The sequence below is a fragment of the Heteronotia binoei genome, chromosome 4 (genome assembly GCF_032191835.1).
Source record: "Heteronotia binoei isolate CCM8104 ecotype False Entrance Well chromosome 4, APGP_CSIRO_Hbin_v1, whole genome shotgun sequence".
NCBI classification, from domain to species: Eukaryota; Metazoa; Chordata; class Lepidosauria; order Squamata; family Gekkonidae; genus Heteronotia; species Heteronotia binoei.
The window spans coordinates 185,686,616-185,743,936 of NC_083226.1; the positions used below are offsets into that span (position 1 = coordinate 185,686,616).

At 48.9% G+C, this 57,321-nt stretch overlaps 1 protein-coding gene across 1 annotated transcript; it reads right to left on the bottom strand.

The window, feature by feature from the left end:
• Nucleotides 1-5,223: 5,223 nt before the first annotated feature.
• Nucleotides 5,224-54,377, bottom strand: VCP (valosin containing protein). Its single transcript, XM_060236270.1, has 17 exons — nucleotides 54,233-54,377; nucleotides 46,822-46,933; nucleotides 42,001-42,173; nucleotides 40,075-40,217; nucleotides 33,934-34,064; nucleotides 31,564-31,695; nucleotides 31,201-31,303; nucleotides 23,660-23,793; nucleotides 21,140-21,275; nucleotides 17,822-17,934; nucleotides 17,057-17,221; nucleotides 16,829-16,951; nucleotides 14,923-15,135; nucleotides 8,577-8,885; nucleotides 7,010-7,165; nucleotides 6,778-6,932; nucleotides 5,224-5,652 (listed from the first exon to the last, which is right to left on the bottom strand). Exons 1-17 carry the CDS (start codon nucleotides 54,247-54,249, stop codon nucleotides 5,547-5,549), a joined length of 2,421 nt encoding a protein of 806 aa, XP_060092253.1. The 5' UTR covers nucleotides 54,250-54,377; the 3' UTR covers nucleotides 5,224-5,546.
• Between the last annotated feature and the right edge of the window lie 2,944 nt (nucleotides 54,378-57,321).

Below are 57,321 nucleotides of genomic sequence, written 5' to 3' on the forward strand. Positions count from 1 at the left end.
CCCTGCCCCCGACACACCCACCCAGTGACCCCTCCTGCGTGCCCAGAAGATGGCAACAAGGGAAGGCTGAAGAGTCAGGGACTAGATGGCCATCTGACAGCAATGAAGACCCTGTGAATTTAGGGGGAGGTGTTTGTGAGTTTCCTGCATTGTGCAGGGGTTGGACTAGATGGCCCTGGAGGTCCCTTCCAACTCTAGGATTCTCAGTTTTGCTAAGGGGGGACTTGGAGGTTTATTTGTATTTCTTTATTCAACGAGTCTTTGAAGCGTGACGTTCACGCAGATGGCTTTTAAAAGGGGCTATTCAGATTCATGGAGGATGGGTCTTCTCGGGGGCTGCTAGCCAACAGTGAGGGAAAAGAGTCGCAATATCCAAGGGATGGGCAGCTCTCTTCCCTGGGTCAATCTCTCTGCCCGGCTTGTGGCCCTCCAAGGCAACTGGGTGGCTGGCTGTTGGAAATAGGATGGAGAGTGGCTTGTCTGCCCCAGCACATTCTGATGTTCTCAACTCAGAGAAAACAAAACAAAGACCTTCTTTTTTCCCTTCCTTTTGAGGAGGAAGCGTGACCCCTTTTGTGAACTTTCAGGGCTTTTCCTAACATTACCAGTTTGAGATGGAGACAGTATTGAATACATAGCTGTGCCACAGAAAAGGAACACAGCCGATGCTTTCTGGAACATACAGGACCACTCTAAATCTACAATGCCCTTAAGGTTCAATGCGTGTTGAAACCCTCGCTGTCCCATTTAGCTATGGCTATATTGGTGAGATGGGATAGGGGAATCCTGATTATTATAAATGTATACCTCCCACCTCTAACAAAACAGACATCTATAGAAGAAAATTGGGCATCACTAGACCAATTTATAATAAATCTTTCCCTGGAGCACCCGGAAGCTCAAATCTTACTGGCAGGGGATTTCAATGCCCGTATGGGAATGAATGATGCCTTCTTAGCAAATAAATTTAATTCCCTACTAAATGAGCAGGAACAAGGCCAGAATGGACTTCCCTTCACAAGTGATTTTCAAGACTGTAAGGCAAACTTTGCCGGCCTATGTTTAGCTAAATTAGCAGGCAGAAGAGAGCTCCATATTCTAAATGGGGCATTCTATGGCGATCATCCAGGCGAATACACCTTTATGTCTGGGAATAGAATGAGCACTATTGATTATATGTTGGTATGCAATTCTCTGTTACCTCTGATTAAAAATTTCCAAGTGTTCCCATACTTGGAGGGTGACCATCTACCTCTATGTCTGCAGAATCTACAGGCTGTGCTTTCTGTTCAGGCAAGGTAGGACAGATATTTGGGAAGTGGTAGGCTGGCACACAGAGACAGCCCCGCCAGCTGAGAGGGCAGGATCAGTGCGGCTGCTGTCTCCTCATCTGAGGCTTGGCTCCCCAAATAGAAATTGCACTGCAATTGTATGAGTGACATGAATTTCTATGCTACGTGAAATGTGTATGAGCCAGTTTGGTGTAGTGGTTAAGTGTGCAGACTCCTATCTGGGAGAACCAGGTTTGATTCCCCACTCCTCCACTTGCAGCTGCTGGAATGGCCTTGCGTCAGCCATAGCCCTCACATTGTCCTTGAAAGGGCAGCTGCTGTGAGAGCTCTTTCAGCCCCACCCACCTCACAGGGTGTCTATTGTGGGGGGGAGAAAACAAAGGTGATTGTGAGCCGTTCTGAGTCTCTGATTCAGAGAGAAGGGCGTGGTATAAATCTGCCGTTGTCTTAGCAGTAGAAAAGGATATTCCTAGTGGATCATATGCTGAACATGAGTCGTCAATGTGATGCAGTGGCTAAAAAGGCAAATGCAATTTTGGGCTGTATCAACAGTAGTGTCCAGATCATATGATGTGATGGTATCGCTTTATTCTGCTCTGGTAAGACCTCACCTGGAGTCTTGTGTTCAGTTTTGGGCACCACATTTTAAGAAGGATCTAGACAAGCTGGAAGGGGTCCAGAGGAGGGCGACAAAGATGGTGAGGGGTCTAGAGACCAAGTCCTATGAGGAAAAGTTGAAGGAGCTGGGGATGTTTAGCCTGGAGAGGAGGCGGCTGAGAGGTGAGAGGATCACCATCTTCAAGGACTTGAAGGGCTGACATATAGAGGATGGTGTGGAATTGTTTTCTGTGGCCCCGGAAAGTTGGACCAGAACCAAGGGGTTGAAATTAAATCAAGAGAGTTTCCGGCTCAACATTAGGAAGAACTTCCTGACCATTAGAGCGATCCCTGAGTGGAAGAGGCTTCCTCAGGAGGTGGTGGGCTCTCCTTCCTTGGAGGTTTTTCTACAGAGGCTAGATGGCCATCTGACAGCAATGAAGATCCTGTGAACTTAGGGGGAGGCGTTTGTGAGTTTCCTGCATTGTTCAGGGGATTGGCCTAGATGGTCGTGGAGGTCCCTTCCAACTTTATGATTCTTCTATGAAGTGCAGGTGAACCCTCAAACAGTCTGAAGCCAGTGCATCGAAACCAACCCCCCCCCCCCCAGTGTTTCATGTTTCGGCTCCATGCCCGTTGCCGGTTACCATGGCAGAGCAGCCACGTCCTCGCCTGCAAGGGAGTCACCAGAGGCTCCGGGGTCTTGCTTTGCTCTTTGCTTGCTGGCCATCAGCCCACCCAGATGTCAGGCTAATGAAGGCTTCCGGTGCAGCAGCAGCAGCAGCATTCAGTGAGCCTGTCCACCGTAATTCAAGGCTGCGGCGTGATCTATGAAGTGCACGCAACAAGGAAGGAGGCACTAGCTGTTCAACTCTGGGAGTTCTTCGGGGAAAGGACCATTGTGAAGGCACAAACAAAAACACAAACACCAAGCCCTGTTCCTAGAAGATTACAGCACAGCCCATGAAATTATAATAATTGGTCTGGAGGTGGAATTCAGCTTCTGAGTGGCAAAAAACGGCGAACACAGAAAGTGGAGCCCAAGCCAGAAGCTAATGAGAGTGCAACGTGTAGCTTATTAATTGCAAGCAGATCCTGCCTCAGAATTGCATTCTGCAAAAAATCAAGGCCTTTTCTAAGTATTCCAAGTGACCTTAAAAACAGGGCTTTGTGTGCAGATGGCAAGGACTCATTGGTTCATTTGCTGTAATGGCTCTGAGCTCTGCAGTTTCTCCTTTATGGGCAGCACACTCCCCTGCGAACTTCTCCTATTCAAGCTCTCTCAGAATACATTTAAATTCTATACCAAAGTTCCTGGCGAACCATTCTCTAGTGAACTTCAATAGCTCCAGCTGGTGCCTGACTAAAGTTTACTGTTTGTTCAGCAAGAGCAGCAGTTAGTAAATCCAGAAAGCGAGGAATAGGCCAAGGCGTTCTCCATCTTTTACTAACTTCAGCCAATCCCTGAGACACCCCCCATCTCTACACACACACCTGGCAACAGGGTGCAGTTAGCCCTAAGCATGGAATTCAGCTGTTGCTGCTGCTTCTTTGACCGAGACTGTGGCCACTTTGGATTATACGTTATGCCTAAATTTTACAGTCTGCACATATGTGAATGGAGCTTGTTTGCATAATTTTCCCCCTATACATCCTTCAGTATTTTTTTTCACTATTTAGGCTAGTCAGAGAAGGGAGCCATCCACCTCTAACTTGTGACTGCCCACTGCTGTAAGTATCTTTGCACAGATGTGAGGCTCACAACTCTCTTGATGAAATCTGAGATTCTCAACCAGCTGAATTCTGTGCTTTTCAGCAACCCCAGGAACTCTGGCGCCTCAAAAGCCAAGTCTCACCCTCTTTAGTGCCTCGAGAACGACCGTAGAAGTCAAGGCAACCTGGGCTCACCTGAAGCTCCCCTATAGTGGATCAGACCCTTCATCTGTCATGGTCAGTCTTGTCTACTCAGACTGGCAGGGGCTCCAGTTTGGTGTAGTGGTTAAGCGTGCAGACGCTTATCTGGGAGAGCCGGGTTTGATTCCCCACTCCTCCACTTGCAGCTGCTGGAATGGCCTTGGCTCAGCCATAGCTCTAATAGAGAGTGAGTTTGGTGTAGTGGTTAAGTGCATGGATTCTTATCTGGGAGAACTGGGTTTGATTCCCCACTCCTCCACTTGCACCTGTTGGAATGGCCTTGGGTCAGCCATAACTCTGGCAGAGGTGGTCCTTGAAATGGCAGCTGCTAGGAGAACCCTCTCAGCCCTACCTACCTCACAGGGTGTCTGTTGTGGGGGGAGAAGACAAGGGAGATTGTAAGCTGCTCTGAGACTCTGATTCAAAGAGAAGGGCGGGGTATAAATCTGCAGTTCTTCTTAGGTTCAAAGACTCTTATCTGGGAGAACGGGGTTTGATTCCCCACTCCTCCACTTGCAGCTGCTGGAATGGCCTTGGGTTAGCTATAGCTCTGGCAGAGGTTGTCCTTGAAAGGGCAGCTGCTGTGAGAGCCTTCTCAGCCCCACCCACCACACAGGGTGTCTGTTGTGGGGGGAGGAAGATAAAAGAGATTGTAAGCTGCTCTGAGTCTCTGATTCAGAGAGAAGGGTGGGGTATAAATGTGCAATTCTTCTCCTTCTTCCCCAGGGTATCAGGCAAAGGTCTTTCAGGCTCTTGTCTGAGCCTTTTTAAACTGGTTATTCCAGGGACCTTCTGCACACCAAGCAGACGCTCTGCCACTGAGCCACAGTCCCTCTGGCCCCCTCTCTGTTGGGGGTTCACTGGACATCCTCTGGCAAGCCCCTTCTTCACCGTCTCCCCCCAATCTGTAACAGGGGGATCCCTCACCTACTTCTACCAGGGGACTGAGATTGACTGCTGATTAATGCAGAATTGCTCTGAATGCTTCAAAGAACAGAAGGGGCCGGTATTATTGACCCAAATGGTCAAGGAGAAGCAGTGCAACGACAGACAAGAACGGAACTCCCGGCCATTCATTTCGAAGGGCTGCGCACAACAACAGACGCTGGTGTTTACCCTTTGGGAGGGCTGGAGGGCCAACCACAATGTGACTCAAAGGGAAACCTGGAGCTGACCTGTCTTTCCTTTCTCTAGCCAGAGGTGAGAGCGCTTCCCTGTCACCAGCAGGGGGGACTGGTTTCTCCCCACAGTATGTATAGCTGAGGGCTGTAGGAAGAAGGGACTCAGGAACTCTCTGAAGGGGGGGGGGGAATGCAAGCACTGCCTCTGGAGCACATGCAGAGGGCCATTCTGCACAAAGGCCGGGATGAACAACTGGCTCTGCTAGAAAAGGACTGCAAGGAAGGAAGGTGAGACCATCTTGAAGTTATGGGATTTTTTTTTATTTTTATGGGTTTTTAAATTATTTTTTTTTACAGGCTACTGTTGTACCCGTTGCTAAAGCTGCTGATTCTGCCACAAACTATAACAGAAATTTCCCAGAAGTTGAGTCAGTTCCCCTCCTCATTAACTGCCTCTCTGCCTTCCAAACCAACCAACGGCCTTGCATTTGCAGCAGACGGAGCCTGACACGCAGCTACATGGGTCTGACCAAGGAATGAAGAAGCCGGGAGTCCACCGACCACTGGAATTGCCCTGTACAACGTGGCCTCTTCTGGAGCTTGCTCCACCGCGGGCAGCACTTTAACCATAGAGGTCGTCATCGTTGTCTTCGCTGTAAACATTCCCGCCGCCGCCGCCTCCTGTCCCTTGGCTTGGTCCGGCACCACCTTGGCTACCTGATGGGAATCTGCAAGGAGCAGCCCAGAGAGAAGAGAAGAGAAGAGGCGCAGTGAGAGATCACTAGGGAACGTCACGGCAACACCATCACAAAGAGTACGGGATGAAGAAGGTGCCTCCCTGAGAGGCCTCCTAGCCCCAGCATCCCCCTCCCAGAAAGCCAGTTTGGTGCAGTGGTGAAGTGTGCGGACTCTTATCTGGGAGAACCGGGTTTGATTCCCCCCTCCTCCACTTGCAGCTGCTGGAATGGCCTTGGGTCAGCCAGAGCTCTCTCAGCCCCACCCACCTCACAGGGTGTCTGTCGTGGGGGGAGAAGATATAGGAGATTGTAAGCCGCTCTGAGTCTCTGATTCAGAGAGAAGTGCGGGGTATACATCTGCGGTCTTCTTAGGTTCAAAGACTCTTATCTGGGAGAACGGGATTTGATTCCCCCTCCTCCACTTGCAGCTGCTGGAATGGCCTTGGGTCAGCCAGAACTCTGGCAGAGGTTGTCCTTGAAAGGGCAGCTGCTGTCAGAGCTCTCTCAGCCCCACCCACCTCACAGGGTGTCTGTCGTGGGGGGAGAAGATATAGGAGATTGTAAGCCGCTCTGTGTCTCTGATTCAGAGAGAAGGGAGGGTATAAATCTGCAATTCTTCTTCTCCCCACCATTTCTCACCCTTACACCCCTCATTTCAAAGGGTCAGGAACAAACCTGGGGAGGTTAAACTTGCCCCCCCCCACCTCCACACAAACCTCCCAACCTCTTACGAAGACAAAGAGCCAGAAAAGAAAAAAAGAGACCTCCCCGGAGAGGTAGGCTGAAGGAGGCCAGGGCGAGAGCACATCCCAGCAATGCTCAACACAGGCAGGGAGACAAAGAGATACCAAAAGCAGAGGGAGGACGGCCACCAAATGTGGCATCTTGGCAGCTCATCTTTATCACTCAGTATCCACCCTGCTTTGTCCATTTTGTTGTCCACTATGAGACGGCCAACGCCCAGTGCTGCACAGGACAGCAACAGTTGCACGAGGCAGAACAGCATGGTTTGTTCCATTTCTCTGACATTTCCCCACAAGTGCACAATTACCGAGCAGCTGCCCCCAGGACAGAAAGAGCCCCTTGGGGAGAGCTCATCCAAGCCCCCGTGGTTACCTGAAGCTACCGAAGCCCCGACTCTGCTGTAGGGTCTGTGCAAACATCTCGTATTTGCGGATATCGTTGTCGCTGACGGAACGCCGGGCAAAGCGCATGGCCTCCTCAAAGTGATCGCGCCGGATCTCGGGCACTGGGTCCTCCTCCTCCACTTCCTAGAGCGGAAGAGTCACAGCTTCACCCTGAGCTCCGCTGCAGCCCCAAGCCCCACCGGCCCAGGCCCCCTGCTCACCATGGCTGAAGGGTTGGTCTGCCTCTCGCGCTCCCGCTTGATCTCGCTCTCAATCGCCTCCCGGATGGCCAGCTTGCAGGCTCGCTGGCAAATCTCTGTGAGGTCGGCTCCCGAGAAGCCGTTGGTCATTTTAGCCAGGAACTCCAAATCCACATCCTGCGTAAAAGAGGGAGGCGCCACATCACACATCCTTCCCCAGCCAACAGGACAAGCGACTCCTTTAAGCTCTCCCGCGACAGCAGCAAGAGGCCTTCCTACCGCTCACCGATGATCTGAGAGATCGGCCAGCCAGACCTGAACTTATGTGCCTCTTAGTATGAACAGCATTCCACTCTGCTCCAGCTGAGGAAGGGGTCCCTAGGCTTGAGCTTCGGAGGGAAGCAAACTAAAGCACTCTTGGCGTTCTGTACGGCAGCATTAGTCTATTCTGCTCCCTTCCAGCAGCCAGAACCACATTTCACTATAGAGCAGGGGTGGCCAAGGGTAGCTCCCCAGATGTTTTTTGCCTACAACTCCCATCAGCCCCAGCCAGCATGGCTGATGGCTGGGGCTGATGGGAGTTGTAGGCAAAAAACATCTGGAGAGCTACCCTTGGCCACCCCTGCTCTAGAAGCTAGACCTCTCTGGTAGGATTAGGATGCAGAATGGAGTTGGCAGCCTGTGACTGGGGTGGAGAGATGGGAAATTCAGGGGGGAAGGACCGTCTTCTCTTCCTCTATTCTAGACAGTTTGTCAAAACACAAACCCCACAAATTTTGGGCCCTCTGGAAAAACTCCTATGAAACATTTTGTTTGTAGAAAACCGAGGCCTTTATACTTTCAAACTCAAAAAACATACCAAATAGTACAATTTTATGTGCTAATTTATAAACGATGCAGATTTTTTAGATAAAGCAGTAATATAAATTCAGAGCCGATGTGTACTGCATATATTTAAGCTCCCCATTCCAGAATTTCTTTTTTCATTTTTAAACAGAAAAAAAACCCATTTTCCCCCTCAAGGCTTCAAATTTGCAGCCAAGTGAGCATCAGCTGAGCGGCCCCGTGGCGCAGAGTGGTAAAGCAGCAGTACTGCAGTACGGTGGTCTGAACTCTCTGCTCACGACCTGAGTTCGATTCTGGTGGAAGCTGGATTCAGGTAGCTGGCCCAAGGTTGACTCAGCCTTCCATCCTTCCGAGGTTGGTCAAATGAGCACCCAGCTTGCTGGGGGGAAAGTGTAGATCACTGGGAAAGGCAATGGCAAACCACCCTGTAAAAAAGTCTGCCGTGAAAACGTGAAAGCAACGTCACCCCAGAGTCGGAAACGACTGGTGCTTGCACAGGGGACCTTTCCTTTTCCTCGAGCATCAACTGGCAGTAAACAGATTCACAGTTGACAAATTTTGTGCAAACACAGCAAAGCCCTACAGAGAAAGACAAATGCCGCATTCTAGTGGAAGAAACCGCCCCCCTCTCACTCCCCCCAGTCACATCTTCTAAACAGATGGGCCTACAGCAAGCTTTTGTCTAAACACTCGCTGGCTTTCCCCAGAAGCAACACGCACATCTGCGTCGGCACAAACTTGCCTTTGCTACAGGCGACTTGCGCAGGTTGGCCTTGAGGATGGCCACGCGGGACTTCTCATCTGGCAGGGGGATGTAGATGAGCTGGTCCAGGCGCCCAGGTCGCAGGATGGCCGGGTCGATGATGTCCGGCCGGTTGGTGGCTCCGATGATGAAGACATTCTTCTTGGTCGACATGCCGTCCATCTCTGTCAGGATCTGGTTGATGACTCTGTCTGCAGCACCACCGCCATCGCCAATGTTCCCACCACGGGCCTTGGCAATGGAGTCCAGCTCATCGAAGAACAGCACACAGGGAGCCGCTTGGCGGGCCTGCAGGAGGAGGGCAGCTCAGTCTGCAGCACTCTCAATCAGGCAGCCTTTCCCAGGGACCCTAAGCGCCTGCAGGCATTTATTTCCTTTGGGGGAGCCCCAGCCACAGGAGGACTGCTTCATTCATTACACCTGGTCCTCTAAACAGCTCCCCATCTGGGAATTTCTGCCGGCCGTTCTCTACCAGTCCACTGGCTGGCTTTCAATACCCACCAGGCCTAAGGTGATGGATCTACAGTGTATTGTTGGAACTCTCTGTCTGGGGCAAGTGATGCTCTGTATTCTGGGTGCTTGGGGGGGGGGGCAACACTGGGAGGACTTCTAGTGTCCTGGCCCCACTGGTGGACCTCCTGATGGTGCCTGGGTTTTTGGCCACTGTGTGACACAGTGTTGGACTGGAAGGGCCACTGGACTGATTCAATAGGGCTTCTCTTATGTCCTTATGTGACACAGAGTGTTGGACTGGATGGGCCACTGGCCTGATCCAACAGGGCTTCTCTTAGGTTCTTATGTGACACAGAGTGTTGGACTGGAGGGGCCACTGGACTGACCCAACATGGCTTCTCTTATGTTCTTATGTCTGGGGCAGTGATGCTCTGTATTTTTGGTGCTTGGGGGGCAACGGAGGGCTTGTAGTGTCCTGGCCCCACTGATGGACCTCCTGATGGCACCTGGGTTTTTTGGCCACTGTGTGACGCAGAGGGTTGGACTTGATGGGCCATTAGCCTCATCCAACATGGCTTCTCTTATGTTTTTTATGTCTGGGGCAGCGATGCCCTGTATTCTTGGGGGGGCAGAGTGGGAGGGTTTCTAGTGTCCTGGCCCCACTGGTGGACCTTCTGATGGCACCTGGGTTTTGGCCTCTGTGTGACACAGAGTGTTGGACTGGATGGGCCATTGGCCTGTTCCAACATGGCTTCTTTTATGTTCTTAGGTCTGGGGCAGTGATGCTCTGTATTCTTAGTGCTTTGGGAGGGGCAACAATGGGAGGGCTTCTAGTGTCCTGGCCCCAGTGATGGACCTCCTCATGGCACCTGGGTTTTTTGGCCACTGTGTGACGCAGAGGGTTGGAATGGTTTGGAATGGAATGGGTGAGCCATTGGCCTGATCCAACATGGCTTCTTTTATGTTCTTATGTCTGGGGCAGCGATGCCCTGTATTCTTGGGGGGGGCAGAGTGGGAGGGTTTCTAGTGACCTGGCCCCACTGGTGGACCTTCTGATGGCACCTGGGTTTTTTGGCCATTGGTCTGATCCAACAGGGCTTCTCTGATGTTCTTATGCTCTTACTTGCCTTCAGGACCGCAGACTGAGAAGCCTCTATAAGATGGACAAGTTTACAGGACTTCCAACAAAAGCATGAGGAAACTATGAACTGTTTTCAGGTACAAAGTCAGGCCATGCCCAGAGCCTCTGCCAGCAGGGCAGGCAGACTGAGAGAAGCACTGCTGCCAGTTGTTAACATCTGAAATCCTGCTTTAGTTTGCCTTCAGGTATCAACACTGCTCCATTCCTGGGGCCTCAGGAAATCTGCACGTGAGATCCAGGACTGGCCCAAGATACAGCCAAGTGGTTTGTTTCAGTTGCAATGCATTTTTCTATTGTATGTGATTATACTTTTTTCCCCATAGTAATCCATTTTGTGTCTCTTTGGATAGGAAAGCAGGGAACGTTTTAAGTAACAACTAGAACTTTGAATGCTTCACTGTCTGACAGGGCTGTAGCCAGATGAGCCTACAGAATCCACAGCACCCCCGCTGGCTACGGCCCGGCTGTCTAGTAAAGGAAACCATTTCTCAGCTTCCAGAGCATCACAGAAAGCAATCATGAAGATAACAGAACTCAATAGAACTTTCCTGATTCCTTTCTCCACCCTGAGCCTCAACCAGAAAAGCCAATGATAAGTAAATGTAAATAAATAAGCATCAGTGTTAAAGCTGCTCCCTAGAGGATGACAGAAGTTCTGCTGTTTGAATCAGGCCTCTTATCCAGCTCCCTGGCAGATAACCTGCCTGCATCGATGTTTCAGACGCAATTCAAAGTCTATTTGTGGACTTCCCCGCCACAAGGGGGAAGCAGTCATCTCTACAAATCTAAAGGAGACTGTAAAAATCGGAAGATCGGTTTGGCAACAGCACAACCCAAGACAAAACACAGGGCACAGTAGTGACACACAGGCAGCTTTATAATCGAAAACTGACCAATAGAGAGATCTTGGGGGGGGGGGGGTAGAGAACTCACTGAAAATGTCAAGACAGTGTGTGGTTGCAATAAAAAAGGCCAACGCCATGCTGGGAATTATTAGGAAGGGAATTGAAAACAAATCAGCCAGTACCATAATGCCCCTGTATAAATCGATGGTGCGGTCTCATTTGGAGTACTGTGTGCAATTCTGGTCACTGCACCTCAAAAAGGATATTATAGCATTGGAGAAAGTCCAGAAAAGGGCAACTGGAATGATTAAAGGACTGGAACACTTTCCCTTTGAAGAAAAGTTGAAACGCTTGGGACTCTTTAGCTTGGAGAAACATCGACTGTGGGGTGACATAATAGAGGTTTACAAGATTATGCATGGGATGGAGAAAGTAGAGAAAGAAGTCGTTTTCTCCCTTTCTCACAATACAAGAACTCGTGGGCATTTAATGAAATTGCTGAGCAGTCGGGTTAGAACGGATAAGAGGAGGAACTTCTTCACCCAAAGGGTGATTAACATGTGGAATTCACGGCCACAGGAGGTGGTGGCGGCTGCAAGCATAGCCAGCTTCAAGAGGGGGTTAGATAAAAATACGGAGCAGAGGTCCATCAGTGGCTATTAGCCACAGTGTGTATGTATATGTGTATATATATATAAATTTTTGGCCCCTGTGTGACACAGAGTGTTGGACTGGATGGGCCACTGGCCTGATCCAACATGGCTACTCTTACGTTCTTATGAAAAGAAAAAGATATTCAAGGGAGTCAAATTTTCATGCAACTAAAAATGGTAACAGAACTGTGAAACTGGTAGAAAAACAGCAGAAACACAAACATCTGAAGTCCAGCTTTGGTTTGCTCCTCCTGCCTCCAGGTATCAACAGTGCTCCAACCCTGTGGCCTGAGGCAATCTGCACATGAGATCCAATTACTACTATATTATAAAACCCTGATATGCCGACAGAGCTTAAAATAGCACAGACTGACCAGGAATGGGGCTGCAGCAGACAGTTCTATGGAAGTGTGTGGCCGTGGTGAAAGACGATTCCAAGCTGAAGGTTACTGGGAAAAGGCCTGAAGTTAAGACCACCTCATTGATCATGCAACAGAAGGAACCCTCGCCTTTGTAAGAACATAAGAAGCCAATATGGATCAGGCCAATGGCCCATCCAGTCCAACACTCTGTGTCACACAATGGCCATAACCAAAGTGCCATCAGGAGATTCACCAGCAGGGCCAGAACTCCAGAAGTCCTCCAACGAGCACCAAGAAGACAGAGCATCACTGCCCCCAGACAGAATGTTCCATTTATACCTTGTGGCTAATAGCCACTCATAGACCTCTGCTCCGTATTTATCCAGTTCTCTCTTGAAGCTGCCACTTCTTGTGGCAGTGAATTCCATGGGTTAATTACTCTTTGAGTAAAGAAGCACTTCCTTTAATCTGCTCTAAACTGGCTGCTCGTTAATTTCATGAAGTGCCCAGGAGTTCTTGTATTGTGGGAAAGGGAGAAGAGTACTCTTTCCTCTGCCTTCTCTATCCCATGCATAATTTTGTAAACCTCTATCATGTCACCTCTCAACTGTTTTTTCTCCAAGCTAAAGAGCCTTAACTTCTTTAGCCTTTCTTCGTCTAGAAGGTGTTCCATCCCGTTAATCATTTTAGTTGCCCCCTTTTGCACTTTTTCTAATGCTATGTTTTCTGGGGTGTGGTGACCGTAGCAGCACACAATATTCCGAATGAGGCCGCAACACAGATTTATACAGGGGCATTATGGTACCGACTGATTTGTTTTCAATCCCCTTCCTAATAATACCCAGCACAGCATTTGCCTTTTGAATTACAGTCGCACACTGAGTCAGCATTTTCAGTGAGTTATCTACCATGACTCCAAAATCTCTCTCCTGGTCAGTCTCTGCCTAGTTTGCACCCCAGCAACATATATTTATAGTTTGGATTTTTGCCTCCAATGTGCATTACGCTGCACCTGCCCACACTGAACCTCATCTGCTGCACCGATGATGCCCTGTAGAGCCGTGAGCCAAAAATACACCCGGAAAATACTTTATTGATATTTTCCAGGTATTATTTTAGCTTTCCAAATATATCCAATGTTTCTCAGAAACCCGCATCCCACCCAGGAAAAAATCCTGAGAAAGCCTCAGATATATTCAGTAATTTTGCATAGATGTGAACAATGTGGAGAGGCAGGAGCAGATTGCTGGCACCACTCAGCTGTTTGTCAGACTTATGCAGCCCCTTTAACTTTTGCCAGACTTATGTGGTCCCTTTAACTTTACGGGAACTGCAGAAACTAGCCCAAGGATTGGCCAGGGAGGTGGGGAGCCGAATGCTGTGGCTGGTGTCTTTTGCAGGATGGTTTAAACTGGGCTGCAAGAGAAACCAGCCCAAGATCAGCTCAGTTGGTGGGGAGCGGAGAGCTCTCTGATGGCTCGTTTCTCTGCTGCCTTCTCCTGCCACCCACAGGAGAGGGCAGCCCAGCCTGCAGGGAGGGGAGGGGGCAGCCCCCTGCAGGCACAGCTCTGTGCTACCTTCTCCTACAGTTCAGTTTAAACTGGGCTGAAGGATAAGCCAAGCCAACCCCAGGATAAGGCTGGCATTTTTTAACTGGATCTGGGATTTTTTTGGAAATCCCAATTTTTTAGACCTGAACTGAAAAATACCAGTTTTTTCTTTCTTTTTAAATTGCACACCCCGAAAACCCAGTTGCCCAGCCTCAATCGATCCCTCTTGAGCGCTTCACAAACCCCCTTGGTTCTCACCAACCTGAACAAGTTAGCGTCATCCACAAACTTAGCCACTTCATGGCTTACTCCCAACTCCAAATCATTAATGATTAAGTTTAATCCACAAGAGGACTTGTCCCCCTCTTGTCCCCTAATTGCTGAGTTTATTTGGAAGCCTTCACAGGCTGCCATCTTCAACTGATCAAAAGCATTGTGGCGACAAGCCAAAAGCCCACCCACCCTGCTCCTCCTACTTGTCAGAGAAGCTGCTCACTATGTCTGGACCCTTTCAGCGCTAAAGCTGTTGAAGGACCTTAACGCCTGGTTGAGAGGTATTATCCTGAGTATTCCTCATCGTGACGGGCTCTCAAGTCACCAGAAAGGCATACTTATCACTCAGCCCCAAACATAAGAGTTTGTCTTGTTTCCAAAGTCTGTGGCATTGAGGGAGGGAACACACGAAGATGGCTATTGGCCAGCTTCACATCTGTCAAGAACATAGACAGCCTGAATCAACTGAAAAGTCAGGCCAATTCACAGACTGCTCTATAGCAGGGGTGGCCAACGGTAGCTCTCCAGATGTTTTTTGCCTACAACTCCCATCAGCCCCAGCCATAGGCCATGCTGGCTGGGGCTGATGGGCGTTGTAGGCAAAAAAAATCTGGAGAGCTACCGTTGACCACCCCGGCTCTATAGCAACTGCAATTAGTGACAATCGAACAAGCTCTCCATGATTATCGCTGATTAAAACAGCTACCATGTCATGCTGCTAAGATTCTAAGAAGGATCTCACATGAACATATGAAGCTGCCTTATACTGAATCAGACCCTCAGTCCATCAAAGTCAGTATTGTCTACTCAGACTGGCAGCGGCTCTCCAGGGTCTCAAGCAGAGGTTTTTCACACCTATTTGCCTGGACCCTTTTCAGTTGGAGATGCCGGGGATTAAACCTGGGACCTTCTGAGTACCAAGCAGATGCTCAAACCACTAAGCCACCGTCCCTCCATCTCATATGCCACCAGTGGAAATGGACAGCTGTCCACGGATTTAGCACTAGAATTCCTCTGTAAATTCAAGAGGCAGTTCGCAGAAACTTACCTTGTCAAAAATCTCGCGCACGTTGGCCTCAGACTCTCCAAACCACATAGTAAGCAGCTCTGGGCCCTTGATAGAGATGAAGTTGGCCTGGCATTCGTTGGCAATGGCTTTGGCCAGCAGTGTCTTCCCACAGCCAGGAGGCCCATAGAACAGCACCCCCTTGGAGGGAGTCATGCCAAACTTGAGGAATTTGTCAGGATGCTCTACTGGGTACTAGGGAAAGAAAGAGTACATTTGTGCCATATTTCTGTGCCACCTTGCTGCTCTGAGAGAAAGAGATCCTCATCAAGTGGGACTGTGCCCAACAGAGACAGGCACAGCTGCAGAGGACTTGGAGACTGCCTGGCAGCAAATAAAGCTTGAGGCACAACAGCTGGCTAAAGCAAGATCTCTTCCCCTCCCACCAGTACTTTACTTCCGTGCCTCCTCCACAGCAGAAGCCCCAAGGACTCCATGGCAAGGGGTCCTGCAGGTGGGGGAAAGCTAGCAACTAAGCCATTCCATGCCAAACACAAAGGCATACCATGGACATGAAAGCCATAGAAATAACCCTGTGATTGAGGGGGGGGGGGGGTGAGATGTCCATGTGCACAGAAAAACCGACATCTTGATGCACACTGTTTGAAGCCGAACATTAAGGCACTGCTCCCAGGACTTTTGAAAAGCCATCCCACAGCTTTTAGAAATCATACAAAGCAGACAGCTATTGTTCCTGGGAAAGGAGTCAATTCAAGCCTAGAGGGTACATGACAGGTCATCTGAGTTTGCTGGCAGGGATAAGAACAGAGGTACTGAAAGAAGAAACACTCAGCTGCCAAGAGTGTACAGCAAGCCCTTTGCTGCCCTGGTAACCAGAGGGGTGTGCAACAACCCACCCCACCCCAACCCTGTGCCATTTTTAATCCAGCCTGGTGTCGAGATTCAGAGTGGCAGAGTCCGATCTGGAGAGCTGAGTTTGATCCCCACGCCCCCTTCTCCCCATGAAGCCTTAGGGGTGACCTTGGGACAGACCCTGTTCTCTCAGCACTCTCTCAGCCTCACCTAACTTCACAAGGTGACCGCTGTGGGGAGGGGTAAGGAAGGCAACTGGAAGTTGCTTTGAGCTTCCTTATTTAAGTGGGGTATAAAGAACTTTCCTTCCTCTTCTTAATCTAGCCTCCTCCTTATAGCCTCCTCACACCTCCAAGATGACGCTTAGAGAGATCTGGTTATCGAGTTCCAGGGAGCTTATGCCACACAAGGGTCAATCTGTATTTATGACCTCCTGGGAGTTTCCGCCTTATTGGGCCTGGGGCTATTTCAGGCACTCGTCAAAAGGGAGCCAGGTGCCTTTTAAATGCACAACACCTGATCAGAAAGTGGCTTTGTTGAATTTATTTACAAGAGGAAAACCTGAACTTGCAAAAGGGGAAGGAAAAGAAAGCAAAAAGTGAGAAACACGACAGACAGGAGGGAACATGAAAGGGCTGAAAGAGGACACTCGAGAAGGGAGAGGGAGGAATCAGGAAGTGGGGAAGCAAAGAAACTTATTGGTGGGCTCCACTTCAGAAATCACCGTTTTACAGCAGGGGTGGCCAACGGCAGCTCTCCAGATGGTTTTTTCCCCCTACAACTCCCATCAGCCCCAGCCATTGGCCATGCTGGCTGGGGCTGATGGGAGTTGCAGGCAAAAGAAAACCATCTGGAGAGCTACCGTTGGCCACCCATTTTACAGGAATGGGAGGTCCTGTGCTACAGAGTTAAAGAAAATTTTGCACTCTGAGTTTTTTTGTGACTTGAAGTCATCCACACCGATTTCCACATAGCTGATGTAAGCAACACTCACAAGGGCTCCCTGCAAAATCAAAAACCTCCTCCTGGCCTTTATGCCAGTTACTGTGCTGTCCCTGGCGCCAGCAGCCCTCACCTGTACAAGCTCTTGAAGTTCCCTCTTGACGTCTTCCAAGCCTCCGATGTCCTGCCAGGTCACCTGTGGCACCTCCACCACCGTCTCACGCAAAGCTGAGGGGTTGCTCTGGCTGAGGGCCCACTAGTGTTGGCAAGCAGAAAGGGAGAGCCCGCGTGAGTTTCAGTGCACACGTCTTCTCAGCGCGACCCTCCACGCCCAGGCAGCGGATCCATGCATCTGGCTTACCCTGAAGTCATCCATAGTCACAGCCAGCGAGTTCATCACTTCGGCATCGATGGTCTCGTCTTCCAGGTCAATGAGGTCCATCTTCTTCCGGATGGCCTGCAGAGCGGCCTCTGAGCACAGCGCGGCCAAATCTGCGCCGACGTGGCCGTGGGTCTCGCTGGCCACCTGAAACAACACAGCCGTGACATGACCAAGCCAGTGTGCCACGCCCTTGTTCCTTGCGGAAAGAGGCGACTGATGGCTGTGCCTGAAATAAGCCTCCTCTTATTGCGCTTAGAAGTACTTAGGATACATTTGGTATTAACGAGTTCCCTTCCCCCTCGCTGAGGACCGCGGCTGTACCACACAGCTCTAGTTCTCACCTATCAGCAACAGCAGTAGGATCTGACCTCCTCCTTTAAACCACTGAATGCCTTGTGGCAGGACAGAGTGATGGAAAGGAGGTGGTTCTTTCAGAGATGCTGTAATCACCAAGAGCTATTCATTTTTTTGGGCACTGGATGCATCCTTTCATGAACATGCCCCCCCCCCACCTCGGAAAATTAAACAGGACATTTTGTATACAGGTATGCCCTTAATTCCAATGCATTCCGTACTAGGCAGCGCGTGTTGGTATAACTGCCACATTGTTTGACCCAGGCAGACAGTTCTGGAGTCCCACCCCCTGCCACCTTCAAGCTAATCTGTCCCAAGTCTCACTCCCGGTTTGAAGTAATTTTTCTTGTATTGACATAAGGGGCATCTTCTCCGAATGCCATCACCCACCTGCTCTAGATCGACATCATCAGCCAGTTTCATGTTCTTGGTGTGGATCTGCAAGATCTCCAGGCGACCAGTAGCATCGGGAATGCCAATATCCACCTCCCTGTCAAAACGACCTGCGGGACACCAAAGCACAGGCAGCCATTCAGTTCTCTGGGTGCACGGTACAACAAACCCTGTTCTAAGCATGCGCACGCACACACTCATCTGGACTATCAAATGTGCTCTACAGTCAGGGGAAACTGAGGCCCAATTAGACAGGTTACAGGACAAGGATGTACATCACGTATGTCGAATCCACACATCTAATACAACTGAATAAAAGGAGAAAGTACTGAATAATGAAAGAACAACTCAAGTGCTGTTTTATTATGCTACCTGTCCTGTGGATTTGGAATGTTTATGTATTAGCACAAAAATGGCAATCAGGGAAGAATTTGCATGTATCTGGATTCTCCATCCAGCACAAATAGTGGACAGGAAAATATGCCAGATACTCATCTCAAAGTCAACCTTTAGAAAACCCTGGAACATTATAACGCATGATCCAAGAGGTTTACTCCTGTAGTTCAGAGTAACAGCACCAAAAGTGATGTGTGTGGATTATGTGTACCTTGGGCTAAGGCTAGGAAGAAGAGGGACGGAGGATGTGACATCCCTCAACTCCAACAACTGAAACCTTCGCTGTTCTCTTTCCAAACTGAGTCTAATTCATCCTGACTGTCTGTGTCTCCACAGCTTTGGAGCTACAGGTGGCTCTCTGATGAGACACTGTGATTAGGATGCTTACCTGCATGATTATACACAGCGACCATTCAGAGAAGTGTTGTTAAAGGATTGCCAAGATCACTTCAGGTGTACAAAACCTGTTGTGGTGGCCACTTACAGCTCACAGTTGGAATCAATCCAACCACTGGGGGTGACATTTAGAAGACTGCAGATTTATACCCTGCCCTTCTCTCTGAATCAGAGACTCAGAGCAGCTTACAATCTCCTCCTTTGATTCCCCACTCCTCCACTTGCAACTGCTGGAATGGCCTTGGGTCAGCCATAGCTATCGCAGGAGTTGTCCTTGAAAGGGCTGCTGCTGTGAGAGTCCTCTGAGTCTCTGATTCAGAGAGAAGGGTGGGGTATAAATCTGCCATTCTTCTTCTTTCTTCTTCTTCTCTATTTATTTGCTTAAATTAGTTATGGTGGTGGAAACAGTTGTCAAGTAACAGCCAAACCATGTTGCTTTCACATTTTCATGGCAGACTTTTTTATGGGTGGTTTGCCATTGCCTTCCCCAGTCATTTACACTTTACCCCCAGAAAGCTGGGTTCTCATTTTACCAGCCTCAGAAGGATGGAAGGCTGAGACAACCATGAGCCGGCTACCTGAACCCAGCTTCCACTGGGATCAAACTCTGGTCGGGAGCAGACAGCCCAACCATGTTGACCTCATAGTTTTCAACGAAGAGACATACAGAGGCAGTTTCACATTGCCCACCTCCGTGTAGCAACCCTGGACTTCCTTGGTCACCTCCCATCCAAGTACTAACCAGAGCCAATGCATCTTAGCCTGGGCCCTCCAGGGTAGGGTAGAAGACAAACCCAGTTAACTTGCCATTGCTAGACTCTGTGCAGCAGCCCTGATGTTCCTCCGAGGTCTCCCTTCCACGTACTGACCTAAGACAACTCTGCTGAGTTTCTGAGATCTGATGAACACTTTCCCTATGAAGAAAGGTTAAAACGCTTGGGGCTCTTTAGCTTGGAGAAACGTCGACTGCGGGGTGACATGAGAGAGGATTACAAGATTGTGTCTGGGATAGAGAAGGCAGAGAAAGACTTACTTTTCTCCTTTTCTCACAATATGAGAACTTGTGGGCACTCAATGGAATTGCTGAGTAGTCAGGTTAGAACTGAGAAAAGGAAGTCCTTCTTCCCCAAAAGGGTGATTAACACGTGGAATTCACTGCCACAGGAGGTTGTGGCGGCTACAAGCTTAGCCAGCTTCAAAAGGGGTTTGGATAAAAATATGGAGCAGAGGTCCATCAGTGGCTATTAGCCACAGCATATTATTGGAACTGTCTGGGGCAGTGATGCTCTGTATTTTTGGTGCGTGGGGTGTGTGTGACGCAGAGTGTTGGACTGGATGGGCCACTGGCCTGATCCAACATGGCTTCTCTTATGTTCTTATGTGACACAGTGTTGGATGGGAGGGGCCATTGGCCTGATCCAACATGGCTTCTCTTATGTCCTTATGTGACACAGAATGTTGGACTGGAGGGGCCATTGGCCTGATCCAACAGGGCTTCTCTTATGTTCTTATGTGACACAGAGTGTTGGACTGGATGGGCCACTGGCCTGATCCAACATGGTTTCTCTTGTGTTCTTAAGGAGTTGCATGACTGAGGCCACGGACCGGTTAACAGGCCACAGACCAGTACTGGTCCACGGGCCAGGGGTTGGGGACCCTTGCTCTAGATGACAGCCCTTCAAGGACTTGAAGATGGTGATCGCATCACTTCTCAGTCACCTCATCTCCAAGCTAAACATGCCTAGCTCTTTCAACCTTTCTTCATAGGACTTGGTCTCCAGACTCCTCACCATCTTCATCGCCCTCCTTTGGAGCCCTTCCAGCTTGTCTAGATCCTTCTTAAAATGTGGTGCCCAAAACTGAACACAAGACTCCAGGTGAAGTCTTACTTCATTTGATTTGGACACTATACTCTGTTGATACAGCCCAAAATTGCATTTTCCTTTTTAGGCACCGCATCACACTGTTGACTCATGTTCAGCGTATGATCCACTAAAGCCTCTAAATCCTTTTCACACATACTACTGCTAAGACAAGACTCCCCCATCCTATAACCATGCATTGGATTTTTCCTACCTAAATGCGGAACTTTACATTTATCCCTGTTAAAATTCATTTTATTGGTTTTAGCCCAGTTTTCCAGCCTGTCAAGGTCATCCTGGATCCTGTTTCTGTCTTCTTCTGGGTTTGCAACCCCTCCCAATTTAGTATCATCTGCAAATCTCATAAGCATTCCCTCTATTCCTTCATCCAAATCACTGATAAAGATGTTGAACAAAACAGGCTCCAGGACAGATCCTTGAGGCCCTCCGTGCCTGTCCCTCTTTCCTGCCATGCTGGACACCACAAACACTTGGGACAGGAGACTGCAGTCTACCGGCAGGCTTTCTGTCCTAGAGGAGAGCTGCGTGATCGTGTTACTCAAAGAATGCTGCAAGCAGCAAGAAGAGCTAGCTGAAGAGGAGCCCAGCACACGGCTATAACCAACGTCTGCCCTGTTAGAGGGAATAATTGCAAGATTACCAAATCGCCGTAGTGCTGGATCAATGCTGTTCGGTCTGTTGGTGGCAGCCATGACAATCACATGTGCTCGCTGCTTCAAGCCATCCATCAGCGTCAGTAGCTGAGACACAATGCGCCGCTCCACCTCACCGTGTGTCTGTGAAGAGAACAGCCAATGGTTCAAAGGTCTTTTAGGGAAGGGCAAAAGACACATGGCAAGAGCTGGGCTGGATCCCCATGAGAACACAAGAGATGATCTTAACATCCAGATCCAACCGCAAACAACTTCTCACCCACAACAATACAGCATCTCATCTGAGCACAGCTTGCAATAAACCCAAGTGCCAACTTTGCTGCCACATACACCCAAACAACACAATCACTGGGCCTAACAACATTAACTACACAATTTCAGGCTCATTCACTTGTTCATCTTCCAACATTATATATGCCATTAGATGCCAACAATGCCCTTCCGTTCTCTACATAGGGCAAACAGAACAAACCCTATGCCAAAGGATAAATGGACACAAATCTGACATTAGGAATCACAGAACTGAGAAATCTGTGGGAGAGCACTTTAACCTTCCAAAGCATTCAATGGGTGACCTCAAGGTAGCTGTTTTACTGCAAAGGAACTTCAAGTACAGAATGGAGAGAGAAACTGCTGAATTACAAATTATTTATGAAACTTGGGACAAACACCTCCCCAGGACTGAACAGGGATATTGTTTTTTTATCTCATTACAGATGCTAAACCCACTCTCAGTGAGTATAGCTATACATCCACAGTATTCCAATGTGTTTCTCTTTTAAAATTGTGTATCAGTATAATTATTTGTATTAACATACTCAAAATAGGGATATCGGCTGTATATCTCATTACATACGCTTTACCCATTTTCACTATATTTTATCGTATTCCTTTTTCCTATGGCAAACTAGAATGATGTTTACATGTTAAAAAGTCAATTAGGTGGACAAGAACATCACTATCCAATGTGTTTCTCTTTTAGCTGTGTTGACACTCTCAAACAGGGACTTTGGTTGCTTATCCCATTACATATATTGAACCCATCTCCCATTGCCATTGACAGACAATCTCACCTTTTGACATACTGCTGTTTTGTTGCTTTCGCAGGCTCATGCTACTCAGATCAAAAGTTTGCTTAATTTGTTAATTTTACTATTCTGTCATTGTACCATTTTACATTCTAAACCCCTGCCTACCAGATAATTTTACTTCACTGTCATTGGTTCTTAAATCTGTACCATGTTGCATTCTGGGCCACTGCCTACCAGCTCTGTATAGCTCTGCTAAGATACGTGTGGCGTTGCTCACTGTGCTGGATTCCTCGTCTGATGAAGTGGGCTTAAGAGCACATGAAAGCTTACGTTCTAAATAAGAATGGGTTGGTCTTAAAGGTGTGACTTGACTCCTGATTTGTTTAACACCCAGAAGTGAAAGAAGATGAAGAAGAAGATATTAGATTTATATCCCGCCCTCCACTCCGAAGAGTCTCAGAACGGCTCACAATCTCCTTTACCTTCCTCCCCCACAACAGACACCCTGTGAGGTGGGTGGGGCTGTAGAGGGCTCTCACAGCAGCTGCCCTTCCAAGGACAACCTCTGCCAGAGCTCTGGCTGACCCAAGGCCATTCCAGCAGCTGCAAGTGGAGGAGTGGGGAATCAAAACCCCGTTCTCCCAGATAAGAGTCTTTGAACCTAAGAAGAAGATCGCAGATGTATACCCCACCCTTCTCTCTGAATCAGAGACTCAGAGAGGCTCACAATCTCCTATATCTTCTCCCCCCACAACAGACCCACTATGAGGTGGGTGGGGCCGAGAGGGCTCTCACAGCAGCTGCCCTTTCAAGGACAACCTCTGCCAGAGCTCTGGCTGACCCAAGGCCATTCCAGCAGCTGCAAGTGGAGGAGTGGGGAATCAAACCTGGTTCTCCCAGATAAGAGTCCGCACACTTAACCACTACACCAAACTGGCTCTCCAAGAAAGTGCAGACGAAACAAAAGAAAGTGCAGATGAAGAAGTCATCAGGTTACATCTGTGGGCTGAACTTGAGTTCAGAACAGATGACAAGTCAGGCTGGGACAAGATGCTGATTTACCGTTAGTCTAGGACATGCGTACGTTGGTAGCTAATCTTACTCCAAAGCTTCATCTCACAGTAATGTCATCCAGCAACAGGCCTAGGCTGAAGGCCTTGACTCTGGCCAATACAATCCGCCAGCAGGGCAGTGGCAGACCAGGCCGGAATCGCTACTCGGTAATAAGGTTCACTGGGTGGTCTTGGGTCAGACACTCTCTCTGCCAAGCCCTTTCCCGCAGGGCTCAGTGTATGCAGGATGTCCTGGGCTCAATCGATTTCTACTTACTTTAAAAAAAAACCCCACCCAGATTTAGCGAATGACTCTGACATGGTAATTCCCCACTAGCCCAGTCATCTTGTTTCTGCCTGCTGCCTGCTCTCTCAACAGCTGCAGCCCATCAGCCCCCCCACCGTGGGCTGGGAGAATCCTCACCTTCTCTCTCTTTGGAGCGATGGCATCCAACTCATCGATGAAGATGATGGCAGGCGCGTTCTTCTCAGCTTCTTCAAAGGCCTTCCGAAGATTGCTCTCAGATTCTCCTGCCAGCTTGCTCATGATCTCAGGACCTGAGGGAAACCAGGCCACATTCAGGGGGGGGGGGGAAGAGGCAAGGAACCAATAACCACAAAAAGGTGGCTTCGCTTTTTCTAGGAAAGGTAAGCAGCACCACCAAGGAAAAATTCGTGACACTTTGGCAGCATAGCAGTGCCAGCCTGATAACTCCTCTCCATGCCACATCTCCTCAGCCCCAACCGAACATTATTTAGTTCCTGCAGACTGGCTGTATCAGTTGCAACTGAAAGACAGAAGGACCTGACTTGACTTGACAGACGGGAAAGACGGATCATTCTCTAGCCACCTGCGTCTGACTGCAATGCACACTTTTGAATACGCTCTTTAACCTTATGGTACTCGAGGTTCCCAAGGAGACGGTCTCTCTACAGACACTGGAGCACAGCAAAGCATTTCATGAGCAAACAGATGCCCAAGAGAAGGGCAAGAAGACTTCTCTGAGGCAGGGCAGGGATGAAGGAGCCTAACAGAACACCAGCAGGACGGCTGCAAGGTTGAAAAGCTAATGCGATTTTTTTGACAGTCCCAGGCACATAGTTTCACTGTACGGCGATCATCCAGGATTTACAGACCAGCCTTCAGAAACAACACCAAAATGAGGTGAAACGAGACCAGTTCCCCAGAGGGGAAGCAATGCAGCAAGGGTGCTCTTCCTCTGCTCATGAACTATCTCATACAAGCAGGGAGGAAAGGAAGCTTCCCACCAAAAATTCCTAGAAAAAACAGGTTACTCACCTGTAATTGATGATCTTCGAGTGGTCATCTGTGCAGTCACACACATGGGTTTTCCCGTCAGGACGAACCCTACCTCGGAGATTTTAAAAGCTAGCCTAGGCGTTATTTTTGGCGCGCACTCCCTTTCGCTCTGGGGAGCAGGCATCCACTGCGCATGCCTGGAGCGAGAGGGAGGCGCCCCACCCACTCAGTTTCTTTCCCCGCCGCTGACATAGTAGGTGAGCGGTTGTATAGGACCAGTAGCCAGCAGCGGGGACGGCTGGGCGGGCGTGTGTGACTGCACAGATGACCACTCGAAGATCATCAATTACAGGTGAGTAACCTGTTTATCTTCTTCGTGGTCTCTGTGCAGTCCCACACATGGGTGACTGATAAGCTGACCTGCAAGGTGGTGGGTGCTGGCACTAGAGTTGGAGAAAAGAATAATGCAAAGGTTAGTGCAACACAGTCAGCACATAACAGGCTACAAGGCAAGCAATTACTCACCAAGCCGAGACCGCCTCCTTAGTCAAAGATGGAGCGGAGCACTGCCTGTCCGAAGGATGCATCCCGCCTAGCACGAACGTCCAAAGCGTAGTGCGTGGCGAAGGTCGAAGGGGAAGACCAAGCGGCAGCGGCGCAAATGTCCTCCATGGATACACCCCTGGCAAGGGCAGATGACGTTGACAAAGCTCTTGTGGAATGAGCTCGTATGGCAGATGGGACTGGTTGCTTTGCGAGTCTGTAGCACAGCTCTATAGCAGCAACCAACCATTTTGACAGTCTCTGTGTAGATATTTTTCCCTTATTAAGGCGGCCGTAGGCCACAAAAAGTCTGGAGTCCGTACGGAACGATGCTGTTCTATCTATATAGTAAGCGAGTGCTCTTCTGACATCTAGACAGTGTAGAGCTTCTTGCCCCTTGTCCGTAGGACGTTGGAAAAAGGCAGGTAAGGTTGTGATTCTGTGTAAATGAAATGCGGAAACTACCTTGGGTAAGAAGGCAGGGTCTGGCCGCAACACCACCCTATCGTGGTGAAAAATGGTGTAAGGCGAGTCTGCTCTGAACGCACAAATATCACTTGCTCTCTTAGCAGAGGTGAGTGCGACTAATAGAGCCGTTTTCCATGAGAGAAGGTGAAGCGGTATCGTAGCCATGGGTTCGAAAGGCGGCTTTACTAGTTGGCTTAACACTAGCGATAAACTCCAGCTAGGATACATTTGCCGCAATGGTGGGTGCAAATGTAGGATTCCTTTTAAGAAGGATTTCGCTGTAGGGTGTGAAAAGACATTCCGACCCTGTACATGCGGGTGAAAAGCTGAGATTGCTGCAAGGTGCACCTTTAAAGATGAGTACGTGAGGCCTTTTTCTGACAAATGCAGTGTATATGCCAAGATTTGAGGTATGGAAGCCGAGAAAGGTCTGAAATTATGCTTGGTAGCGTAGATGGAAAATCTTTTCCATTTCATGGAGTATGACTTTCTCGTTGACGGTTTCCTCGCATTTAAGAGAACATGTCTTACTCCTTCAGGAAAGTCTGAGAACATATCCTCCAAGCCGTTAAACGAAGCCTGTTCGGGTCGTGATGGAGAACCCTGCCGTTCTGCTGAGACAGGAGGTTCTGTGCCGGAGGAAAGTGATGGTAAGTATTTTTCGACAGAAAGAGGAGGGTTGTGAACCATGGCTGGCGTGGCCACCATGGCGTCACTAGAATGCAATCTGTGTTGTCTAGTTGAATTTTCTGTATGCATCGTGTTATCAGTGGGAAGGGTGGGAAGAGGAAGTGTAGTGGACCGGTCCATGTCTGTATGAAGGCATCCCCTGCAGACTGTTGTGAGGGCGGACCTCTCATAAAAAAGATAGCACACTGTGCATTGTCTGGTGCAGCAAACGCATCTATTGAAGGGGTTCCGAATTTCCGGAATACTGGCAGAAGATATGACCTGTGGAGTGACCACTCGTGGTCGTTGATGAGATATCTGCTCAGCCTGTCCGCTTGAGCATTCTGGACGCCAGGAAGATGTACCGCAGTGAGATGGATCTGGTGAGCAATACTCCAGTGCCAAAGGTGCATTGCTCGTTTGCAAAGACGGGTGGAAGCAGTCCCTCCTTGCCTGTTTATATAAAAAACCGTCGCCACATTGTCTGAAGCAATTTGTACATGTCGGCCTTGAAGAGATGGGAGAAACGATTTTAAGGCTCTGTGAACAGCTAGAAGCTCTAAACAATTGATGTGGAGCGACTGTTCGTACGGTGTCCATTGCCCCTGGACAGTGAGTATGTCGAGATGGGCTCCCCAGCCCCACCTCGAGGCATCTGTTGTAACTACTGCTGATGGGCTTGGCCGTAAAAATGGCATTCCTGCAAGCAGGTGAGCTCGTACTGTCCACCATTCGAGTGAGGGGAGGATGTGGTTTGGAACAGTGAGGATGGTTCTTTGAGACTGGCGTTGGGGCCGAAACGCACGGACGAACCAGATTTGCAGGGTTCGCATGCGTAGTCTCGCGTGTGTTAAAACTGCCGTCGTAGCTGCCATAAGTCCTAACATGCGCTGAATGTTGAAGGCCGTTTGTTTGGGTTGTTGTATTATTTGAGTGGCCAGTGTCTGAATGGAAGATATCCTGTCTACAGGAAGGTATGCCTTGTGGTCCGTGGTGCACAAGCGAGCCCCTATAAAATGGATGTCTTGAGTTGGGGTCAGGTGTGACTTTTGTTGATTGACCTGGAGGCCCAGTTCTGCTAAGAGCGCAAGTGTCATTGAAATGTCCTTCATCAACTGTGTCTTTGAAGCTCCCACGAGGAGCCAATCGTCTATGTATGGGTAGGTTGCAATTCCGCGTTGTCTGAGGTATGCCGCAATTACCGCCATACATTTCGTGAATGTCCGTGGTGCTGTGGAGAGTCCGAAGGGTAGGGCTCGGAACTGGTAGTGGTTGCTGCCCACGGCGAAACGCAGGAACTTTCTGTGGCATTGGTGTATTGTCAGGTGGGAGTATGCGTCCTGTAAATCTACCAGTGCCATCCAAGAGTTTCGGGGGATTAAGGGCAGAATCGATTGTAAGGTGATCATTCTGAATTTTCTGTGACGGATGAATTTGTTTAGGGCTCTTAGATCCAGAATCGGGCGCTGTCCCCCATCCCTTTTGGGAACTAGAAAGTACCGGGAATAAAATCCGGTCCGATGGTACTGGTCTGGGACAGGCTCTATAGCCGCTTTGGCAGTTAAGGTGTCTATTTCTTCCTGAAGGGAAGGGGATGGTGGAGTTGAAACAAAATGATGTTTTGTTGGTGGTGTTTGGAACTCTATCGAGTAGCCTCTCAAAATGATGTTTAGAACCCATTTGTCCGTGGTTATTTGTTGCCAGTTCTCGTGAAATGGAAGAAGCCTGGAAATGTGTTGACTTGGTAAAGGTAGAAAGTCAAAGAGACTGCTTTGATGAAGACGCAGCCTTTTTAGGTGGTTGTGGTCTCTGTTGTCTCTGGTTAAAAGATTGCTTCGGAGGAGGAGCCTTACGTTTCCAGTATTCAGATTGTCGAGGAGATCTGGAACGTTTAAACGGCGTTGGTTTCCATGGTCTGGGCTTATAGCTCTGCTGTTGTTGTTGTTGCGCTACCCCGAGCCTTTTTGCTCGTTTGCGGCTGTCGTCCACGGTGGTCAGTATATCGTCCGTTGTGGCATTAAAGAGACCTTGGCCGTCGAAGGGAAGGTCTTCGATTTTAAACTTAAGATCAGGCTGCAACGAAGAGGACCGAAGCCAAGCGTGTCGTCTTAGGGCAATTGAGGCAGCCATCGCCTTTGAAGTGCATCCCACAGAGTGGCGGATAGTATTTATCTGTTGCTTTGAAACCCTGTTGAGCTCCTGTAGCAGCTTGTAGGCTTGTTTCTGGGAAGGTTCAGGTAGGGCAGAGACGAGCGTATTTAGTTGGGAGGAGATATTGTGGGTATACGCGGCGAAGTATGCTAAATAATTGTTGATTTTGGCATTCGCCGTAGAAATTGAATACATTTTCCTTCCCAGGGTGTCTAATTTCCTGCCTTCCTTCTCAGGAGGTACAGGGTGACGAGTCTGTTTCGATTTGGAAGAAGAATGAACTATCAGAGAGTTCGGGGCTGGATGGCTAAAGAGAAATTTCGACTCCATTGCTTGAATCCTGTAAAGAGATTCAATTCGTTTTGAAGTCGGGGGAATAGATGCTGGGTTGTCCCAAGCTTCTTTGATGGCCTCTAGGTGTACCGGTAACATCGGCAGAAAGGAACCAGCAGGTAAATCTGAGTGCACCAAGTCGTGTACTACGTCTGTTACCTTGGGTGCATCTGAGGTGAGGGTAACGTTAAGTGCAGAGGCCATGTTGGCAATCAAGTCCAAGTATGTCTTTGCCCCTTCGGAAGGTGACAAATCCGCGGGTTTGGCGATATCCAAGGCAGGGGATCCAGGGGACATCGACTGTATCGAGTCCGATGATTGTGCGTCGGATTCGGCATCAGAGTCAGGTTCGGGTGCCGGTGGGTCCGGTCTGGTTGGAGTCGTGCTTTTAGGTCTGGTTGGACTCGTGCCTTTAAGCTTAGAAGTCGAAGTGGAAGGAGTCGGAGATGGCTGTTTTGTTAGTTGCTTACTCCGTTGGACAGGAGTCGCTTCCTTGGATTGGTTCCTGTGGTAATCGGTACGGTACCGAGAATGGTGGTAGCCGCAACATGCATGGGAATCCATTGATGGAGACCTCGAAGCGTAGTGGCGTCGTCTCGGGGACATAGATGGAGACCGAGACCTTGGGTTGTAGCGATAGCGGTCCCTCCCCCTACTAGGGGATCTCTCCGGGAAACGCGTACGATGGTACCGATGTCTCTCGATGCTGGGAGACCTGGCTGGGAACCGATGGGTATCAAAGTACCTATAAGCGTCATGTCTGTATTGGATGGGATTCGACATATCGCGGAAGGATCTAGGGTTGATGTGCTGTTGAGTCCACTGCAACGGGTCTCGGATCTTCTCCAGCGAAGGGTCTGGTATGGATCCTTGTAGAGAAGGGGATCGGGACGGAATCGGAATAACCTCTTCCGTCTGGTGATGCGGTGATTCCGTAATCGGGGTGGTCACTTCCTGGGTATCGGTTCCGGGTGTGGAGGGCTCACATTGTCTGTCAGGCTCGTGGGCTTTCTGTTGTTCCGAAGATTTGTTCGGGTCGGTAGGTCTTCTCGAGTCCTTCGGGTCGGTAGATTTTTTCGGGTCCTTCGGATCGGTAGATTTCCTCGAATCCTTCTGGCCCTTCGGATCGGAGTGCTTGTGTTTCTTAGTGTGCTTCCCACTTTTCGTTTTAGTAGACGCGGCCGTTAGTTCTGACGTTCTCGCGCCGTCGCCGGCTTTCGCGGCATCGCCGGGCTTATGCTTGCTGGGAACAATGGCCACTGAAGCTGCCGACCGTGCGCCGTCTCCTTGGGGAGTCAGGAGGGGAGGCGACTTACTCACAGAAGAAGATTGAGACATTTCAGGGTGAAGCACAGACTCCATAAGATGGCTTCTTAGTCTAGCGGCTCTGTTTTTGCGCGCCTGTTTGCCGAATTGAAGGCAATGCGCACAGGCGTCCACTTTATGGGTTTCTCCCAAGCAGAATAGGCAAAGCGAATGTCCGTCTGATGTAGGGATTTTCGCCCTACAACGCGAACACCTTTTAAAGGTTATTTTACTGTCTCTTCCTTCCATACGCCCGGGGGGGGGGTAGGGGAAGGGAGGTCTGAGGTAAAAGCGGGGAAGATATTTATGCTTTTTTTTTTTTTTAGAGAGTATAAGAATGTAAGAAAAAATAGCGAGGGAAATAGAATAAAGAGGAAACGTGAAGAAACGGAGGCTAGATGTTTGAGGTAAACGAGGAGCGCAGCGAGGTAAGACTATCCCGGGCGGCGGTTGGAAAGAAACTGAGTGGGTGGGGCGCCTCCCTCTCGCTCCAGGCATGCGCAGTGGATGCCTGCTCCCCAGAGCGAAAGGGAGTGCGCGCCAAAAATAACGCCTAGGCTAGCTTTTAAAATCTCCGAGGTAGGGTTCGTCCTGACGGGAAAACCCATGTGTGGGACTGCACAGAGACCACGAAGAAGATCTGCAAGCTCATCAGCTATGCCAAACACTAGTCAGAACAACATAGCAGAAACCTACAATCAGGGCTAACTCTACCTAATTAAAAACAAGCAAGTAAACTCTTTCATGTCACTTTAGAAAAGACGGTCTTCCTCACGGAAAGCTGGATACTTGGAGTGTGTCTGAAGGAGCACCTTTTTATAAACAAATGATAAATGGATCCGTTGGTCAAACACAGACTCACAAAGTTGGAGGGGATGTAGGATCAGCCTAGACTAGAGCATTCCCGACAAGTGTCTGTCTAGTGCAAGGGTAGGGAACGCTGGCTCTCTAGATTTTCTTTTGCCTACAACTCCCATCAGCCCCAGCCATTGGCCATGCTGACTGGGGCTGATGGGAGCTGTAGACCAAAAAAAAAGCATCTGGAGAGCCGACATTCCCACCGCTACTCTAGGGAGCTGATTCCACTGCTGAACAACTCTTACTGTAAAACGTTTTTCCTAATATCCAGCTAGCATCGTTCCGTAATTTAAACCTCGTCTACGGCGCTGCTTTCATGAACCTGAGCCACACAGGCAGGTCAAGTCCCCCACAGGAAACCACCATCCGACACTCACCGTTGATGAGGAAGAAGAAAGCTCCGGTCTCATTGGCCACGGCTCGAGCAATCAGGGTCTTCCCTGTACCTGGCGGGCCATACAGCAGGATCCCACGGGGAGGCTGGGGAGGCACAAAGCATCTGTTCGGTATCCAGACGAGCGTGGATGTCCAGGCAAGGTTCCTGGAACCCGCCTCTCGCCAGCACCACAGGGAAGCCCACACTGCTGGCACCTGTGCAGCAGGTCCTACAGAGCACACAGCGGAGTGCTCGCGTGAGATCCGCTTCCTGCACGTGAGGCATGTCTTCTGCTCACATGGGAAATGACCCCAGCTCTGACAGGAGTAGGAAATGGGTTCCTGGTCAAGGTCACGCTGCCTACCTTCACGCCGATGGCCTTGAAGAGAGCCGGGTGCCGGAGAGGGAGCTCCACCATCTCTTTGATCTGAGCCAGTTGCTTGCGGCAGCCGCCTATGTCATCGTAGCCCACTTCGTTAAGAGATTCCTCTTCATCCTGCCAGGGAACAGACAACAAGGGCACAAACGATCTAGAAACCAAAGGCATCTACCAGTAAGGTCTACTCATTTCAGAAGTGAGGAGTCAGGGACGCATGAAGCCGCCTTACAGCAAACTAGACCATCGGTCTATCCGAGTCAGTACTGTCTACTCAGCCCGGCGGCAGCTCTCCAGGGTCTCAGGCTGAGAAAGGTCTTTCACATCACCTATAACCTGATCCTTTCAACAGGGGTCGTATCTGCTTGCGAAGTGGAGGCCCCACCACTGAGCCACAGCCCCTCCCCAAGTCTGCAAGGGATAGATGAGGACAGGACTGAAGCAGCAAGAAACCCTGGATGACCACCCTCCTGTTCCTCAGAATCCTCCTCCCTGAGCACTTCCTTCCCATTCACAACAGGAGGGGGTGGCGGCTACAGGCACAGCCAGCTTCAAGAGGGGGTTAGATAAAAACATGGAGCAGAGGTCCATCAGTGGCTATTAGCCACAGTGTGTGTGTATATATTGGCCACTGTGTGACACAGAGTGTTGGACTGGATGGGCCATTGGCCTGATCCAACATGGCTTCTCTTATGTTCTTATGTGACACAGAGTGTTGGACTGGATGGGCCACTGGCCTGATCCAACATGGCTTCTCTTATGTTCTTATGTGACACAGAGTGTTGGACTGGATGGGCCACTGGCCTGATCCAACATGGCTTCTCTTATGTTCTTTTGTGACACAGAGTGTTGGACTGGATGGGCCATTGGCCTGATCCAACATGGCTTCTCTTATGTTCTTATGTGACACAGAGTGTTGGACTGGATGGGCCACTGGCCTGATCCAACATGGCTTCTCTTATGTTCTTATGTGACACAGAGTGTTGGACTGGAGGGGCCATTGGCCTGATCCAACAGGGCTTCTCTTATGTGACACAGAGTGTTGGACTGGAGGGGCCATTGGCCAGATCCAACATGGCTTCTCTTATGTGACACAGAGTGTTGGACTGGATGGGCCATTGGCCTGATCCAACAGGGCTTCTCTTATGTTCTTATGTGACACAGAGTGTTGGACTGGATGGGCCCTTGGCGTGATCCAATAGGGCTTCTCTTATGTGACACAGAGTGTTGGACTGGAGGGGCCACTGGCCTGATCCAACATGGCTTCTCTTATGTTCTTATGTGACACAGAGTGTTGGACTGGATGGGCCACTGGCCTGATCCAACAGGGCTTCTCTTATGTTCTTATGTGACACAGAGTGTTGGACTGGATGGGCCATTGGCCTGATCCAACAGGGCTTCTCTTATGTTCTTATGTGACACAGAGTGTTGGACTGGATGGGCCACTGGCCTGATCCAACATGGCTTCTCTTATGTTCTTATGTGACACAGAGTGTTGGACTGGAGGGGCCACTGGCCTGATCCAGCAGGGCTTCTCTTATGTTCTTATGTGACACAGAGTGTTGGACTGGAGGGGCCGTTGGCCTGATCCAACATGGCTTCTCTTATGTTCTTATGTGACACAGAGTGTTGGACTGGAGGGGCCATTGGCCTGATCCAACAGGGCTTCTCTTATGTGACACAGAGTGTTGGACTGGAGGGGCCATTGTCCTGATCCAACATGGCTTCTCTTATGTTCTTCTGTGACACAGGGTGTTGGACTGGATGGGCCATTGGCTTGATCCAACAGGGCTTCTCTTATGTGACACAGAGTGTTGGACTGGAGGGGCCATTGGCCTGATCCAACATGGCTTCTCTTATGTTCTTATGTGACACAGAGTGTTGGACTGGATGGGCCACTGGCCTGATCCAACATGGCTTCTCTTATGTTCTTACGTCCTGATGACACCTGGGTTTTTTGGCCACTGTGTGATACAGAGTGTTGGACTGGATGGGCCGTTGGCCTGATCCAACATGGCTTCTCTTATGTTCTTAAAACTGACAAGGGCCTTCTCTTGAAAGGAAGGCAAAGCCACTGGCTATCAGCAGCATTCAGAGTCATCTGCCACAGCATCTACATTAATCCAAGGATCTGATCTTCTCACTCTACAGCCTTGTCTACTCCCATGCCAAACCTGGTGTGGCAGGGCAGAAATCCCCATGGCAGAGAACATGGTATGTGGCATGTTGCTGATGGCCAGTGGCTCTGCTTTCCTTCTCAGAGAACCTCCAAGCTCCCGCCACCCTGAAGAACAGCTGACCCCATTTCCTTATGGCTGCCCCCAAAAGAGGCAGGGAAATCCAGCCCCCTCCACTCACCTCTCGTTTGATCGGCTCTCCCTCACAATGAATGACAGTGTCTGGAGCTACTATGCAGTAAGGGCTGGGGTCTGTCTCCACCACTTTGAACTCCACAGCACGCATCCCTCCACGCACCAGGAAGATGTCCCCTAAAAGCATCAGCATGTCAGCACAGGAGAAGACAAACCACCCACACCTTAAAGAGGAGCTCTCTCCATGGCTACACACACAGTAATCTCCCAAACACGGCAAAATTCAGGACTAGGGAATCGGTGAAAGCTTCCAGATGTACTCTACACTATACAAATCATGGAGCAGCAGCACACAGCCAGTGATGCGGACAGCCCCTCCCCAAAGGACACAGGAATTGCAGACGTTGCTGCCGTAAGCAAAAGGAAGCTGATAACGCTGCAAAGGGGAGCAAATGAAAAACGAGATTCACGGCTTTAGCTAGAGTGAATACAGGGAGGCACTGCCAATGATCTGCCACAAGGGCAAAAGTTCCAGATTTTATTTGGATTTCATTTTTAAAAAATATTTTATCCTGCCTTCCACCTTGAAGTTAGTCTCTGATATCAGTCAACTTAAGAAAAAGCTGTAACAAAGCAATTAAAAGGGCAGCAAAAATCAGATATTATACAACATGAAGGGCTTAATGCAGCATCCACATGTTTACTTAACAATTTAAATAAGCACCAAGTCAATACACAAGGAGAGAGAATCCCAGCAGCACGACTGTCCCCAAACGGTCACCCTCTTATTTTTCTAGGTGGGGAAGCCATCCAATAAAGAGTTTAACCAAGCAGAAATGACATTCTGGGAAAGCTCAAGAGCTGGTCTCTTTCAGAAGAAGCAACCCCCCTTCCCTTCCACTCCAGGAGAAGTATTTCAATAAGCCCTTCAAGGCCACTGAGCGGCAGAGCACTATGTGCAGAATATTTCTTTCTGTAAATCTGTCTACCTGCCCCAAGCCTGCAGTGATAAAGTGGCTCAGGTTTCTTGCCATTATTCCTGGCTCTGAAAACCAGGGGGCAGAGAGCCAGTGAAGCTGTAGCTCATTTGCATAATTCCCCAGCAGCCTCTGTTGAAGACGGCTGTCAACTCAAATTAAACACAGAGGTAGGACAAACTCCTCCGTACAATCAGTACAGGGGAAAGATTCCAGACCCAAAAAGTAACAGTGATTGGAGAGCACTGCCACCTTTTACCAAAGCTCTGAAGGTCACTTAAAGGTGCAAGGATGAAAGACTGCCAAATGAGGTAATAATGTAATAGCTGGGGACAGAATCATAGAAGAGTTGGAGGGGACCTCCACGGTCATCTAGTCCAACCCCCGGCACTATGCAGGAAACTCACAAACACCTCCCCCTAAATTCACAGGATCTTCATTGCTGTCAGATGACCATCTAGCCTCTGTTGAAAAACCTCCAAGGAAGGAGAGCCCACCACCTCCTGAGGAAGCCTCTTCCACTCAGGAATCGCTCTAACGGTCAGGAAGTTCTTCCTAATGTTGAGCTAGAAACTCTTTCGATTTCATTTCAACCCAATGGTTCTGGTCCTACCTTCTGGGGCCACAGAAAACAATTCCACACCATTAGAAAACAATTTCACACCACAGTGATATTACTGTGGGGGTCTGCTGCAGCTGACCAAGCCAAGCAGACGACTTTGATGAGATTCTCTTACAACAAACTGCAAAGTTCTCAGAGAGAAGGGACACAGTGGTCATGGGAGATTTCAATTTCTCGGATAGCTGTTGGAAGCCCAACTCTGCTAAAAACGAAAGGTCAAATGAATTCCTGACCTGTCTTGCTGACGACTTCATTTTCCAGAAAGTGGAGAGGGAAACCAGGGGATCTGCTCTCTTGGACCTGATTCTCACCAACAGGGAAGAATGGCCTGATGAGGTGGAAGGAGTGGGCACCCTGGGTTGTAGTGACTATATGATTTTGAAATTTACAATCTTTGGGAAGGGAAAAGCTGTACATAATCAGATGTTGGACTTCAGGAAAGCAACTTTTGAGTGAGGCTGGGTAAAATCCCGTGGTCAGAATGAAATATTGAAGGCTCAATCACAAATTATTCCTATGAGAAGGAAAAATGGGAGGAGCCTGAAGAAGCCAAGTGGCTCCATAATCAGCTCTCTAAAGACTTGAGAAATAAAAAAGACTCCTTTAGGAAATAGGAGGGCCTTATAACCAAGGAAGACTATAAACAAATCACCAGTGCTTGTAGAGAAAGAGATAGGAAAGCTAAAGCTCAGTATGAGCTTAGGTTAGCAAGAGATGCTAAAAACAAAAAAAGGGTTATCAAAGATTTCAGGTTTTCATGGCTGGTAACATCATTAGGGTTTGTAGAATCTTTTGGGCTCAAGTGCCGTGTTCTACTGGAGAAAGTTTTCCTTCCAGACGTTTCGTTCTCAGCTGCGGAGAACATCCTCAGTGGCGTTGCAGCCGGAGCAGGCGCTCAGACCTTCTTGGCTGCTGTGCATTGAGTGGGGCCAGGGCTGCTGGAGAGCTGCTATTTCTAGGCTGGAAGGGGTGTGATGAAAGGGCACTCTGAGTCTCTGATTCAGAGAGAAGGGCAAGGTCTCAGAACAACCAGCAAATTCCACAGAACAATCAGCACAGTCAACAACCATCTTCCTTATCTTCAACCCCCTTCCAACCCTCCCAGCAATTAACACGGAACAATGGTCACATTCAACAGCCAGTTTCCTTATCACTACCCTTCCAGGAAGCCCCACCAAACAATGGGCACATCCACAAACCAATTGCCCTTTCATCACACCCCCTCCAGCCTAGAAATAGCAGCTCTCCAGCAGCCCTGGCCCCACTCAACGCACAGCAGCCAAGAAGGTCTGAGCGCCTGCTCCGGCTGCAACGCCACTGAGGATGTTCTCCGCAGCTGACAACGAAACGTCTGGAAGGAAAACTTTCTCTAGTAGAACACGGCACTTGAGCCCAAAAGATTCTACAAACCCTAATAAAAAAAGGGTTCTTTTCTCATTTAAAGTACAAAAACGAGCAAGGACATGGTAGGCCCCTTGAGAGGGCAGGAAAATGAAATTGTAACAGGTGCTTAAAAGAGGGCAGAACTGCTCAATTCCCACTTTCCCCCCGTCTTCTCTTGTGAAGGAAACAGGGCTCAACATGGCAAGCACAGAAAGTAAGAAGAGGGAAGGGAGTTGCAACCTAGGGGTAGTCCATAAACACCAAGTTTCTTTAAACGAACCCAAGTCCTCAGGGCCAGATGAGCTGCATCCAAGGGTACTAAAAGAACTTGCAGATATAATTTCTGAGCCTCTAGCCATTATTTTTGAGAATTCATGGAGAATAGATGAGGTGCCTGGAGGTGGGCAAATGTTGTCCCCACCTTGAAGAAGGGGGAATAGGAGGATCCTGGTAACTACCGACCCGCCAACCTGACATCTATTAATGGAAAAGTTTTAGAACAAAACATGAGTCAGAATTTAGAAAAGGTGGACGTGATTACTCAGAACCAGCATGGGTTTCTCAAGAACAAGTCATGTCAGACTAACTTATCTTTCCTTTTGAAAAAGTGACTACCTTTCTGGATCGGGGAATGCTATAGACATAGTTTGTTTTGATTTAAAGTAAGGCCATTAATACGGTTCCACGTACTATCCTTCTTGACAAGTTGGTAATATGTAATTTGGATCCTGTTACTGTTAGGTGGATCTGTAACTGGCTGATAGATCGCACCCAAAGAGTACTTGTGAACGGGTCCTCATCCTCTTGGACAGGAGTGACAAGTGGAGTGCCTCTAGGATCTGTCCTGGGACCTGTTTGGTTCATAGAATCATAGAGTTGGAAGGGAGCTCCAGGGTCATCTAGTCCAACCCCCTGCACAATGCAGGACCTGTAACACAACCTATAATGCAAATACCTACCCCAAATTCACAGGATCTTCATCGCTGTCAGATGGCCATCTAGCCTCTGTTGAAAAACCTCCAAGGAAGCAGAGCCCACCACCTCCCGAGGAAGCCTGTTCCACTGAGGAATCGCTCTAACGGTCAGGTAGTTCTTCCTTATGTTGAGCCAGAAACTCTTTTGATTTAATTTCAACCCACTGAAATCAACATTTTTATCAATTATTTGGATGAAGGAATAGAGGGAATGCTTATGAAATCTACCGATGATACTAAATTGGGAGGGGTTGAAAACACAGAAGACGACAGAAACAGGATACAGGATGACCTTGACAGGCTGGAAAACTGGGCTAAAACCAGTAACATGAATTTTAACAGGGATAAATATAAAGTTCTGCATTTAGGCAGGAAAAATCCAATGCATGGTTATAGGATGGGGGAGACATGTATCGGCAGTAGTCTGTGCAAAAAGGATCTCGGGGTCTTAGCGGACCATATGCTGAACATGAGTCAACAGTGTGATGTGGTGGCTAAAAAGGCAAATGCAGTTTGGGGCTGTATCAACAGAAGTCTAGTGTCCAGATCACGTGATGTGATGGTATCGCTTTACTCTGCTCTGGTAAGACCTCACCTGGAGTATTGTGTTCAGTTTGGGGCACCACATTTTAAGAAGGATCTAGACAAGCTGGAACAGGTCCAGAGGAGGGCGACGAAGTTGGTGAGGGGTCTGGAGACCGAATCCTATGAGGAAAGGTTGAAGGAGCTGGGGATGTTTAGCCTGGAGAGGAGGCGGCTGAGAGGTGATAGGATCACCATCTTCAAGGACTTGAAGGGCTGTCCTATAGAGGATGGTGCGGAATTGTTTTCTGTGGCCCTGGAAGGTAGGACCAGAACCAGTGGGTTGAAATTAAATCAAAAGAGTTTCCAGTTTAACATGAGGAAGAACTTCCTGACCATTAGAGCGATTCCTCAGTGGAACAGGCTTCCTCCTTGGGATGTGGTTGGCTCTCCTTTTTGGTTTTTGAACAGAGGCTAGATGGCCATCTGACAGCGATGCTGATTCTGTGAATTAGGCAGATCATGAGAGGGCGAGCAGGAAGGGTTGCATCAGTGCTTCGTTCTTGTGGCCCCTTCTTATATACCCAGGGAAATGCCGATTGCCACTTTGGGGTCAGTCAGCAGTTCTTCTCCAGGCCAGTCTGGCCAGGGATCCTGGAGGGTTTCTGCCATCTTCTGGGCATGCAGCAGGGGTGTCACTGGGTGTGGGGAGGTACTTGTGAATTTCCTACACTGTGCAGGTGGGTGGAACGGATGACCCTGGAGGTTCTTTCCAACTCTATGATTCTATAAGTAATTTGGGTAGCAATCAACACACCATAATGTCTCTCAATAATAAATTATTAAAAAGTTAAGCGTTTTCAGTATTACAATGTTTAGCTTAATATCTAAACATGCTGGCAGTCCATGAGAGTCTCTGTCCAAATAATATAGATCATTTACTACACAATTTGTTTTGGGGGGGCGGGTTACCTTCAACATATATTTTTGCCTACCTCTGTAGCGCATACACACACACACATTAAGGTAGCATAGGGTACAAGCAGTTTGTCATTCATTCTCAAGTACTGGGTATATCTGCATTTTTTCTTATAGAAAAGGGAGCTGTTTTTCTCTACTCCCCCCCCCCTGTAGTTTCAAAACATGCAGAGATTTGACATCTCTATATAAGGCAGACCAAAAGAAGAACTACTGCACACAGCGTGCAGCTGGCAAGGTGAGGCAACAGCTGATGGAGGTGAACTGAAAAGGGTGCTGGGCAGATCTATGGAGAACAGGTCTCCTGTTGGCATCAACTATCACAGCCAAACTGGGTCTCTGGATTTGCAGGCAGGCTGCCTCTGATGACCAGGTACTAGAAGGGCATCAGTAGGGGAGGGCTGTTGTGTGCAGGTGGTGCTTGTGGGCTGCCTACATTGCTGGAAACAGGATGCTGAACATGATGGGACTATTCATGGGATCTAGCAGGCACAGCTAAAGCCTAAACAAGCAATGAATAGAAACTCCTGTTACCCATTCCAAATAGAAAACGCTAGTCTGGTGACCACATCAGCAGACCAGAGCTCATTACATATAGCAGGAAGCCAATGGAACGTTTTCCCCTTAGGGATGAAGCAGTCTGATAAGTGCAATTAGCCAAAGACCGCGGCCCAGCAGCAAAGTTCTGCAGCTTCGACTCACAGCTTCGCAGCGTGTTTTGGTGCCATTACCTTTTCTGATTGGTCTGTAGGCTTCCAAGAAGTATGGCTTCAGATAGACCTCAAACAGGTTCCCTGTGATCCCTTCCACTGTATCATCAATGGGCAGCACATGGATGCGTTTGCCATACTTGACATCTGGACACGGCTGGATGCTGAAAAGCCAAGAATGTTTCCTGTGACTCAGGCACTGTTTGGAATGTTTCTGCCCAGTGTTTAGCAGCTAAAGCCATGCCTAACTTCCTGGTATTGATGAAGAAAACAGGCCAATAGTACCTCCCATCCCTTATTGCAGAACTTCCTATGCTGAACCACAGCCACCCAGACTGACTAGTCTTTCTTAGCCACAAAGACTGGCCTACTGCAGAAAAACGTCTCATAATACTACCCAAAAAAGCAATTTATGCCAAAATATCTGTAGTCCACAGATTTTCACAGCCTGAGCACTGGGGAAACATAGCAGCCTCATCTTCCCCATGAGCTCTTATCTTCTTGCATCAAAGTTCTCCACTGGCCCTCACCAAAAAATAGATAAATGCAAAGTCTGTAAATGCTGCAGCCCTCCAAAACACTACAGTTAGAGAAAAAGCAAATCCATGCTCTCTGCAATCCCTTCAAATGAGTATTCTAGAATTTCAGGTAAGCTGAAGATGCTCCACCTTTGTGAAGAGACATCAAAAGCAAGGAAGCAGAAGCACTGGGTTTGCTTGGGCGCCCCTTCTGTTAAAAAGAGCCAGGAAGATATATCTCTCTTTGGATCTCAGCTTCCTAACAGACTACAGCCAGAGTGTCCCTGGCTTCAGAAGCTTCCACCTGGCTGTTCTAGTCTCTGCTTCCTCTCTTTCCCAGTAAGACGCAGATGACTTGGGAGACCATCTCCTCTGATCTGCCTTAAGATTTTACTCTACCCATTGACTGGGGCAAACTGATATCCTCTTCTTAATAATAAGGAAAAGGAAAGGTCCCCTGTGCAAGCACCAGTCGTTTCCGACTCTGGGGTGACACAGTTTTCAAAACGTTTTCACGGCAGACTTTTTACGGGGTGGTTTGCCATTGCCTTCCCCAGTCTTTTACACTTTACCCCCAGCAAGCTGGGTACTCATTTGAACGACCTTGGAAGGATGGAAGGCTGAGTCAACCTCCAGTCGGCTACCTGAAAACCCAGCTACCACCAGAATCGACCTCAGGTGGTGAGCAGAGAGTTCAGACCACAGTACTGCAGTACTGCTGCTTTACCACTCTGCTCCACAGGGCTGCATCTGAGTTCTGAGGAAAGGAAAGGAAAGGAAAGGAAAGGAAAGGAAAGGAAAGGAAAGGAAAGGAAAGGAAAGGAAAGGAAAGGAAAGGAAAGGAAAGGAAAGGAAAGGAAAGGAAAGGAAAGGAAAGGAAAGGAAAGGAAAGGAAAGGAAAGGAAAGGAAAGGAAAGGAAAGGAAAGGAAAGGAAAGGAAAAAGGTCCCCTGTGCAAGCACCAGTCGTTTCCGACTCTGGGGTGACGTTGCTCTCACAACGTTTTCACGGCAGACTTTTTACGGGGTGGTTTGCCATTGCCTTCCCCAGTCTTCTACACTTTCCCCCTAGCAAGCTGGGTACTCATTTGACCGACCTCGGAAGGATGGAAGGCTGAGTCAACCTTGGGCCAGCTACCTGAGTACAGCTTTCGCCAGAATCGAACTCAGGTTGTGAGCAGAGAGTTCAGACCACAGTACTGCAGTACTGCTGCTTGACCACTCTGCGCCACTCGTTAAATTCATCAACATTTTTGCACCTGAGCCCAAAGCAAAGGCTGCATCTCTCTTTTACAGCAAGAAAATCCTTATAGTAATACAGACTAAAATCTGCCAAAAAATGCAACAAAAGACACACACTCCTCCCCAAAATCTGCTACTGTGTTCACTGGTCAAATCCATGAGACATTCTGCTGGACACGCAGCTCTCACCTGATCACGTCTCCAAGGCGCACCCTCAGGTTGTTGCGCACGACTCTGTTCATGCGGATCTTCTCATCGGAACAGGTGTCATCGGACAGGACGATACACACGGCCTCTCTCCTCTTCTTCCCTTTCAGCAGGACTGTGTCTCCCCGGAACAGCTGCAGTTCATCCATTTTGGCCTGTGAAGAACAACCATGTTAAAGAAGCTATCCAATACACCCCAAAATCTACAGGCAAGTCAATGCATCAAATCCTGTCCAGAATAATAGCACATCAGACTAAAAACATGGCCAAATAAGGAGATGGATAAGACAGTGTATATTAAGAGCTAGGTCTTGAATCGTACAATCATACAGTTGAAAGGGGGACCTCCAGGGTCATCTAGTCCAACCCTCTGCACAATGCAGGAAATTCACAAATAACCCCGCCCCCCCCACTACATCCTCAGTGGGCCCCTGCTCCATGCCCAGAAGATGGCAAAAACCTCCAGGATCCCTTGTCAAACTGGCCTGGAGAAAAAAATTCTGAATGACCCCGAAGTGTCAAGCAGCATTTCCCTGGATGTGTAAGAGTGAGTCAGGAGAACTAAGCACTGATGCAACCCCTCCTCCTCCTCATGATCTGCCTGATCCTCAGAACACTGCTGCCAGATGGCCATCTAGCCTCTGTTCAAAAACCTCCAAGGAAGGAGAGCCCTCCACCTCCCAAGGAAGCCGGTTACAGAGGAACCGCTCTAACGGTCAGGAAGTTCTTCCTAATGTTGAGCCGGAAACTCTTTTGATTTAATTTTAACCCACTGGTTCTGGTCCTACCTTCTGGGGCCACAGAAAACAGTTCCACACCATCCTCTCTAGGACAGCCCTTCAAGTACATGAAGATGGTGATCCTATCACCTCTCAGCCGCCTCCTCTGCAGGCTAAACATCCCACAGTGGATCTTGCCACAGTGATCCGTGCCATGGTCACCTCCAGGCTAGACTACTGCTCCTTCAACCTTTCCGCATAGGATTTGGTCTCCAGACTCCTCACCATCTTCAATGCCCTTCTACGGACACGTTCCGGCTTGTCTAGATCCTTCTTAAATTGTAGTGCCCAAACCTGAACACAATAATCTAGGTGAGGTCTAACCAGACCAGAGTAAAGCGATACCATCACTTGCGTGATCTGGACGCTATACTTCTGTTGATAAAAGCCCAAAATTGAATTTGCATTTTTAGCTACTGCATCACACTGCTGACTCAAGTTCAGAGTACAGTCCATTAAGACCCCAGAAGAGAGACTAGATCATACGTCTTAGTTTGAAAACACACCTTTTCATTATTATTTTTAATTACCTGATGGGGGGGGGGGAAGGATCATGTTAATGTTACCCCCAAATTTGGTCCAATGAGGAGGTGCTGTTCTACCAAACGTTAGGCAGCCACACACTGCAACCCAAAGATGTAAGAATTCCGTAGGACAGAAGTGCCAGGCAAAGAGGCACTCCTCTGGGAACCAGACTTTATTTTACAAAATGTATATCTTTTACCTTTCTGCCCTCGTAAGGGCCACAAAGGTGGCTAACAAATTAAAGCAGACATAGCAGAGGTTCAGCTGGTGAGCACCTGGGAAGAGGCGTTTCTTTGACCATTGCAAATGCAGTGGTACACTGATTCTAAACTGCAGCACCCTGTGGTCTAACTACAACCCCAGGCGCACTTTCTTGGGACAGGCTCTTGTTTTTGAGTCAATGCGTGTAGGATCAGGGTGCATAAGCTCATGTACAGAATCTTAACAGCCTTCCGGACTCTTACAGCCCAATCTAAGGAGTACTACAGCTTAATATGGGCCACCGTGAATGAGTCACAAAAGCAAAGAACCTTGCTGCAGCCCAAAACCCTCCACTGCAGCATCCTATGTCATCCTGAAACCTAAGCATGCTACCGGTATAGCAACTAGCACCTCACAAAAACATACGAACAGCCCCACTGGATCCAATCAGTGGTCCATTTAATCCAGCAGCCTGGCAAACACAGTGGCGAGCCAGCTGCTCTGGAGGGCTAACCGACAGGGTGCAGAGCCTGAGGCCTTCCCTTGGATGTTGTCGCCACGTATTCAGAGGTTTGCTGCCTGCCTTGTACATGGAGGGTAGCCACTGGCAGACTAGGAGAATATGGATCTACACTGCACAGATTGAAGAAGACAAGATTCAGGTGGGTAGCTGCGTGTTGGTCTGAAGCAGCAGAACCAAGTTTGAGTTCAGTGGCACCTTTAAGTTTTATTCGCAGGGCGCGTTTTGTGGCAGGAGCTCCTTTGCATATTAGGCCACACCTCCTGATGTAGCCAGAGTTCACAGCAGGCCCTGTACTAAGGTGCTCTGGGAGATCTGGACCTGGCATTGCAAGCCGTAGTGAAACGGCTCAGGCAGAGCAGACTGAAGTTGAATCCAGCGAATCCTGTGCCTAAGTGGTGGTGGCCTTTGATGAGGCGCCATTGGTGCCAGCTTCTAGGGTCAAGAGTTTAGGGGTGCTCCCGGAGCCATCGCTGGTAATGGAGGCCCAGGTAACAGCCACTGCCAAAGCCACATTTTATCATCTTATGATGGATAAGGCAGCTGGCTCCATACCTACAGCGCAACACTTTCCCTATGAAGAAAGGTTAAAACGCTTGGGGCTCTTTAGCTTGGAGAAACGTCGACTGCGGGGTGACATGATAGAGGTTTACAAGATTATGCATGGGATGGAGAAAGTAGAGACAGAAGTCCTTTTCTCCCTTTCCCACAATACAAGAACTCGTGGGCATTCGATGAAATTGCTGAGCAGTCGGGTTAAAACGGATAAAAGGAGGTACTTCTTCACCCAAAGGGTGATTAACATGTGGAATTCACTGCCACAGGAGGTGGTGGCGGCCACAAGCATAGCCAGCTTCAAGAGGGGGTTAGATAAAAATATGGAGCACAGGCCCATCAGTGGCTGTTAGCCACAGTGTGTATATATATATATATGTATGTATATATATAAAAAAATTTTGGCCACTGTGTGACACAGAGTGTTGGACTGGATGGGCCATTGGCCTGATCCAACATGGCTTCTCTTATGTTCTTAACGGTGATCCATGCAACGATCACCTCAAGAATTGACTACTGTAACACCCTCTATGTGGGGCTGCCCTTGACTCAAATTCGGAGGCTGCAACTGGTGCAAAATGCAACAGCCAGGTTGTTAATGGAGCTGCCTGTACAGGTGCACATTCAACCTGTGCTGGAAACATTGTACTGGCTGCCTGTGGCCTTCCGGATTCGCTTCAAGGTGCTGGTCGTAATCTTTCAAGCCCTATATGGCCTGGGACCTGCCTACTTTCGGGACCGCCACATACGGCTTTATTTGTGCCCCAGAGAGCACTCCATTCAGGGTCTCAAAATCCCCTTAAGATCCCCAGACCAAAAGAGGCTCGACTGTCCAGCACTAGAGCCGGACTGTTCTCAGTAATTGCACCTGCTTTGTAGAATGCCCTCTCCGAAGACATCAGGGCTCTGCGGGGCCTGCCACACTTCCGCAGGGCCTGTAAGACCGGATTATTTAAACTCGCTTGTAACGGTTGAAGGGGGGTAGCTATTACGACAACCCCACTGAATTTTATAACTGAAACAAGAACATCAGAGTAATTAGAAATGCACATCTTGGTTTTAGGATTGCAAATTGTATGAATGATTTTATTATGTATTTTGTTTTTAATGTTTATGTGGTTTAATTTGTTACTGTTAGCCACCTGAGCCTGTCAGGGGAGGGCGGGATATAAATTTCATAAAATAAATAAAATAAAATAGAAAATAAGAGCCTTGCAAGCTCTTGGAGGATTGGCTGCATCAGGGGTGTGTGGCCTAATATGCAAAGGAGCTCCTGCTACAAAGTGAGCTCTAATTCAAGGCATAAGCTTTCCTACTTCACACTTCTGAAGCATGTATGTTCACGAATGCTTATACATTGAATAAAACTTCACTGGTCTTAAAGATGCCACTGGATTCAAACTTTGTTCTGCATGAATCTAACTCCCTTTTAAAGCTATTTACACTGATGACATCACTATATCCACAGGTACAGAATTCCACATTTACTTACGCAACAAAGTAAAGAAGTATATCCTTTTGTCTGCCCTGTACTTGCTGGTCATCAACTTCACTGGGTTCCCTCAAGTTCTAATATTATGAGAGAAGGTGAAAACGTTCCCCTCTCTCCACTCTGAAGATATTGGATTTATATCCCGCCCTTCACTCTGAATCTCAGAGCTGTCACAATCGCCTTTATCTTCCCCAGGCCCACAACAAACACTCTGTGAGGTGGGTGAGGCTGAGAGAGCTCTCACAGAAACTGCCCCAAGGCCATTCCAGCAGCTGTAAGTGGAGGAGTGGGGAATCAAACCAGGTTCTGCCAGATAAGAGAGCTATGGCTGCCCCAAGGCCATTCCAGCAGCTGTAAGTGGAGGAGGGGGGAATCAAACCGGGCTCTGCCAGATAAGAGAGCTATGGCTGCCCCAAGGCCATTCCAGTAGCTGAAGTGGAGGAGTAGGGAATCAAACCCGGTTCTGCCAGATAAGAGAGCTATGGCTGCCCTAAGGCCGTTCCAGCAGCTGTAAGTGGAGGAGGGGGGAATCAAACCTGATTCTCCCAGATAAGACTCTGCACACTTCACCACTACACCAAACTCGCTCTTTGCATACTAGTCTTCCCTCCCCATCATTGTCTTGCCTTCTATCCTGTTCACAACTCCTTGTAGAGGGGCACAATGGCAACCTTTTATGTAAAAGCGATCAACAAATAACATCAGCTATGCAGTTTTCTACTATTACATACCTGGGACAGTGACACAACACTGTTGTCCTCGTTAATTGCTTCATCAACAATTAACCGATTGGGCCTGTTCTTCTGCTTCAAAATCGCAGTTGATAAGTCATCAGCTTTGGAACTGTGATGAGAGAAATAAATAGTTGAGAATCTAGGAGACACAGAGCCACACCCATTTTCCAACCAAGTATGTCTGCTTTTGTTTCCCTCTTAACCTTATCTGTTTGAAAGGCGACTGCAGCATCTTGTACAAAGCAAGAGGCATTCAACAGCAAAGGTCAAAAGTTCTGTACTCTGCATAGCTATGACGTTTTATAGGCCAGAAATGCTCACAGACCCCCAACTGCTGCACAAAGGGATTCTGAAGAACAGCAAAAGATACGTCTGCCACAAGAGAACAGTCTCTGATATGATGAAATGGCAAGGATAACAAGTGCTGGCAAAATACTCCCAAAGCCACTGCCCCCTTTTGGATAATCCTGCGAGAGCACATCTGCTTTTACCCTCCTGCAAGGAATGAAATTTAAAACCTACTTGATTTTCAAAGACTCAGGAGACGACACCCCTAGAAAAAAACATTTTGTTCACTGCTCCAAACTAGTATTTTATAATTTCCCACAATGCCCCACCTGTGTCAGATGTCTGAGAAGGAGAAAAGATGCAGAGCAGAAAAGCCTTTCTGTATGTCCTCTTCCACTGCATAGCCCTCACAGAAGACAAACAGCCTACTCCATACTTCTTATAAAGAGACCACAACACTAATATAGGAAAGAAATGATCTCTGAAGTACACAAAGCCAAAGACAGTTTTGGGGGTATTTTTCTTTTTTGTATTTTGTGTGCGCGCGCGCGTGCATGACTGGAAATCATGGCGATTTCTGGCGACCCCTACTGGAGCATGGAGGCTGTTTTTGATACAGCCTGCCTCTGCCTCCCACTACAGGTATGCCAAGGAGGTTAAAAGCAGCACCTGGAATTACGCCCTCCATACACATATAATACAACCATGTTGTCTGTATGGTTCCCTAACAACCAAATGCCATTGATTGGTGAGTGATGGCAGTAACGGCAGGAATTCAACAGTCTTCACACACATATCCTTGCTAGCGTCACTGGGTGAAAAATCCTAGAAGCCCTCCCACTGTGTCCCCCCCCCATTTTTGCTCCTGCAAGTGCCAATCAAAGTAATGATTCCAGGAGAAGTGCTGACATGTTTAGTAGTTAAGGCTGTATTTCATGGCCAACAGTGCCCAAGACAGATGCAAAAACTTCCCCAGTATTATCACTCTGATGAAGCGTCAGCTTCAGTTTCCCTCGAGTGGAAAAACAAAATCGCTGTCAGACCACTACACAAAATCACTCAATGCACTAATGATGTATTACAACAAATCAGTTTATGTTTATCTCTTCTATAAACTCATATTTATATCTGGAAACGCATCCTTCTTTGGCTTTTGGAATCTCTTTAATTATATGATCACCAGTTCACTCCTTAAGGAACTTTGGAAAATACATCCTGACTGAGGAGGAAATTACTGCAGCAGGAGAAAGACGTACGTATATTTCGGGACTTGTATTATATTCTAATATATGATTGATTTAACACTCCTTTCTGCTTTTAGCATATATGACAACTGTATATTGCATATTGGTTTTGGACCACAAACCATATAATACCAGTTTACAGATGGGACAGACATAAACTGTTTTGTTTTAATACATCTTTAATGCATTGAGTGATTTTGTGTAGTGGTCTGAACATCATTTTTTATTTTCCACTTGACTTTTATGCTGTTCTCCGCCTCTTTTTTCCTTATTTATCGCTCAGTTTCTCTCAAAGCAAAACTCAGACACTTAAGTTTCACATTCTTCCAAAGAGAAACTGATCAGCCCGTTCAGCTTGACCCTTGTAAACAATTTCCAGCTGGCACAAAAGGCTTGGAGGGATATCACAGAAATATTTTTCTCCTAACAGGAATGACGCTTAAAATAAAGCCTACAAATAAAAACACTCAAGTAACCCACACGATGCTTCCATGACCTAAGTGAGAAAAGATGGGAACATGTACGGCCGGGGCTACGCGAGCTGCACTGGTTGCCGATTGTATACCGGGTCCAGTACAAAGTGCTGGTTATTACCTTTAAAGCCCTATATGGCCGAGGACCGGCCTACCTGAAGGACCGCCTCTCCCCGTACGAGCCCCAGAGAGCACTGAGGTCAGTAGGAAAAAACAGACTGACTACCCCTGGGCCAAGAGAAGTTAAACTACAGAACACCCGCTCACGGGCCTTCTCGGCTGCGGCCCCATACCTCTGGAACCAACTTCCAGAGGAGGTGCGGGCCCTGCGGAACCTTGATCAGTTCCGCAGGGCCTGCAAGACCACTCTTTTTAAATTAGCTTTTATGAACAGCTGAAGTACAATTCTACAACGAAGAAAATCCGCCATTAGCACTAACTAGAATAGCGTCAGTGATAATGTTATAGTTTGTTTTAATTAATGTTCTACTGGTTTTTAAGGTTAAGTTAATGCTTAATTTAATGTTCTTAATGTAATGGTTTTAATTAATGCACCATTGGTTACTATGTTGTTTATTAATGTTTTATTTATTAATGTACCATTGGTCACTGTGTTGTTAGCCGCCCTGAGCCTGCTTCGGCGGGGGAGGGCGGGGTACAAATAAAATTTATTATTATTATTATAAAAGCAGAAGTGACTGAGAGGCACCATTTTTGAATGCCGGATGAGAGTCTGTACAGAGCAGCTTGCTCTGGTCTCCCTCACTGCTATGAGGTCACGAAGAAAATGCAGGTGTGCTTTAAACATCAAAGCTGGCAGTGGCGACGAAAAACCCTTCTGACACCCACTAAGCAGAAACTTGGGAGAAGGAGATGGCACCACCCAGCTAGCCCTCCCTTTCCATTCTAGAAGCTCCTGGAAATTCAAAAACCAGAAAGCTAAAGAAACCTGAGGACTAGCTGCTGCAAGATCCAGAGCTAGTTGCACCAAGTTGTTACTTGGGAATCAGATGACATCACTATGACACTCCGGGAGCATCCAGCTTGACAGCAAAATGAGAGACAAAGAATTGCCAAGAAGAAATCTTCAGCCCATGGCACCAAGGTCAGTGTGGCTGCCTCTTCTGCCTGCTCAGAATTAAGATGCCATTTAAGCATCTTGGGCAGGCGACAGAATAGCTGCTCCAAAGAGACTAAACAGAAAATGTTGTCAGAAGGAGAACGACTGGTTAACCAAAATGAAGGTTAGCATGCTGGGCCACACACCTGCAGCAGTGCTTTGGAAGACGCTTCAATGTAGTGCTACCTGTGAGCAGGTAAGAGAAAACAGGCTATTCAGGCGGCAGCATTAAAAATAGAAGCCTGTAGCCCAAGAAATGACACCTGTGCTCTTCCAAGTAAGGAGGCCAGCGTCTCCCATTTCACCAGAGAACAAAAAGACCAGGAGGAGGAAGAATCAGGTGACAGGAGAAAGAAGCATGAATGTGGAGGATCATAACGAGAATAAAAGAGTGCATTTCTTTTCTGATTGCCACTAGCAAAGATCAGCACAAAAGAAAATGAGAGTTTCTCAGGACTTGCATTACTGAATGAAATCAGGGCACTCCCAGAGACACACAATTCAAGGAAACAATAGGCTGCACTCAAGAATAAAGATAGGCCACTCCTCCCGGCAAAATACCTAGCACTTCCTTTCTTGCTTGAGCCGCATGCCTATCTTTGAACCCAACCACCCACTTTGTCCTGACATGAATGACTCAGGTGAGCCCAATCTCATCAGATCTAGGAAGCTAAGGAGAGCCAGCCCTGGTTTGAACGTGGAAGGGGGACCTCCAAAGAAGCGAAGGGTTGCTGTGTAGAGGCAGGCAATGGCAAGCCACCCCTGAATGACTCTGGCCTTGAAAACAGCACAGTTGGTGACACTGGAACAACCTTCACATTCAGCAGGCTTTGTTATCCCAGAAAATAAAACTGGGTTAAGAGAGCAGAATTCAAGGAAATGCAAACAGAAGCCATTATGATGAAGCACAAAAAGCAGGATGGCTGGGCTTGCAATGAGTTGAGGTGAGATTCAAAACTCTTTCAATACTCACCCCCACTTACGTTTCTCAGGCCAATTTGAACCACAATCATTGATGATTTTTAAACAGGGTGATTCCTGAAATTCCCTGCACTCCCAACACTAATCCATTCGCAATTAAAACCCTGCTGGCGAGTACAACTTTAATGAAAAAAATCTAACAATGCTGAAACCTAACTAACAGCACAGGTACATAAGAGCCTTGCTAGGTCACACCAGTGAGGGACCGTCCTGTCCAGTATCCTGCCTCACCCACTTGTTTTGGGGGCTCAACAATTTGGCACAGAGGCGGAGGTCTTCTCCAGATTCTAGGGCACAGCTTACTGCCTGACTGTGGAAGTCCCCTTTAATTAACCATGGCTAGTAGCCACTAATATACCTCTCCTCCGTTAATTTCTCTAATATCCTTTTTATAGCCCATCTATGCTTGCAGCATTAAAACACTGCTGACCCCTCCCCCTTTTCGTAAAGGAGAACTAATGCTTTCTCATACCAGGGTACTGGTTAGAGTGGCAAACTAAGATCTGGGAAACGAAAGTTCAAATCTCCAAGCTGCCATGGAAGCTTGCTCTCACTCTCTCAGCCTAACCTACATCTCAGAGTAGTTAAGAACATAAGAGAAGCCATGTTAGATCAGGCCAATGGCCCATCCAGTCCAACACTCTGTGTCACACAGTGGCAAAAAAAAATTATATATATATATACACACACACACACAAAGATAGTTACAAAGATAAAATAGAAGACAGGAAAATGGTCAGTCAGTTTGTGTCCCCACTGGGGGAAAAGGCAGGGAATCAATGAAATCAATCAATCAACCTTTGATAACCAAGCAATATAAAAAGCTCAACTATCACATGTTGCAAGAAGTGTCCACCTGTGATCTTGGTTAAGAGTCACAAGTTTCCTAAGATCAGGGTTTGCTGCCCGATGCTGAGTTATGACTGCATGAACTATCCTCCAAATATTCCCTGCAGGACGGCTGCCTCCGCCAAAGGTTTGCACTCCGAGCACAAGTTCATTAGCGACGAACATTTAATTTTCTTAGTAGCAGGTCAACTCTCCTGGGACAGGATGTGTTTTGCTAAGCAGAGCAGGTGCAGCGGCACGGTGGGGCGAGGGAGATGCCCGATCTGCGCTGAGGGCTCTGCTGAAGGCACAGCAAGGTCAGTGGGTTCAATCCTTAGGTGAACCATCACAGAAAAGAAAGGGCCTCAATGCCCAGCAGATGGAGCCTTCCATGTCTGCTGCCTTCCCCTCCCCCCCATTTACGGACCATCATGCAGACCCAGGGGAGGGGGCAGGGGAACCCCCGGTTTGGAGCCCCCCCCCCCCCGCTTCAGGGTGTGCGGTCTTTTTCAACGGGATGGCCAGAACTTCCTTCGGATTTCCATGATGCTTGTCACACCCTTGCTCCTGGCTCCACCCCCAAAGTCTCTCAGCTCCGCCCCCAAAGTCCCCAGACATTTCTTGAATTGAACTCGGCAACCCTAGTTCCTGAGGGGCTGTTTTTTGAGATGTAGAGGCACCAAATTTTCAGCATAGCATCCAGTGCCTCTCCCCAAAGTACCCCCTGAGTTTCAAGAAGATTGGACCACTTGGTAGACCAACTGGGGGTCCAATTCTACCAGCCCCCAAAGAAGGTGCCCCTACCCTTCATTCTTTCCTAGGGAAGGAAGGCATTTTAAAAGGTGTGCGGTCCCTTTCAATATGCCAGCCAGAACTCCCTTTGAAGTTCAATGATGCTTGTCACTACCTGGCTCCTGGCTCCGCCCCCAAAGTCTCCTGGCTCCACCCCCAAAGTCTTCCAGCTCCACCCCCAAAGTCCCCAGATATTTCTTGAATGGGATTTAGCAACCCTAGTTCCTGAGGGGCTGTTTTTTGAGAGGTAGTGGCACCAAATTTTCAGCATAGCATCCAGTGCCTCTCCTCAAAACACTCCCCAAGTTTCAAAAAGATTAGACTGGGGTTTAATTCTATGAACCCTCAAAGAAGGGGCCCCACCCTAAATTATTTCCTAGGGAAGGAAGGCATTTAAAAGGAGCATGGTCCCTTTAAATGCAATTGCCAGAACCAATGTTCCCTCTAAGCCAGGGGTGGCCAATGGTAGCTCTCCAGATGTTTTTTGCCTACAACTCCCATCAGTCCCAGCCACTGGCTATGCTGGCTGCGGTTGATGGGAGTTGTAGGCAAAAAAAAACATCTGGAGAGCTACTGTTGGCCACCCCTGCAGTCTAAGCCATAGAGTCTTGTGAACAGAAATACTACTTTCTGAGCTTCTGGTGGTGAGCTGTTGCATCAATTATTGTGCTCTGGGGCCGTCCTTCCTGAGCTGAGACAATAATGTGTGAGCTGGAGGCTAAAAACCTGTGAGCTGGCTCACCCAACTCAGCTGAGAGGGAACGCTGGCCGGAACTCCTTTTGGAGTTCAATTGTGCTTGTCACACCCTGGCTTCTGGCTCCACCCCCAAAGTCCCCAGATATTTCTTGAATTGGACTTGGCAACCCCAGTTCCTGAGGGGCTGTTTTTTGAGGTAGAAGCACCAAATTTTCAGCACAGGATCCAGTGCCTCTCCCCAAAATACCCCCCGGGTTTCAAGAAGATTGAGCCAGGGGTTCCAATTCTGTGAGCCCCCAAAGAAGGGGTCCCCATCCTCCATTATTTTCTATAGAGGAAAGGCCTTTAAAAGGTGTGCGGTCCCTTTCAATGGGATGGCTGGAACTCCCTTCAGAGTTCCATGGTCCTTGTCACCCCCTGGTTCGGCTCCCAATATCTCCTGTCTCTGCCCCCAAAGTCTCCCAGCTCCACCCCCAAAGTCCCCAGATATTGCTTGAAATGGACTTGGAACCCTAGTTCCTGACGGGCTGTTTTTTGAGGTAGAAGCACCAAATTTTCAGCATAGCATCCAGTGCCTCTCCCCAAAATACCCCCCGGGTTTCAAGAAGACTGGGCCAGGGGGTCCAATTCTAGGAGCCCCCAAAGAAGGTGCCCCCATCCTCCATTCTTTCCTAGGGAAGGAAGGCCTTTAAAAGGTGTGGGGCCCTTTCAACGGGATGGCCGGAACTCCCTTCGTAGCTCCATGGCGCTCGTCACCCCCGGATCGGCCGCAGCGTCTCCCGTCTCCGCCCCCAGAGTCTCCCGGCTCCCCCAAAGCCGCAGCCATTTCCCGCTCTGCTGCCCCCGGGCTGGGCGGGAGGGAGGGAGCGGGGCCTTGCGAGGGGCCACCCCCTGGCTGGGCGCAGGCCGCGGGGCGAGGCCTGGCGTGACACAGCAGCCCCGGGCGAGGGGCGGAGGCGCGGCGCCCCCTCGGGCTGCTACTCACTCGGTTCCCGAGGCCATGGCGGGGCTCGGGGTCAGCGGGGCGGTTGGGGTGCGCCGGGCCTGCCTCGTCGTCTCTCGCGCTCTGCCTTTCCCTCGCACCTCAGCGCCGACTCATCGGGAGTGACGCTCCGCCCGGCGCGCTAGGCCGCACTCTGCCTAGCAACTAGCGCCGCCTCGCCCAATCAGAAAATGAGAGCGAGGCCCCGCGCGGCCAATCAGCCGGGGGAAGGGAGGCGGCCTGCTGGCGTCGGCGAATGGCGTCCCGCCTGCACCACCACCCGGCGACCGAAAGGGCCAATCGGGAAAAAAACCACCCAAAGGGAGGGGAAAAGGAACTCGCGCAAAGACCGGGCCTAGGCCGTTTTCCGCCTAGCGACGGGGCGCCGATTGGCTGCGACTGAAAAGAACCACGGGGTGGCTTGCAGCCAATCGGAAATTGCCAAGTAGATGATTGGCATGTCTGGGCGCCTGTAGGCGAAAGAAGGCCCCACGGGCTTCACCTGCGCCTGCGCGAGCAAGGGAGCCTACAGGCGAGCGTGTCCCCCGGGCACGTGTCCCATTAAAAGCAGTAGCGCCACCTCGGCGCATGCGCAGATATGGCACCGCGTTTGGCGGGGGAGGGGGTGGGAACGAAAGCATCGAGTGCGGAAGGACATGCAGCGCAGCTTGGCCTGGCCTGACCCGCTGCAGCTTGGCAAGAGCCCGGCTCGGCCCACGTGGCTGTGGAAGGCAGGCAGACCAGGCACGGCCCCCTTCACCAGCAGCTCCTTCCACACCCACAAGATGCAGCAGCTGCAGAAGAGATCACCTGCCCCTCTCAGAAGAACAGAAGAGATCCCACTTGGATCAGCCAGTGGCCCCTCCAGTCCAACACTCTGCACACAGGGGCCAAAAACCCCACGTGCCCTCAGGAGATCCACCAGTGGGGCCAGGACACGAGAGGACCTCCCACTGTGCCCCCCCAAGCACCCAGAATACAGACCTTCCCTGCCCCAGACATAAGAACATAAGAGGAGCCCTGTTGGGTCAGGCCAATGGCCCCTCCAGTCCAACACTCTGTGTCACATAAGAACATAAGAGAAGCCCTGCTGGATCAGGCCAATGGCCCCTCCAGTCCAACACTCTGTGTCACATAAGAACATAAGAGAAGCCCTGTTGGGTCAGGCCAATGGCCCCTCCAGTCCAACAATATGTGTCACATAAGAACATCAGAGAAGCCCTGTTGGATCAGGCCAGTGGCCCATCCAGTCCAACACTCTGTGTCACATAAGAACATAAGAGAAGCCATGTTGGATCAGGCCAGTGGCCCCTCCAGTCCAACACTCTGTGTCACATAAGAACATAAGGGAAGCCATGTTGGATCAGGCCAGTGGCCCCTCCAGTCCAACAATATGTGTCACATAAGAACATAAGAGAAGCCCTGTTGGATCAGGCCAATGGCCCATCCAGTCCAACACTCTGAGTCACATAAGAACATAAGAGAAGCCCTGTTGGATCAGGCCAGTGGCCCCTCCAGTCCAACACTCTGTGTCACATAAGAACATAAGAGAAGCCATGTTGGATCAGGCCAGTGGCCCCTCCAGTCCAACACTCTGTGTCACATAAGAACATAAGGGAAGCCATGTTGGATCAGGCCAGTGGCCCCTCCAGTCCAACAATATGTGTCACATAAGAACATAAGAGAAGCCCTGTTGGATCAGGCCAATGGCCCATCCAGTCCAACACTCTGAGTCACATAAGAACATAAGAGAAGCCCTGTTGGATCAGGCCAGTGGCCCCTCCAGTCCAACACTCTGTGTCACATAAGAACATAAGAGAAGCCCTGTTGGATCAGGCCAGTGGCCCCCTCCAGTCCAACATTCTGTGTCACATAAGAACATAAGAGAAGCCCTATTGAATCAGTCCAGTGGCCCCTCCAGTCCAACACTCTGTGTCACATAAGAACATAAGAGAAGCCCTGTTGGATCAGGCCAGTGGCCCCTCCAGTCCAACATTCTGTGTCACATAAGAACATAAGAGAAGCCATGTTGGATCAGGCCAATGGCCCCTCCAGTCCAACATTCTGTGTCACATAAGAACATAAGAGAAGCCCTGTTGGATCAGGCCAATGGCCCATCCAGTCCAACACTCTGTGTCACAGAAGAACATAAGAGAAGCCCTGTTGGATCAGGCCAGTGGCCCCTCCAGTCCAACACTCTGTGTCACATAAGAACAGAAGAGAACCAAGTTGGATCAGGCCAATGGCCCATCCAGTCCAACACTCTGTGTCACAGAAGAACATAAGAGAAGCCTTGTTGGATCAGGCCAGTGGCCCCTCCAGTCCAACACTCTGTGTCACATAAGAACATAAGAGAAGCCCTGCTGGATCAGGCCAATGTCCCCTCCAGTCCAACACTCTGTGTCACATAAGAACATAAGAGAAGCCCTGTTGGATCAGGCCAATGGCCCCTCCAGTCCAACACTCCGTGTCACATAAGAACATAAGAGAAGCCCTGTTGGATCAGGCCAATGGCCCCTCCAGTCCAACACTCTGTGTCACATAAGAACATAAGGGAAGCCCTGTTGGATCAGGCCAATGGCCCATCCAGTCCAACACTCTGTGTCACATAAGAACATAAGAGAAGCCCTGTTGGATCAGGCCAGTGGCCCCTCCAGTCCAACACTCTGTATCACATAAGAACATAAGAGAAGCCCTGTTGGATCAGGCCAGTGGCCCCTCCAGTCCAACACTCTGTGTCACATAAGAACAGAAGAGAACCAAGTTGGATCAGGCCAGTGGCCCCTCCAGTCCAACACTCTGTGTCACATAAGAACAGAAGAGAACCAAGTTGGATCAGGCCAATGGCCCATCCAGTCCAACACTCTGTGTCACAGAAGAACATAAGAGAAGCCTTGTTGGATCAGGCCAGTGGCCCCTCCAGTCCAACACTCTGTGTCACATAAGAACATAAGAGAAGCCCTGTTGGATCAGGCCAATGGCCCCTCCAGTCCAACACTCTGTGTCACATAAGAACATAAGAGAAGCCCTGTTGGATCAGGCCAATGGCCCCTCCAGTCCAACACTCCGTGTCACATAAGAACATAAGAGAA

Coding starts and splice junctions, on each gene's coding strand:
- VCP (XM_060236270.1), bottom strand. Junction 8,886..14,922: donor TGCGCGAGATTTTTGACAAG/GTAAGTTTCTGC, acceptor CTCCTCCTGCAG/GCCCGCCAAGCGGCTCCCTG. Junction 6,933..7,009: donor AGACCAACCCTTCAGCCATG/GTGAGCAGGGGG, acceptor CTTCCGCTCTAG/GAAGTGGAGGAGGAGGACCC.